Genomic DNA, 72,089 nt, shown 5'->3' with positions numbered 1-72,089 from the left:
AAGAAACATTGACACTAGCAATTGATTAACAAATCAATAAACTTGAATAATTATTGATATAAATAAGCCTGGCAGCTCTTTTATGCTAACCACACTAAGAAAATCGATATAAATTTTGAATTAATTCTTAAGAATAAAGAATAATTTCAGTTCCAAAATCCATTTATCTGGCAGATTGCCGTGTTGAAATGCCAAATTTTGGTAAATTTCTTCAGTCAATCAGGGTTTTGAAGAAACATTGACACTAGCAATTGATTAACAAATCAATAAACTTGAATAATTATTGATATAAATAAGCCTGGCAGCTCTGTTATGCTAACCACACTAAGAAAATCGATATAAATTTTGAATTAATTCTTAAGAATAAAGAATAATTTCAGTTCCAAAATCCATTTATCTTGAAGATTGCCGTGTTAAAATGCCAAATTTTGGTACATTTCTTCAGTCAATCAGGGTTTTGAAGAAACATTGACACAAGCAATTGATTAACAAATCAATAAACTTGAATAATTATTGATATAAATAAGCCTGGCAGGTCTGTTATGCTAACCACACTAAGAAAATCGATATAAATTTTGAATTAATTCTTAAGAATAAAGAATAATTTCAGTTCCAAAATCCATTTATCTGGCAGATTGCCGTGTTGAAATGCCAAATTTTGGTAAATTTCTTCAGTCAATCAGGGTTTTGAAGAAACATTGACACTAGCAATTGATTAACAAATCAATAAACTTGAATAATTATTGATATAAATAAGCCTGGCAGCTCTTTTATGCTAACCACACTAAGAAAATCGATATAAATTTTGAATTAATTCTTAAGAATAAACAATAATTTCAGTTCCAAAATCCATTTATCTGGCAGATTGCCGTGTTGAAATGCCAAATTTTGGTAAATTTCTTCAGTCAATCAGGGTTTTGAAGAAACATTGACACTAGCAATTGATTAACAAATCAATAAACTTGAATAATTATTGATATAAATAAGCCTGGCAGGTCTGTTATGCTAACCACACTAAGAAAATCGATATAAATTTTAATTAATACTTAAGAATAAAGAATAATTTCAGTTCCAAAATCCATTTATCTGGCAGATTGCCGTGTTGAAATGCCAAATTTTGGTAAATTTCTTCAGTCAATCAGGGTTTTGAAGAAACATTGACACTAGCAATTGATTAACAAATCAATAAACTTGAATAATTATTGATATAAATAAGCCTGGCAGGTCTGTTATGCTAACCACACTAAGAAAATCGATATAAATTTTGAATTAATTCTTAAGATTGAATAATAATTTCAGTTCCAAAATCCATTTATCTGGCAGATTATCGTGTTGAAATGCCATATTTTGGTAAATTTTATCTAGTCAATCAGGGTTTTGAAGAAACATTGACACTAGCAATTGATTAACAAATCAATAAACTTGAATAATTATTGATATAAATAAGCCTGGCAGCTCTGTTATGCTAACCACACTAAGAAAATAAATATAAATTTTGAATTTATTCTTAAGAATGAAGAATCATTTCAGTTCCAAAATCCCTTTATCTGGCAGATTGCCGTTTTAAAATACCAAATTTTGGTAAATTGCTTTAGTTTAATAGGGTTTTTAAAGAAAAATCGACACAAGCAATTCATTATCAAATCAATAAACTTGAATAATTATTGATATAAATAAGCCTGGCAGCTCTGTTATGCTAACCACACTAAGAAAATAAATATAAATTTTGAATTTATTCTTAAGAATTATGAATATTTCCAGCTCCAAAATCCATTTATCTGGCAGATTGCCGTGTTGAAATGCCAAATTTTGGTAAATTTCTTCAGTCAATCAGGGTTTTGAAGAAACATTGACACTAGCAATTGATTAACAAATCAATAAACTTGAATAATTATTGATATAAATAAGCCTGGCAGCTCTTTTATGCTAACCACACTAAGAAAATCGATATAAATTTTGAATTAATTCTTAAGAATAAAGAATAATTTCAGTTCCAAAATCCATTTATCTGGCAGATTGCCGTGTTGAAATGCCAAATTTTGGTAAATTTCTTCAGTCAATCAGGGTTTTGAAGAAACATTGACACTAGCAATTGATTACCAAATCAATAAACTTGAAAAATTATTGATATAAATAAGCCTGGCAGCTCTGTTATGCTAACCACTCTAACAAAATCGATATAAATTTTGAATTAATTCTTAAGAATGAAGAATCATTTCAGTTCCAAAATCCATGTATCTGGAAGATTGCCGTGTTGAAATGCCAAATTTTGGTAAATTTCTTCAGTTAATCAGGGTTTTGAAGAAACATTGACACTAGCAATTGATTAACAAATAATTAAAATTGAATAATTATTGATATAAATAAGCCTGGCAGCTCTGTTTTGTTAAACACACTAAGAAAATCGATATAAATTTTGAATTAATTCTTAAGAATGAAGAATCATTTCAGTTACAAAATCCATTTATCTGGCAGATTGCCGTTTTAAAATACCAAATTTTGGTAAATTGCTTTAGTTTAATAGGGTTTTTAAAGAAAAATCGACACAAGCAATTCATTATCAAATCAATAAACTTGAATAATTATTGATATAAATAAGCCTGGCAGCTCTGTTATGCTAACCACACTAAGAAAATAAATATAAATTTTGAATTTATTCTTAAGAATTATGAATATTTCCAGCTCCAAAATCCATTTATCTGGCAGATTGCCGTGTTGAAATGCCACATTTTGGTAAATTTCTTCAGTCAATCAGGGTTTTGCAGTAACATTGACACTAACAATTGATTAACAAATCAATAAACTTGAATAATTGTTGATATAAATAAGCCTGGCAGCTCTTTTATGCTAACCACACTAAAAAAATCGATATAAATTTTGAATTAATTCTTAAGAATAAAGAATAATTTCAGTTCCAAAATCCATTTATCTGGCAGATTGCCGTGTTGAAATGCCAAATTTTGGTAAATTTCTTCAGTCAATCAGGGTTTTGAAGAAACATTGACACTAGCAATTGATTAACAAATCAATAAACTTGAATAATTATTGATATAAATAAGCCTGGCAGCTCTTTTATGCTAACCACACTAAGAAAATCGATATAAATTTTGAATTAATTCTTAAGAATAAAGAATAATTTCAGTTCCAAAATCCATTTATCTGGCAGATTGCCGTGTTGAAATGCCAAATTTTGGTAAATTTCTTCAGTCAATCAGGGTTTTGAAGAAACATTGACACTAGCAATTGATTAACAAATCAATAAACTTGAATAATTATTGATATAAATAAGCCTGGCAGCTCTGTTATGCTAACCACACTAAGAAAATCGATATAAATTTTGAATTAATTCTTAAGAATAAAGAATAATTTCAGTTCCAAAATCCATTTATCTTGAAGATTGCCGTGTTAAAATGCCAAATTTTGGTACATTTCTTCAGTCAATCAGGGTTTTGAAGAAACATTGACACAAGCAATTGATTAACAAATCAATAAACTTGAATAATTATTGATATAAATAAGCCTGGCAGGTCTGTTATGCTAACCACACTAAGAAAATCGATATAAATTTTGAATTAATTCTTAAGAATAAAGAATAATTTCAGTTCCAAAATCCATTTATCTGGCAGATTGCCGTGTTGAAATGCCAAATTTTGGTAAATTTCTTCAGTCAATCAGGGTTTTGAAGAAACATTGACACTAGCAATTGATTAACAAATCAATAAACTTGAATAATTATTGATATAAATAAGCCTGGCAGCTCTTTTATGCTAACCACACTAAGAAAATCGATATAAATTTTGAATTAATTCTTAAGAATAAACAATAATTTCAGTTCCAAAATCCATTTATCTGGCAGATTGCCGTGTTGAAATGCCAAATTTTGGTAAATTTCTTCAGTCAATCAGGGTTTTGAAGAAACATTGACACTAGCAATTGATTAACAAATCAATAAACTTGAATAATTATTGATATAAATAAGCCTGGCAGGTCTGTTATGCTAACCACACTAAGAAAATCGATATAAATTTTAATTAATACTTAAGAATAAAGAATAATTTCAGTTCCAAAATCCATTTATCTGGCAGATTGCCGTGTTGAAATGCCAAATTTTGGTAAATTTCTTCAGTCAATCAGGGTTTTGAAGAAACATTGACACTAGCAATTGATTAACAAATCAATAAACTTGAATAATTATTGATATAAATAAGCCTGGCAGGTCTGTTATGCTAACCACACTAAGAAAATCGATATAAATTTTGAATTAATTCTTAAGATTGAATAATAATTTCAGTTCCAAAATCCATTTATCTGGCAGATTATCGTGTTGAAATGCCATATTTTGGTAAATTTTATCTAGTCAATCAGGGTTTTGAAGAAACATTGACACTAGCAATTGATTAACAAATCAATAAACTTGAATAATTATTGATATAAATAAGCCTGGCAGCTCTGTTATGCTAACCACACTAAGAAAATAAATATAAATTTTGAATTTATTCTTAAGAATGAAGAATCATTTCAGTTCCAAAATCCCTTTATCTGGCAGATTGCCGTTTTAAAATACCAAATTTTGGTAAATTGCTTTAGTTTAATAGGGTTTTTAAAGAAAAATCGACACAAGCAATTCATTATCAAATCAATAAACTTGAATAATTATTGATATAAATAAGCCTGGCAGCTCTGTTATGCTAACCACACTAAGAAAATAAATATAAATTTTGAATTTATTCTTAAGAATTATGAATATTTCCAGCTCCAAAATCCATTTATCTGGCAGATTGCCGTGTTGAAATGCCAAATTTTGGTAAATTTCTTCAGTCAATCAGGGTTTTGAAGAAACATTGACACTAGCAATTGATTAACAAATCAATAAACTTGAATAATTATTGATATAAATAAGCCTGGCAGCTCTTTTATGCTAACCACACTAAGAAAATCGATATAAATTTTGAATTAATTCTTAAGAATAAAGAATAATTTCAGTTCCAAAATCCATTTATCTGGCAGATTGCCGTGTTGAAATGCCAAATTTTGGTAAATTTCTTCAGTCAATCAGGGTTTTGAAGAAACATTGACACTAGCAATTGATTAACAAATCAATAAACTTGAATAATTATTGATATAAATAAGCCTGGCAGCTCTGTTATGCTAACCACACTAAGAAAATCGATATAAATTTTGAATTAATTCTTAAGAATAAAGAATAATTTCAGTTCCAAAATCCATTTATCTTGAAGATTGCCGTGTTAAAATGCCAAATTTTGGTACATTTCTTCAGTCAATCAGGGTTTTGAAGAAACATTGACACTAGCAATTGATTAACAAATCAATAAACTTGAATAATTATTGATATAAATAAGCCTGGCAGGTCTGTTATGCTAACCACACTAAGAAAATCGATATAAATTTTGAATTAATTTTTAAGAATAAAGAATAATTTCAGTTCCAAAATCCATTTATCTGGCAGATTGCCGTGTTGAAATGCCAAATTTTGGTAAATTTCTTCAGTCAATCAGGGTTTTGAAGAAACATTGACACTAGCAATTGATTAACAAATCAATAAACTTGAATAATTATTGATATAAATAAGCCTGGCAGCTCTTTTATGCTAACCACACTAAGAAAATCGATATAAATTTTGAATTAATTCTTAAGAATAAACAATAATTTCAGTTCCAAAATCCATTTATCTGGCAGATTGCCGTGTTGAAATGCCAAATTTTGGTAAATTTCTTCAGTCAATCAGGGTTTTGAAGAAACATTGACACTAGCAATTGATTAACAAATCAATAAACTTGAATAATTATTGATATAAATAAGCCTGGCAGGTCTGTTATGCTAACCACACTAAGAAAATCGATATAAATTTTAATTAATACTTAAGAATAAAGAATAATTTCAGTTCCAAAATCCATTTATCTGGCAGATTGCCGTGTTGAAATGCCAAATTTTGGTAAATTTCTTCAGTCAATCAGGGTTTTGAAGAAACATTGACACTAGCAATTGATTAACAAATCAATAAACTTGAATAATTATTGATATAAATAAGCCTGGCAGGTCTGTTATGCTAACCACACTAAGAAAATCGATATAAATTTTGAATTAATTCTTAAGATTGAATAATAATTTCAGTTCCAAAATCCATTTATCTGGCAGATTATCGTGTTGAAATGCCATATTTTGGTAAATTTTATCTAGTCAATCAGGGTTTTGAAGAAACATTGACACTAGCAATTGATTAACAAATCAATAAACTTGAATAATTATTGATATAAATAAGCCTGGCAGCTCTGTTATGCTAACCACACTAAGAAAATAAATATAAATTTTGAATTTATTCTTAAGAATGAAGAATCATTTCAGTTCCAAAATCCCTTTATCTGGCAGATTGCCGTTTTAAAATACCAAATTTTGGTAAATTGCTTTAGTTTAATAGGGTTTTTAAAGAAAAATCGACACAAGCAATTCATTATCAAATCAATAAACTTGAATAATTATTGATATAAATAAGCCTGGCAGCTCTGTTATGCTAACCACACTAAGAAAATAAATATAAATTTTGAATTTATTCTTAAGAATTATGAATATTTCCAGCTCCAAAATCCATTTATCTGGCAGGTTGTCGTGTTGAAATGCCATATTTTGGTAAATTTCTTCAGTCAATCAGGGTTTTGAAGAAACATTGACACTAGCAATTCATTATCAAATCAATAAACTTGAATAATTATTGATATAAATAAGCCTGGCAGCTCTTTTATGCTAACCACACTAAGAAAATAAATATAAATTTTGAATTTATTCTTAAGAATTATGAATATTTCCAGCTCCTAAATCCATTTATCTGGCAGATTGCCGTGTTGAAATGCCAAATTTTGGTAAATTTCTTCAGTCAATCAGGGTTTTGCAGTAACATTGACACTAACAATTGATTAACAAATCAATAAACTTGAATAATTGTTGATATAAATAAGCCTGGCAGCTCTTTTATGCTAACCACACTAAGAAAATCGATATAAATTTTGAATTAATTCTTAAGAATAAAGAATAATTTCAGTTCCAAAATCCATTTATCTGGCAGATTGCCGTGTTGAAATGCCAAATTTTGGTAAATTTCTTCAGTCAATCAGGGTTTTGAAGAAACATTGACACTAGCAATTGATTAACAAATCAATAAACTTGAATAATTATTGATATAAATAAGCCTGGCAGCTCTTTTATGCTAACCACACTAAGAAAATCGATATAAATTTTGAATTAATTCTTAAGAATAAAGAATAATTTCAGTTCCAAAATCCATTTATCTGGCAGATTGCCGTGTTGAAATGCCAAATTTTGGTAAATTTCTTCAGTCAATCAGGGTTTTGAAGAAACATTGACACTAGCAATTGATTAACAAATCAATAAACTTGAATAATTATTGATATAAATAAGCCTGGCAGCTCTTTTATGCTAACCACACTAAGAAAATCGATATAAATTTTGAATTAATTCTTAAGAATGAAGAATCATTTCAGTTACAAAATCTTTTATCTGGCAGATTGCCGTTTTAAAATACCAAATTTTGGTAAATTGCTTTAGTTTAATAGGGTTTTTAAAGAAAAATCGACACAAGCAATTCATTATCAAATCAATAAACTTGAATAATTATTGATATAAATAAGCCTGGCAGCTCTGTTATGCTAACCACACTAAGAAAATAAATATAAATTTTGAATTTATTCTTAAGAATTATGAATATTTCCAGCTCCAAAATCCATTTATCTGGCAGATTGCCGTGTTGAAATGCCATATTTTGGTAAATTTCTTCAGTCAATCAGGGTTTTGCAGTAACATTGACACTAACAATTGATTAACAAATCAATAAACTTGAATAATTGTTGATATAAATAAGCCTGGCAGCTCTTTTATGCTAACCACACTAAGAAAATCGATATAAATTTTGAATTAATTCTTAAGAATAAAGAATAATTTCAGTTCCAAAATCCATTTATCTGGCAGATTGCCGTGTTGAAATGCCATATTTTGGTAAATTTCTTCAGTCAATCAGGGTTTTGCAGTAACATTGACACTAACAATTGATTAACAAATCAATAAACTTGAATAATTATTGATATAAATTAGCCTGACAGCTCTTTTATGCTAACCACACTAAGAAAATCGATATAAATTTTGAATTAATTCTTAAGAATGAAGAATAATTTCAGTTCCAAAATCCATTTATCTGGCAGATTGCCGTGTTGAAATGCCAAATTTTGGTAAATTTCTTCAGTCAATCAGGGTTTTGAAGAAACATTGACACTAGCAATTGATTACCAAATCAATAAACTTGAATAATTATTGATATAAATAAGCCTGGCAGCTCTGTTATGCTAACCACTCTAACAAAATCGATATAAATTTTGAATTAATTCTTAAGAATGAAGAATCATTTCAGTTCCAAAATCCATGTATCTGGCAGATTGCCGTGTTGAAATGCCAAATTTTGGTAAATTTCTTCAGTCAATCAGGGTTTTGCAGTAACATTGACACTAACAATTGATTATCAAATCAATAAACTTGAATAATTATTGATATAAATAAGCCTGGCAGCTCTTTTATGCTAACCACACTAAGAAAATCGATATAAATTTTGAATTAATTCTTAAGAAAAAAGAATAATTTCAGTTCCAAAATCCATTTATATGGCAGATTGCCGTTTTGAAATGCCAAATTTTGGTAAATTTCTTCAGTCAATCAGGGTTTTGAAGAAACATTGACACTAGCAATTGATTAACAAATCAATAAACTTGAATAATTATTGATATAAATAAGCCTGGCAGCTCTGTTATGCTAACCACACTAAGAAAATAAATATAAATTTTGAATTTATTCTTAAGAATTATGAATATTTCCAGCTCCAAAATCCATTTATCTGGCAGATTGCCGTGTTGAAATGCCACATTTTGGTAAATTTCTTCAGTCAATCAGGGTTTTGCAGTAACATTGACACTAACAATTGATTAACAAATCAATAAACTTGAATAATTGTTGATATAAATAAGCCTGGCAGCTCTTTTATGCTAACCACACTAAGAAAATCGATATAAATTTTGAATTAATTCTTAAGAATAAAGAATAATTTCAGTTCCAAAATCCATTTATATGGCAGATTGCCGTTTTGAAATGCCAAATTTTGGTAAATTTCTTCAGTCAATCAGGGTTTTGAAGAAAAATCGACACAAGCAATTCATTATCAAATCAATAAACTTGAATAATTATTGATATAAATAAGCCTGGCAGCTCTGTTATGCTAACCACACTAAGAAAATAAATATAAATTTTGAATTTATTCTTAAGAATTATGAATATTTCCAGCTCCAAAATCCATTTATCTGGCAGATTGCCGTGTTGAAATGCCACATTTTGGTAAATTTCTTCAGTCAATCAGGGTTTTGCAGTAACATTGACACTAACAATTGATTAACAAATCAATAAACTTGAATAATTGTTGATATAAATAAGCCTGGCAGCTCTTTTATGCTAACCACACTAAAAAAATCGATATAAATTTTGAATTAATTCTTAAGAATAAAGAATAATTTCAGTTCCAAAATCCATTTATCTGGCAGATTGCCGTGTTGAAATGCCAAATTTTGGTAAATTTCTTCAGTCAATCAGGGTTTTGAAGAAACATTGACACTAGCAATTGATTAACAAATCAATAAACTTGAATAATTATTGATATAAATAAGCCTGGCAGCTCTTTTATGCTAACCACACTAAGAAAATCGATATAAATTTTGAATTAATTCTTAAGAATAAAGAATAATTTCAGTTCCAAAATCCATTTATCTGGCAGATTGCCGTGTTGAAATGCCAAATTTTGGTAAATTTCTTCAGTCAATCAGGGTTTTGAAGAAACATTGACACTAGCAATTGATTACCAAATCAATAAACTTGAATAATTATTGATATAAATAAGCCTGGCAGCTCTGTTATGCTAACCACTCTAACAAAATCGATATAAATTTTGAATTAATTCTTAAGAATGAAGAATCATTTCAGTTCCAAAATCCATGTATCTGGCAGATTGCCGTGTTGAAATGCCAAATTTTGGTAAATTTCTTCAGTCAATCAGGGTTTTGCAGTAACATTGACACTAACAATTGATTATCAAATCAATAAACTTGAATAATTATTGATATAAATAAGCCTGGCAGCTCTTTTATGCTAACCACACTAAGAAAATCGATATAAATTTTGAATTAATTCTTAAGAATAAAGAATAATTTCAGTTCCAAAATCCATTTATATGGCAGATTGCCGTTTTGAAATGCCAAATTTTGGTAAATTTCTTCAGTCAATCAGGGTTTTGAAGAAACATTGACACTAGCAATTGATTAACAAATCAATAAACTTGAATAATTATTGATATAAATAAGCCTGGCAGCTCTGTTATGCTAACCACACTAAGAAAATAAATATAAATTTTGAATTTATTCTTAAGAATTATGAATATTTCCAGCTCCAAAATCCATTTATCTGGCAGATTGCCGTGTTGAAATGCCACATTTTGGTAAATTTCTTCAGTCAATCAGGGTTTTGCAGTAACATTGACACTAACAATTGATTAACAAATCAATAAACTTGAATAATTGTTGATATAAATAAGCCTGGCAGCTCTTTTATGCTAACCACACTAAGAAAATCGATATAAATTTTGAATTAATTCTTAAGAATAAAGAATAATTTCAGTTCCAAAATCCATTTATATGGCAGATTGCCGTTTTGAAATGCCAAATTTTGGTAAATTTCTTCAGTCAATCAGGGTTTTGAAGAAAAATCGACACAAGCAATTCATTATCAAATCAATAAACTTGAATAATTATTGATATAAATAAGCCTGGCAGCTCTGTTATGCTAACCACACTAAGAAAATAAATATAAATTTTGAATTTATTCTTAAGAATTATGAATATTTCCAGCTCCAAAATCCATTTATCTGGCAGATTGCCGTGTTGAAATGCCACATTTTGGTAAATTTCTTCAGTCAATCAGGGTTTTGCAGTAACATTGACACTAACAATTGATTAACAAATCAATAAACTTGAATAATTGTTGATATAAATAAGCCTGGCAGCTCTTTTATGCTAACCACACTAAAAAAATCGATATAAATTTTGAATTAATTCTTAAGAATAAAGAATAATTTCAGTTCCAAAATCCATTTATCTGGCAGATTGCCGTGTTGAAATGCCAAATTTTGGTAAATTTCTTCAGTCAATCAGGGTTTTGAAGAAACATTGACACTAGCAATTGATTAACAAATCAATAAACTTGAATAATTATTGATATAAATAAGCCTGGCAGCTCTTTTATGCTAACCACACTAAGAAAATCGATATAAATTTTGAATTAATTCTTAAGAATAAAGAATAATTTCAGTTCCAAAATCCATTTATCTGGCAGATTGCCGTGTTGAAATGCCAAATTTTGGTAAATTTCTTCAGTCAATCAGGGTTTTGAAGAAACATTGACACTAGCAATTGATTAACAAATCAATAAACTTGAATAATTATTGATATAAATAAGCCTGGCAGCTCTGTTATGCTAACCACACTAAGAAAATCGATATAAATTTTGAATTAATTCTTAAGAATAAAGAATAATTTCAGTTCCAAAATCCATTTATCTTGAAGATTGCCGTGTTAAAATGCCAAATTTTGGTACATTTCTTCAGTCAATCAGGGTTTTGAAGAAACATTGACACTAGCAATTGATTAACAAATCAATAAACTTGAATAATTATTGATATAAATAAGCCTGGCAGGTCTGTTATGCTAACCACACTAAGAAAATCGATATAAATTTTGAATTAATTCTTAAGAATAAAGAATAATTTCAGTTCCAAAATCCATTTATCTGGCAGATTGCCGTGTTGAAATGCCAAATTTTGGTAAATTTCTTCAGTCAATCAGGGTTTTGAAGAAACATTGACACTAGCAATTGATTAACAAATCAATAAACTTGAATAATTATTGATATAAATAAGCCTGGCAGCTCTTTTATGCTAACCACACTAAGAAAATCGATATAAATTTTGAATTAATTCTTAAGAATGAAGAATCATTTCAGTTACAAAATCTTTTATCTGGCAGATTGCCGTTTTAAAATACCAAATTTTGGTAAATTGCTTTAGTTTAATAGGGTTTTTAAAGAAAAATCGACACAAGCAATTCATTATCAAATCAATAAACTTGAATAATTATTGATATAAATAAGCCTGGCAGCTCTGTTATGCTAACCACACTAAGAAAATAAATATAAATTTTGAATTTATTCTTAAGAATTATGAATATTTCCAGCTCCAAAATCCATTTATCTGGCAGATTGCCGTGTTGAAATGCCATATTTTGGTAAATTTCTTCAGTCAATCAGGGTTTTGCAGTAACATTGACACTAACAATTGATTAACAAATCAATAAACTTGAATAATTGTTGATATAAATAAGCCTGGCAGCTCTTTTATGCTAACCACACTAAGAAAATCGATATAAATTTTGAATTAATTCTTAAGAATAAAGAATAATTTCAGTTCCAAAATCCATTTATCTGGCAGATTGCCGTGTTGAAATGCCATATTTTGGTAAATTTCTTCAGTCAATCAGGGTTTTGCAGTAACATTGACACTAACAATTGATTAACAAATCAATAAACTTGAATAATTATTGATATAAATTAGCCTGACAGCTCTTTTATGCTAACCACACTAAGAAAATCGATATAAATTTTGAATTAATTCTTAAGAATGAAGAATAATTTCAGTTCCAAAATCCATTTATCTGGCAGATTGCCGTGTTGAAATGCCAAATTTTGGTAAATTTCTTCAGTCAATCAGGGTTTTGCAGTAACATTGACACTAGCAATTGATTACCAAATCAATAAACTTGAATAATTATTGATATAAATAAGCCTGGCAGCTCTTTTATGCTAACCACACTAAGAAAATCGATATAAATTTTGAATTAATTCTTAAGAATAAAGAATAATTTCAGTTCCAAAATCCATTTATATGGCAGATTGCCGTTTTGAAATGCCAAATTTTGGTAAATTTCTTCAGTCAATCAGGGTTTTGAAGAAACATTGACACTAGCAATTGATTAACAAATCAATAAACTTGAATAATTATTGATATAAATAAGCCTGGCAGCTCTGTTATGCTAACCACACTAAGAAAATAAATATAAATTTTGAATTTATTCTTAAGAATTATGAATATTTCCAGCTCCAAAATCCATTTATCTGGCAGATTGCCGTGTTGAAATGCCACATTTTGGTAAATTTCTTCAGTCAATCAGGGTTTTGCAGTAACATTGACACTAACAATTGATTAACAAATCAATAAACTTGAATAATTGTTGATATAAATAAGCCTGGCAGCTCTTTTATGCTAACCACACTAAGAAAATCGATATAAATTTTGAATTAATTCTTAAGAATAAAGAATAATTTCAGTTCCAAAATCCATTTATATGGCAGATTGCCGTTTTGAAATGCCAAATTTTGGTAAATTTCTTCAGTCAATCAGGGTTTTGAAGAAAAATCGACACAAGCAATTCATTATCAAATCAATAAACTTGAATAATTATTGATATAAATAAGCCTGGCAGCTCTGTTATGCTAACCACACTAAGAAAATAAATATAAATTTTGAATTTATTCTTAAGAATTATGAATATTTCCAGCTCCAAAATCCATTTATCTGGCAGATTGCCGTGTTGAAATGCCACATTTTGGTAAATTTCTTCAGTCAATCAGGGTTTTGCAGTAACATTGACACTAACAATTGATTAACAAATCAATAAACTTGAATAATTGTTGATATAAATAAGCCTGGCAGCTCTTTTATGCTAACCACACTAAAAAAATCGATATAAATTTTGAATTAATTCTTAAGAATAAAGAATAATTTCAGTTCCAAAATCCATTTATCTGGCAGATTGCCGTGTTGAAATGCCAAATTTTGGTAAATTTCTTCAGTCAATCAGGGTTTTGAAGAAACATTGACACTAGCAATTGATTAACAAATCAATAAACTTGAATAATTATTGATATAAATAAGCCTGGCAGCTCTTTTATGCTAACCACACTAAGAAAATCGATATAAATTTTGAATTAATTCTTAAGAATAAAGAATAATTTCAGTTCCAAAATCCATTTATCTGGCAGATTGCCGTGTTGAAATGCCAAATTTTGGTAAATTTCTTCAGTCAATCAGGGTTTTGAAGAAACATTGACACTAGCAATTGATTACCAAATCAATAAACTTGAATAATTATTGATATAAATAAGCCTGGCAGCTCTGTTATGCTAACCACTCTAACAAAATCGATATAAATTTTGAATTAATTCTTAAGAATGAAGAATCATTTCAGTTCCAAAATCCATGTATCTGGCAGATTGCCGTGTTGAAATGCCAAATTTTGGTAAATTTCTTCAGTCAATCAGGGTTTTGCAGTAACATTGACACTAACAATTGATTATCAAATCAATAAACTTACATAATTATTGATATAAATAAGCCTGGCAGCTCTTTTATGCTAACCACACTAAGAAAATCGATATAAATTTTGAATTAATTCTTAAGAATAAAGAATAATTTCAGTTCCAAAATCCATTTATATGGCAGATTGCCGTTTTGAAATGCCAAATTTTGGTAAATTTCTTCAGTCAATCAGGGTTTTGAAGAAACATTGACACTAGCAATTGATTAACAAATCAATAAACTTGAATAATTATTGATATAAATAAGCCTGGCAGCTCTGTTATGCTAACCACACTAAGAAAATAAATATAAATTTTGAATTTATTCTTAAGAATTATGAATATTTCCAGCTCCAAAATCCATTTATCTGGCAGATTGCCGTGTTGAAATGCCACATTTTGGTAAATTTCTTCAGTCAATCAGGGTTTTGCAGTAACATTGACACTAACAATTGATTAACAAATCAATAAACTTGAATAATTGTTGATATAAATAAGCCTGGCAGCTCTTTTATGCTAACCACACTAAGAAAATCGATATAAATTTTGAATTAATTCTTAAGAATAAAGAATAATTTCAGTTCCAAAATCCATTTATATGGCAGATTGCCGTTTTGAAATGCCAAATTTTGGTAAATTTCTTCAGTCAATCAGGGTTTTGAAGAAAAATCGACACAAGCAATTCATTATCAAATCAATAAACTTGAATAATTATTGATATAAATAAGCCTGGCAGCTCTGTTATGCTAACCACACTAAGAAAATAAATATAAATTTTGAATTTATTCTTAAGAATTATGAATATTTCCAGCTCCAAAATCCATTTATCTGGCAGATTGCCGTGTTGAAATGCCACATTTTGGTAAATTTCTTCAGTCAATCAGGGTTTTGCAGTAACATTGACACTAACAATTGATTAACAAATCAATAAACTTGAATAATTGTTGATATAAATAAGCCTGGCAGCTCTTTTATGCTAACCACACTAAAAAAATCGATATAAATTTTGAATTAATTCTTAAGAATAAAGAATAATTTCAGTTCCAAAATCCATTTATCTGGCAGATTGCCGTGTTGAAATGCCAAATTTTGGTAAATTTCTTCAGTCAATCAGGGTTTTGAAGAAACATTGACACTAGCAATTGATTAACAAATCAATAAACTTGAATAATTATTGATATAAATAAGCCTGGCAGCTCTTTTATGCTAACCACACTAAGAAAATCGATATAAATTTTGAATTAATTCTTAAGAATAAAGAATAATTTCAGTTCCAAAATCCATTTATCTGGCAGATTGCCGTGTTGAAATGCCAAATTTTGGTAAATTTCTTCAGTCAATCAGGGTTTTGAAGAAACATTGACACTAGCAATTGATTAACAAATCAATAAACTTGAATAATTATTGATATAAATAAGCCTGGCAGCTCTGTTATGCTAACCACACTAAGAAAATCGATATAAATTTTGAATTAATTCTTAAGAATAAAGAATAATTTCAGTTCCAAAATCCATTTATCTTGAAGATTGCCGTGTTAAAATGCCAAATTTTGGTACATTTCTTCAGTCAATCAGGGTTTTGAAGAAACATTGACACTAGCAATTGATTAACAAATCAATAAACTTGAATAATTATTGATATAAATAAGCCTGGCAGGTCTGTTATGCTAACCACACTAAGAAAATCGATATAAATTTTGAATTAATTCTTAAGAATAAAGAATAATTTCAGTTCCAAAATCCATTTATCTGGCAGATTGCCGTGTTGAAATGCCAAATTTTGGTAAATTTCTTCAGTCAATCAGGGTTTTGAAGAAACATTGACACTAGCAATTGATTAACAAATCAATAAACTTGAATAATTATTGATATAAATAAGCCTGGCAGCTCTTTTATGCTAACCACACTAAGAAAATCGATATAAATTTTGAATTAATTCTTAAGAATAAACAATAATTTCAGTTCCAAAATCCATTTATCTGGCAGATTGCCGTGTTGAAATGCCAAATTTTGGTAAATTTCTTCAGTCAATCAGGGTTTTGAAGAAACATTGACACTAGCAATTGATTAACAAATCAATAAACTTGAATAATTATTGATATAAATAAGCCTGGCAGGTCTGTTATGCTAACCACACTAAGAAAATCGATATAAATTTTAATTAATACTTAAGAATAAAGAATAATTTCAGTTCCAAAATCCATTTATCTGGCAGATTGCCGTGTTGAAATGCCAAATTTTGGTAAATTTCTTCAGTCAATCAGGGTTTTGAAGAAACATTGACACTAGCAATTGATTAACAAATCAATAAACTTGAATAATTATTGATATAAATAAGCCTGGCAGGTCTGTTATGCTAACCACACTAAGAAAATCGATATAAATTTTGAATTAATTCTTAAGATTGAATAATAATTTCAGTTCCAAAATCCATTTATCTGGCAGATTATCGTGTTGAAATGCCATATTTTGGTAAATTTTATCTAGTCAATCAGGGTTTTGAAGAAACATTGACACTAGCAATTGATTAACAAATCAATAAACTTGAATAATTATTGATATAAATAAGCCTGGCAGCTCTGTTATGCTAACCACACTAAGAAAATAAATATAAATTTTGAATTTATTCTTAAGAATGAAGAATCATTTCAGTTCCAAAATCCCTTTATCTGGCAGATTGCCGTTTTAAAATACCAAATTTTGGTAAATTGCTTTAGTTTAATAGGGTTTTTAAAGAAAAATCGACACAAGCAATTCATTATCAAATCAATAAACTTGAATAATTATTGATATAAATAAGCCTGGCAGCTCTGTTATGCTAACCACACTAAGAAAATAAATATAAATTTTGAATTTATTCTTAAGAATTATGAATATTTCCAGCTCCAAAATCCATTTATCTGGCAGATTGCCGTGTTGAAATGCCAAATTTTGGTAAATTTCTTCAGTCAATCAGGGTTTTGCAGTAACATTGACACTAACAATTGATTAACAAATCAATAAACTTGAATAATTATTGATATAAATTAGCCTGACAGCTCTTTTATGCTAACCACACTAAGAAAATCGATATAAATTTTGAATTAATTCTTAAGAATGAAGAATAATTTCAGTTCCAAAATCCATTTATCTGGCAGATTGCCGTGTTGAAATGCCAAATTTTGGTAAATTTCTTCAGTCAATCAGGGTTTTGAAGAAACATTGACACTAGCAATTGATTACCAAATCAATAAACTTGAAAAATTATTGATATAAATAAGCCTGGCAGCTCTGTTATGCTAACCACTCTAACAAAATCGATATAAATTTTGAATTAATTCTTAAGAATGAAGAATCATTTCAGTTCCAAAATCCATGTATCTGGAAGATTGCCGTGTTGAAATGCCAAATTTTGGTAAATTTCTTCAGTTAATCAGGGTTTTGAAGAAACATTGACACTAGCAATTGATTAACAAATAATTAAAATTGAATAATTATTGATATAAATAAGCCTGGCAGCTCTGTTTTGTTAAACACACTAAGAAAATCGATATAAATTTTGAATTAATTCTTAAGAATGAAGAATCATTTCAGTTACAAAATCCATTTATCTGGCAGATTGCCGTTTTAAAATACCAAATTTTGGTAAATTGCTTTAGTTTAATAGGGTTTTTAAAGAAAAATCGACACAAGCAATTCATTATCAAATCAATTAACTTGAATAATTATTGATATAAATAAGCCTGGCAGCTCTGTTATGCTAACCACACTAAGAAAATAAATATAAATTTTGAATTTATTCTTAAGAATTATGAATATTTCCAGCTCCAAAATCCATTTATCTGGCAGATTGCCGTGTTGAAATGCCAAATTTTGGTAAATTTCTTCAGTCAATCATTGTTTTGCAGTAACATTGACACTAACAATTGATTATCAAATCAATAAACTTGAATAATTATTGATATAAATAAGCCTGGCAGCTCTTTTATGCTAACCACACTAAGAAAATCGATATAAATTTTGAATTAATTCTTAAGAATAAAGAATAATTTCAGTTCCAAAATCCATTTATATGGCAGATTGCCGTTTTGAAATGCCAAATTTTGGTAAATTTCTTCAGTCAATCAGGGTTTTGAAGAAACATTGACACTAGCAATTGATTAACAAATCAATAAACTTGAATAATTATTGATATAAATAAGCCTGGCAGCTCTTTTATGCTAACCACACTAAGAAAATCGATATAAATTTTGAATTAATTCTTAAGAATAAAGAATAATTTCAGTTCCAAAATCCATTTATCTGGCAGATTGCCGTGTTGAAATGCCAAATTTTGGTAAATTTCTTCAGTCAATCAGGGTTTTGAAGAAACATTGACACTAGCAATTGATTAACAAATCAATAAACTTGAATAATTATTGATATAAATAAGCCTGGCAGCTCTTTTATGCTAACCACACTAAGAAAATCGATATAAATTTTGAATTAATTCTTAAGAATGAAGAATAATTTCAGTTCCAAAATCCATTTATATGGCAGATTGCCGTTTTGAAATACCAAATTTTGGTAAATTGCTTTAGTTTAATAGGGTTTTTAAAGAAAAATCGACACAAGCAATTCATTATCAAATCAATAAACTTGAATAATTATTGATATAAATAAGCCTGGCAGCTCTGTTATGCTAACCACACTAAGAAAATAAATATAAATTTTGAATTTATTCTTAAGAATTATGAATATTTCCAGCTCCAAAATCCATTTATCTGGCAGATTGCCGTGTTGAAATGCCACATTTTGGTAAATTTCTTCAGTCAATCAGGGTTTTGCAGTAACATTGACACTAACAATTGATTAACAAATCAATAAACTTGAATAATTGTTGATATAAATAAGCCTGGCAGCTCTTTTATGCTAACCACACTAAAAAAATCGATATAAATTTTGAATTAATTCTTAAGAATAAAGAATAATTTCAGTTCCAAAATCCATTTATCTGGCAGATTGCCGTGTTGAAATGCCAAATTTTGGTAAATTTCTTCAGTCAATCAGGGTTTTGAAGAAACATTGACACTAGCAATTGATTAACAAATCAATAAACTTGAATAATTATTGATATAAATAAGCCTGGCAGCTCTTTTATGCTAACCACACTAAGAAAATCGATATAAATTTTGAATTAATTCTTAAGAATAAAGAATAATTTCAGTTCCAAAATCCATTTATCTGGCAGATTGCCGTGTTGAAATGCCAAATTTTGGTAAATTTCTTCAGTCAATCAGGGTTTTGAAGAAACATTGACACTAGCAATTGATTAACAAATCAATAAACTTGAATAATTATTGATATAAATAAGCCTGGCAGCTCTGTTATGCTAACCACACTAAGAAAATCGATATAAATTTTGAATTAATTCTTAAGAATAAAGAATAATTTCAGTTCCAAAATCCATTTATCTGGCAGATTGCCGTGTTGAAATGCCAAATTTTGGTAAATTTCTTCAGTCAATCAGGGTTTTGAAGAAACATTGACACTAGCAATTGATTAACAAATCAATAAACTTGAATAATTATTGATATAAATAAGCCTGGCAGCTCTTTTATGCTAACCACACTAAGAAAATCGATATAAATTTTGAATTAATTCTTAAGAATAAACAATAATTTCAGTTCCAAAATCCATTTATCTGGCAGATTGCCGTGTTGAAATGCCAAATTTTGGTAAATTTCTTCAGTCAATCAGGGTTTTGAAGAAACATTGACACTAGCAATTGATTAACAAATCAATAAACTTGAATAATTATTGATATAAATAAGCCTGGCAGGTCTGTTATGCTAACCACACTAAGAAAATCGATATAAATTTTAATTAATACTTAAGAATAAAGAATAATTTCAGTTCCAAAATCCATTTATCTGGCAGATTGCCGTGTTGAAATGCCAAATTTTGGTAAATTTCTTCAGTCAATCAGGGTTTTGAAGAAACATTGACACTAGCAATTGATTAACAAATCAATAAACTTGAATAATTATTGATATAAATAAGCCTGGCAGCTCTGTTATGCTAACCACACTAAGAAAATAAATATAAATTTTGAATTTATTCTTAAGAATGAAGAATCATTTCAGTTCCAAAATCCCTTTATCTGGCAGATTGCCGTTTTAAAATACCAAATTTTGGTAAATTGCTTTAGTTTAATAGGGTTTTTAAAGAAAAATCGACACAAGCAATTCATTATCAAATCAATAAACTTGAATAATTATTGATATAAATAAGCCTGGCAGCTCTGTTATGCTAACCACACTAAGAAAATAAATATAAATTTTGAATTTATTCTTAAGAATTATGAATATTTCCAGCTCCAAAATCCATTTATCTGGCAGATTGCCGTGTTGAAATGCCAAATTTTGGTAAATTTCTTCAGTCAATCAGGGTTTTGCAGTAACATTGACACTAACAATTGATTAACAAATCAATAAACTTGAATAATTGTTGATATAAATAAGCCTGGCAGCTCTTTTATGCTAACCACACTAAGAAAATCGATATAAATTTTGAATTAATTCTTAAGAATGAAGAATAATTTCAGTTCCAAAATCCATTTATCTGGCAGGTTGTCGTGTTGAAATGCCATATTTTGGTAAATTTCTTCAGTCAATCAGGGTTTTGAAGAAACATTGACACTAGCAATTCATTATCAAATCAATAAACTTGAATAATTATTGATATAAATAAGCCTGGCAGCTCTGTTATGCTAACCACACTAAGAAAATAAATATAAATTTTGAATTTATTCTTAAGAATTATGAATATTTCCAGCTCCTAAATCCATTTATCTGGCAGATTGCCGTGTTGAAATGCCAAATTTTGGTAAATTTCTTCAGTCAATCAGGGTTTTGCAGTAACATTGACACTAACAATTGATTAACAAATCAATAAACTTGAATAATTGTTGATATAAATAAGCCTGGCAGCTCTTTTATGCTAACCACACTAAGAAAATCGATATAAATTTTGAATTAATTCTTAAGAATAAAGAATAATTTCAGTTCCAAAATCCATTTATCTGGCAGATTGCCGTGTTGAAATGCCAAATTTTGGTAAATTTCTTCAGTCAATCAGGGTTTTGAAGAAACATTGACACTAGCAATTGATTAACAAATCAATAAACTTGAATAATTATTGATATAAATAAGCCTGGCAGCTCTTTTATGCTAACCACACTAAGAAAATCGATATAAATTTTGAATTAATTCTTAAGAATAAAGAATAATTTCAGTTCCAAAATCCATTTATCTGGCAGATTGCCGTGTTGAAATGCCAAATTTTGGTAAATTTCTTCAGTCAATCAGGGTTTTGAAGAAACATTGACACTAGCAATTGATTAACAAATCAATAAACTTGAATAATTATTGATAAAAATAAGCCTGGCAGGTCTGTTATGCTAACCACACTAAGAAAATCGATATAAATTTTGAATTAATTCTTAAGAATAAAGAATAATTTCAGTTCCAAAATCCATTTATCTGGCAGATTGCCGTGTTGAAATGCCAAATTTTGGTAAATTTCTTCAGTCAATCAGGGTTTTGAAGTAACATTGACACTAGCAATTGATTAACAAATCAATAAACTTGAATAATTATTGATATAAATAAGCCTGGCAGGTCTGTTATGCTAACCACACTAAGAAAATCGATATAAATTTTGAATTAATTCTTAAGAATAAAGAATAATTTCAGTTCCAAAATCCATTTATCTGGCAGATTGCCGTGTTGAAATGCCAAATTTTGGTAAATTTCATCAGTCAATCAGGGTTTTGAAGAAACATTGACACTAGCAATTGATTAACAAATCAATAAACTTGAATAATTATTGATATAAATAAGCCTGGCAGCTCTTTTATGCTAACCACACTAAGAAAATCGATATAAATTTTGAATTAATTCTTAAGAATAAAGAATAATTTCAGTTCCAAAATCCATTTATCTGGCAGATTGCCGTGTTGAAATGCCAAATTTTGGTAAATTTCTTCAGTCAATCAGGGTTTTGAAGAAACATTGACACTAGCAATTGATTAACAAATCAATAAACTTGAATAATTATTGATATAAATAAGCCTGGCAGGTCTGTTATGCTAACCACACTAAGAAAATCGATATAAATTTTAATTAATACTTAAGAATAAAGAATAATTTCAGTTCCAAAATCCATTTATCTGGCAGATTGCCATGTTGAAATGCCAAATTTTGGTAAATTTCTTCAGTCAATCAGGGTTTTGAAGAAACATTGACACTAGCAATTGATTAACAAATCAATAAACTTGAATAATTATTGATATAAATAAGCCTGGCAGGTCTGTTATGCTAACCACACTAAGAAAATCGATATAAATTTTGAATTAATTCTTAAGATTGAATAATAATTTCAGTTCCAAAATCCATTTATCTGGCAGATTATCGTGTTGAAATGCCATATTTTGGTAAATTTTATCTAGTCAATCAGGGTTTTGAAGAAACATTGACACTAGCAATTGATTAACAAATCAATAAACTTGAATAATTATTGATATAAATAAGCCTGGCAGCTCTGTTATGCTAACCACACTAAGAAAATAAATATAAATTTTGAATTTATTCTTAAGAATGAAGAATCATTTCAGTTCCAAAATCCCTTTATCTGGCAGATTGCCGTTTTAAAATACCAAATTTTGGTAAATTGCTTTAGTTTAATAGGGTTTTTAAAGAAAAATCGACACAAGCAATTCATTATCAAATCAATAAACTTGAATAATTATTGATATAAATAAGCCTGGCAGCTCTGTTATGCTAACCACACTAAGAAAATAAATATAAATTTTGAATTTATTCTTAAGAATTATGAATATTTCCAGCTCCAAAATCCATTTATCTGGCAGATTGCCGTGTTGAAATGCCAAATTTTGGTAAATTTCTTCAGTCAATCAGGGTTTTGCAGTAACATTGACACTAACAATTGATTAACAAATCAATAAACTTGAATAATTGTTGATATAAATAAGCCTGGCAGCTCTTTTATGCTAACCACACTAAGAAAATCGATATAAATTTTGAATTAATTCTAAGAATGAAGAATAATTTCAGTTCCAAAATCCATTTATCTGGCAGGTTGTCGTGTTGAAATGCCATATTTTGGTAAATTTCTTCAGTCAATCAGGGTTTTGAAGAAACATTGACACTAGCAATTCATTATCAAATCAATAAACTTGAATAATTATTGATATAAATAAGCCTGGCAGCTCTGTTATGCTAACCACACTAAGAAAATAAATATAAATTTTGAATTTATTCTTAAGAATTATGAATATTTCCAGCTCCAAAATCCATTTATCTGGCAGATTGCCGTGTTGAAATGCCAAATTTTGGTAAATTTCTTCAGTCAATCAGGGTTTTGCAGTAACATTGACACTAACAATTGATTAACAAATCAATAAACTTGAATAATTGTTGATATAAATAAGCCTGGCAGCTCTTTTATGCTAACCACACTAAGAAAATCGATATAAATTTTGAATTAATTCTTAAGAATAAAGAATAATTTCAGTTCCAAAATCCATTTATCTGGCAGATTGCCGTGTTGAAATGCCAAATTTTGGTAAATTTCTTCAGTCAATCAGGGTTTTGAAGAAACATTGACACTAGCAATTGATTAACAAATCAATAAACTTGAATAATTATTGATATAAATAAGCCTGGCAGCTCTTTTATGCTAACCACACTAAGAAAATCGATATAAATTTTGAATTAATTCTTAAGAATAAAGAATAATTTCAGTTCCAAAATCCATTTATCTGGCAGATTGCCGTGTTGAAATGCCAAATTTTGGTAAATTTCTTCAGTCAATCAGGGTTTTGAAGAAACATTGACACTAGCAATTGATTAACAAATCAATAAACTTGAATAATTATTGATAAAAATAAGCCTGGCAGGTCTGTTATGCTAACCACACTAAGAAAATCGATATAAATTTTGAATTAATTCTTAAGAATAAAGAATAATTTCAGTTCCAAAATCCATTTATCTGGCAGATTGCCGTGTTGAAATGCCAAATTTTGGTAAATTTCTTCAGTCAATCAGGGTTTTGAAGTAACATTGACACTAGCAATTGATTAACAAATCAATAAACTTGAATAATTATTGATATAAATAAGCCTGGCAGGTCTGTTATGCTAACCACACTAAGAAAATCGATATAAATTTTGAATTAATTCTTAAGAATAAAGAATAATTTCAGTTCCAAAATCCATTTATCTGGCAGATTGCCGTGTTGAAATGCCAAATTTTGGTAAATTTCATCAGTCAATCAGGGTTTTGAAGAAACATTGACACTAGCAATTGATTAACAAATCAATAAACTTGAATAATTATTGATATAAATAAGCCTGGCAGCTCTTTTATGCTAACCACACTAAGAAAATCGATATAAATTTTGAATTAATTTTTAAGAATAAAGAATAATTTCAGTTCCAAAATCCATTTATCTGGCCGATTGCCGTGTTGAAATGCCAAATTTTGGTAAATTTCTTCAGTCAATCAGGGTTTTGAAGAAACATTGACACTAGCAATTGATTAACAAATCAATAAACTTGAATAATTATTGATATAAATAAGCCTGGCAGGTCTGTTATGCTAACCACACTAAGAAAATCGATATAAATTTTGAATTAATTCTTAAGAATAAAGAATAATTTCAGTTCCAAAATCCATTTATCTGGCAGATTGCCGTGTTGAAATGCCAAATTTTGGTAAATTTCTTCAGTCAATCAGGGTTTTGAAGAAACATTGACACTAGCAATTGATTAACAAATCAATAAACTTGAATAATTATTGATATAAATAAGCCTGGCAGCTCTTTTATGCTAACCACACTAAGAAAATCGATATAAATTTTGAATTAATTCTTAAGAATAAAGAATAATTTCAGTTCCAAAATCCATTTATCTGGCAGATTGCCGTGTTGAAATGCCAAATTTTGGTAAATTTCTTCAGTCAATCAGGGTTTTAAAGAAACATTGACACTAGCAATTGATTAACAAATCAATAAACTTGAATAATTATTGATAAAAATAAGCCTGGCAGGTCTGTTATGCTAACCACACTAAGAAAATCGATATAAATTTTGAATTAATTCTTAAGAATAAAGAATAATTTCAGTTCCAAAATCCATTTATCTGGCAGATTGCCGTGTTGAAATGCCAAATTTTGGTAAATTTCTTCAGTCAATCAGGGTTTTGAAGTAACATTGACACTAGCAATTGATTAACAAATCAATAAACTTGAATAATTATTGATATAAATAAGCCTGGCAGGTCTGTTATGCTAACCACACTAAGAAAATCGATATAAATTTTGAATTAATTCTTAAGAATAAAGAATAATTTCAGTTCCAAAATCCATTTATCTGGCAGATTGCCGTGTTGAAATGCCAAATTTTGGTAAATTTCATCAGTCAATCAGGGTTTTGAAGAAACATTGACACTAGCAATTGATTAACAAATCAATAAACTTGAATAATTATTGATATAAATAAGCCTGGCAGCTCTTTTATGCTAACCACACTAAGAAAATCGATATAAATTTTGAATTAATTTTTAAGAATAAAGAATAATTTCAGTTCCAAAATCCATTTATCTGGCAGATTGCCGTGTTGAAATGCCAAATTTTGGTAAATTTCTTCAGTCAATCAGGGTTTTGAAGAAACATTGACACTAGCAATTGATTAACAAATCAATAAACTTGAATAATTATTGATATAAATAAGCCTGGCAGGTCTGTTATGCTAACCACACTAAGAAAATCGATATAAATTTTGAATTAATTCTTAAGAATAAAGAATAATTTCAGTTCCAAAATCCATTTATCTGGCAGATTGCCGTGTTGAAATTCCAAATTTTGGTAAATTTCTTCAGTCAATCAGGGTTTTGAAGAAACATTGACACTAGCAATTGATTAACAAATCAATAAACTTGAATAATTATTGATATAAATAAGCCTGGCAGGTCTGTTATGCTAACCACACTAAGAAAATCGATATAAATTTTGAATTAATTCTTAAGATTGAATAATAATTTCAGTTCCAAAATCCATTTATCTGGCAGATTATCGTGTTGAAATGCCATATTTCAGTAAATTTTATCTAGTCAATCAGGGTTTTGAAGAAACATTGACACTAGCAATTGATTAACAAATCAATAAACTTGAATAATTATTGATATAAATAAGCCTGGCAGCTCTGTTATGCTAACCACACTAAGAAAATAAATATAAATTTTGAATTTATTCTTAAGAATGAAGAATCATTTCAGTTCCAAAATCCCTTTATCTGGCAGATTGCCGTTTTAAAATACCAAATTTTGGTAAATTGCTTTAGTTTAATAGGGTTTTTAAAGAAAAATCGACACAAGCAATTCATTATCAAATCAATAAACTTGAATAATTATTGATATAAATAAGCCTGGCAGCTCTGTTATGCTAACCACACTAAGAAAATAAATATAAATTTTGAATTTATTCTTAAGAATTATGAATATTTCCAGCTCCAAAATCCATTTATCTGGCAGATTGCCGTGTTGAAATGCCATATTTTGGTAAATTTCTTCAGTCAATCAGGGTTTTGCAGTAACATTGACACTAACAATTTATTAACAAATCAATAAACTTGAATAATTATTGATATAAATAAGCCTGGCAGCTCTTTTATGCTAACCACACTAAGAAAATCGATATAAATTTTGAATTAATTTTTAAGAATAAAGAATAATTTCAGTTCCAAAATCCATTTATCTGGCAGATTGCCGTGTTGAAATGCCAAATTTTGGTAAATTTCTTCAGTCAATCAGGGTTTTGAAGAAACATTGACACTAGCAATTGATTAACAAATCAATAAACTTGAATAATTATTGATAAAAATAAGCCTGGCAGGTCTGTTATGCTAACCACACTAAGAAAATCGATATAAATTTTGAATTAATTCTTAAGAATAAAGAATAATTTCAGTTCCAAAATCCATTTATCTGGCAGATTGCCGTGTTGAAATGCCAAATTTTGGTAAATTTCTTCAGTCAATCAGGGTTTTGAAGTAACATTGACACTAGCAATTGATTAACAAATCAATAAACTTGAATAATTATTGATATAAATAAGCCTGGCAGGTCTGTTATGCTAACCACACTAAGAAAATCGATATAAATTTTGAATTAATTCTTAAGAATAAAGAATAATTTCAGTTCCAAAATCCATTTATCTGGCAGATTGCCGTGTTGAAATGCCAAATTTTGGTAAATTTCATCAGTCAATCAGGGTTTTGAAGAAACATTGACACTAGCAATTGATTAACAAATCAATAAACTTGAATAATTATTGATATAAATAAGCCTGGCAGCTCTTTTATGCTAACCACACTAAGAAAATCGATATAAATTTTGAATTAATTTTTAAGAATAAAGAATAATTTCAGTTCCAAAATCCATTTATCTGGCAGATTGCCGTGTTGAAATGCCAAATTTTGGTAAATTTCTTCAGTCAATCAGGGTTTTGAAGAAACATTGACACTAGCAATTGATTAACAAATCAATAAACTTGAATAATTATTGATATAAATAAGCCTGGCAGGTCTGTTATGCTAACCACACTAAGAAAATCGATATAAATTTTGAATTAATTCTTAAGAATAAAGAATAATTTCAGTTCCAAAATCCATTTATCTGGCAGATTGCCGTGTTGAAATGCCAAATTTTGGTAAATTTCTTCAGTCAATCAGGGTTTTGAAGAAACATTGACACTAGCAATTGATTAACAAATCAATAAACTTGAATAATTATTGATATAAATAAGCCTGGCAGGTCTGTTATGCTAACCACACTAAGAAAATCGATATAAATTTTGAATTAATTCTTAAGATTGAATAATAATTTCAGTTCCAAAATCCATTTATCTGGCAGATTATCGTGTTGAAATGCCATATTTCGGTAAATTTTATCTAGTCAATCAGGGTTTTGAAGAAACATTGACACTAGCAATTGATTAACAAATCAATAAACTTGAATAATTATTGATATAAATAAGCCTGGCAGCTCTGTTATGCTAACCACACTAAGAAAATAAATATAAATTTTGAATTTATTCTTAAGAATGAAGAATCATTTCAGTTCCAAAATCCCTTTATCTGGCAGATTGCCGTTTTAAAATACCAAATTTTGGTAAATTGCTTTAGTTTAATAGGGTTTTTAAAGAAAAATCGACACAAGCAATTCATTATCAAATCAATAAACTTGAATAATTATTGATATAAATAAGCCTGGCAGCTCTGTTATGCTAACCACACTAAGAAAATAAATATAAATTTTGAATTTATTCTTAAGAATTATGAATAATTTCAGTTCCAAAATCCATTTATCTGGCAGATTGCCGTGTTGAAATGCCAAATTTTGGTAAATTTCTTCAGTCAATCAGGGTTTTGAAGAAACATTGACACTAGCAATTGATTACCAAATCAATAAACTTGAATAATTATTGATATAAATAAGCCTGGCAGCTCTTTTATGCTAACCACACTAAGAAAATAAATATAAATTTTGAATTTATTCTTAAGAATGAAGAATCATTTCAGTTCCAAAATCCCTTTATCTGGCAGATTGCCGTTTTAAAATACCAAATTTTGGTAAATTGCTTTAGTTTAATAGGGTTTTTAAAGAAAAATCGACACAAGCAATTCATTATCAAATCAATAAACTTGAATAATTATTGATATAAATAAGCCTGGCAGCTCTTTTATGCTAACCACACTAAGAAAATCGATATAAATTTTGAATTAATTCTTAAGATTGAATAATAATTTCAGTTCCAAAATCCATTTATCTGGCAGATTGCCGTGTTGAAATGTTATATTTTGGTAAATTTCTTCAGTCAATCAGGGTTTTGCAGTAACATTGACACTAACAATTGATTAACAAATCAATAAACTTGAATAATTATTGATATTAATAAGCCTGGCAGCTATGTTATGTTAAACACACTAAGAAAATCGATATAAATTTTGAATTAATTCTTAAGAATGAAGAATAATTTCAGTTCCAAATTCCATTTATATGGCAGATTGCCGTTTTGAAATACCAAATTTTGGTAAATTGCTTTAGTTTAATAGGGTTTTTAAAGAAAAATCGACACTAGCAATTGATTAACAAATCAATAAACTTGAATAATTATTGATATAAATAAGCCTGGCAGCTCTTTTATGCTAAACACACTAAGAAAATCGATATAAATTTTGAATTAATTCTTAAGATTGAATAATAATTTCAGTTCCAAAATCCATTTATCTGGCAGATTGCCGTGTTGAAATGTTATATTTTGGTAAATTTCTTCAGTCAATCAGGGTTTTGCAGTAACATTGACACTAACAATTGATTAACAAATCAATAAACTTGAATAATTATTGATATAAATAAGCCTGACAGCTCTTTTATGCTAACCACACTAAGAAAATCGATATAAATTTTGAATTAATTCTTAAGAATGAAGAATAATTTCAGTTCCAAAATCCATTTATCTGGCAGATTGCCGTTTTGAAATACCAAATTTTGTTAAATTTCTTCAGTCAATCAGGGTTTTGAAGAAACATTGACACTAGCAATTGATTAACAAATCAATAAACTTGAATAATTATTGATATAAATAATCCTGGCAGGTCTGTTATGCTAACCACACTAAGAAAATCGATATAAATTTTGAATTAATTCTTAAGAATAAAGAATAATTTCAGTTCCAAAATCCATTTATCTGGCAGATTGCCGTGTTGAAATGCCAAATTTTGGTAAATTTCTTCAGTCAATCAGGGTTTTGAAGAAACATTGACACTAGCAATTGATTAACAAATCAATAAACTTGAATAATTATTGATATAAATAAGCCTGGCAGCTCTTTTATGCTAACCACACTAAGAAAATCGATATAAATTTTGAATTAATTTTTAAGAATAAAGAATAATTTCAGTTCCAAAATCCATTTATCTGGCAGATTGCCGTGTTGAAATGCCAAATTTTGGTAAATTTCTTCAGTCAATCAGGGTTTTGAAGAAACATTGACACTTGCAATTGATTACCAAATCAATAAACTTGAATAATTATTGATATAAATAAGCCTGGCAGCTCTTTTATGCTAACCACACTAAGAAAATCGATATAAATTTTAAATTAATTTTTAAGAATAAAGAATAATTTCAGTTCCAAAATCCATTTATCTGGCAGATTGCCGTGTTGAAATGCCAAATTTTGGTAAATTTCTTCAGTCAATCAGGGTTTTGAAGAAACATTGACACTAGCAATTGATTAACAAATCAATAAACTTGAATAATTATTGATATTAATAAGCCTGGCAGCTATGTTATGTTAAACACACTAAGAAAATCGATATAAATTTTGAATTAATTCTTAAGAATGAAGAATAATTTCAGTTCCAAATTCCATTTATATGGCAGATTGCCGTTTTGAAATACCAAATTTTGGTAAATTGCTTTAGTTTAATAGGGTTTTTAAAGAAAAATCGACACAAGCAATTCATTATCAAATGAATAAACTTGAATAATTATTGATATAAATAAGCCTGGCAGCTCTGTTATGCTAACCACACTAAGAAAATCGATATAAATTTTGAATTAATTCTTAAGAATGAAGAATAATTTCAGTTCCAAAATCCATTTATCTGGCAGATTATCGTGTTGAAATGCCATATTTTGGTAAATTTTATCTAGTCAATCAGGGTTTTGAAGAAACATTGACACTAGCAATTGATTAACAAATCAATAAACTTGAATAATTATTGATATAAATAAGCCTGGCAGCTCTGTTATGCTAACCACACTAAGAAAATAAATATAAATTTTGAATTTATTCTTAAGAATGAAGAATCATTTCATTTCCAAAATCCATGTATCTGGCAGATTGCCGTGTTGAAATACCAAATTTTGGTAAATTGCTTTAGTTTAATAGGGTTTTTAAAGAAAAATCGACACAAGCAATTGATTAACAAATCAATAAACTTGAATAATTATTGATATAAATAAGCCTGGCAGCTCTGTTATGCTAACCACACTAAGAAAATAAATATAAATTTTGAATTTATTCTTAAGAATTATGAGTATTTCCAGCTCCAAAATCCATTTATCTGGCAGATTGCCGTGTTTAAATGCCATATTTTGGTAAATTTCTTCAGTCAATCAGGGTTTTGAAGAAACATTGACACTAGCAATTGATTAACAAATGAATAAACTTGAATAATTATTGATATAAATAAGCCTGGCAGCTCTGTTATGCTAACCACACTAAGAAAATCGATATAAATTTTGAATTAATTCTTAAGAATGAAGAATAATTTCAGTTCCAAAATCCATTTATCTGGCAGATTATCGTGTTGAAATGCCATATTTTGGTAAATTTTATCTAGTCAATCAGGGTTTTGAAGAAACATTGACACTAGCAATTGATTAACAAATCAATAAACTTGAATAATTATTGATATAAATAAGCCTGGCAGCTCTGTTATGCTAACCACCTTAAGAAAATCGATATAAATTTTGAATTAATTCTTAGGAATGAAGAATCATTTCAGTTCCAAAATCCATTTATCTGGCAGATTGCCGTGTTGAAATGCCAAATTTTGGTAAATTTCTTCAGTCAATCAGGGTTTTGAAGAAACATTGACACTAGCAATTGATTACCAAATCAATAAACTTGAATAATTATTGATATAAATAAGCCTGGCAGCTCTGTTATGCTAACCACTCTAACAAAATCGATATAAATTTTGAATTAATTCTTAAGAATGAAGAATAATTTCAGTTCCAAAATCCATTTATCTGCCAGATTGTCGTGTTGAAATGCCATATTTTGGTAAATTTCTTCAGTCAATCAGGGTTTTGAAGAAACATTGACACTAGCAATTGATTAACAAATCAATAAACTTGAATAATTATTGATATAAGTAAGCCTGGCAGCTCTGTTATGCTAACCACACTAAGAAAATCGATATAAATTTTGAATTTATTCTTAAGAATTATGAATATTTCCAGCTCCAAAATCCATTTATCTGGCAGATTGCCGTGTTGAAATGCCAAATTTTGGTAAATTTCTTCAGTCAATCAGGGTTTTGAAGAAACATTGACACTAGCAATTGATTAACAAATCAATAAACTTGAATAATTATTGATATAAATAAGCCTGGCAGGTCTGTTATGCTAACCACACTAAGAAAATTGATATAAATTTTGAATTAATTCTTAAGAATGAAGAATAATTTCAGTTCCAAAATCCATTTATCTGGCAGATTGCCGTGTTGAAATGCCAAATTTTGGTAAATTTCTTCAGTCAATCAGGGTTTTGAAGAAACATTGACACTAGCAATTGATTAACAAATCAATAAACTTGAATAATTATTGATATAAATAAGCCTGGCAGGTCTGTTATGCTAACCACACTAAGAAAATCGATATAAATTTTGAATTAATTCTTAAGAATAAAGAATAATTTCAGTTCCAAAATCCATTTATCTGGCAGATTGCCGTGTTGAAATTCCAAATTTTGGTAAATTTCTTCAGTCAATCAGGGTTTTGAAGAAACATTGACACTAGCAATTGATTAACAAATCAATAAACTTGAATAATTATTGATATAAATAAGCCTGGCAGGTCTGTTATGCTAACCACACTAAGAAAATCGATATAAATTTTGAATTAATTCTTAAGATTGAATAATAATTTCAGTTCCAAAATCCATTTATCTGGCAGATTATCGTGTTGAAATGCCATATTTCAGTAAATTTTATCTAGTCAATCAGGGTTTTGAAGAAACATTGACACTAGCAATTGATTAACAAATCAATAAACTTGAATAATTATTGATATAAATAAGCCTGGCAGCTCTGTTATGCTAACCACACTAAGAAAATAAATATAAATTTTGAATTTATTCTTAAGAATGAAGAATCATTTCAGTTCCAAAATCCCTTTATCTGGCAGATTGCCGTTTTAAAATACCAAATTTTGGTAAATTGCTTTAGTTTAATAGGGTTTTTAAAGAAAAATCGACACAAGCAATTCATTATCAAATCAATAAACTTGAATAATTATTGATATAAATAAGCCTGGCAGCTCTGTTATGCTAACCACACTAAGAAAATAAATATAAATTTTGAATTTATTCTTAAGAATTATGAATATTTCCAGCTCCAAAATCCATTTATCTGGCAGATTGCCGTGTTGAAATGCCATATTTTGGTAAATTTCTTCAGTCAATCAGGGTTTTGCAGTAACATTGACACTAACAATTTATTAACAAATCAATAAACTTGAATAATTATTGATATAAATAAGCCTGGCAGCTCTTTTATGCTAACCACACTAAGAAAATCGATATAAATTTTGAATTAATTTTTAAGAATAAAGAATAATTTCAGTTCCAAAATCCATTTATCTGGCAGATTGCCGTGTTGAAATGCCAAATTTTGGTAAATTTCTTCAGTCAATCAGGGTTTTGAAGAAACATTGACACTAGCAATTGATTAACAAATCAATAAACTTGAATAATTATTGATAAAAATAAGCCTGGCAGGTCTGTTATGCTAACCACACTAAGAAAATCGATATAAATTTTGAATTAATTCTTAAGAATAAAGAATAATTTCAGTTCCAAAATCCATTTATCTGGCAGATTGCCGTGTTGAAATGCCAAATTTTGGTAAATTTCTTCAGTCAATCAGGGTTTTGAAGTAACATTGACACTAGCAATTGATTAACAAATCAATAAACTTGAATAATTATTGATATAAATAAGCCTGGCAGGTCTGTTATGCTAACCACACTAAGAAAATCGATATAAATTTTGAATTAATTCTTAAGAATAAAGAATAATTTCAGTTCCAAAATCCATTTATCTGGCAGATTGCCGTGTTGAAATGCCAAATTTTGGTAAATTTCATCAGTCAATCAGGGTTTTGAAGAAACATTGACACTAGCAATTGATTAACAAATCAATAAACTTGAATAATTATTGATATAAATAAGCCTGGCAGCTCTTTTATGCTAACCACACTAAGAAAATCGATATAAATTTTGAATTAATTTTTAAGAATAAAGAATAATTTCAGTTCCAAAATCCATTTATCTGGCAGATTGCCGTGTTGAAATGCCAAATTTTGGTAAATTTCTTCAGTCAATCAGGGTTTTGAAGAAACATTGACACTAGCAATTGATTAACAAATCAATAAACTTGAATAATTATTGATATAAATAAGCCTGGCAGGTCTGTTATGCTAACCACACTAAGAAAATCGATATAAATTTTGAATTAATTCTTAAGAATAAAGAATAATTTCAGTTCCAAAATCCATTTATCTGGCAGATTGCCGTGTTGAAATGCCAAATTTTGGTAAATTTCTTCAGTCAATCAGGGTTTTGAAGAAACATTGACACTAGCAATTGATTAACAAATCAATAAACTTGAATAATTATTGATATAAATAAGCCTGGCAGGTCTGTTATGCTAACCACACTAAGAAAATCGATATAAATTTTGAATTAATTCTTAAGATTGAATAATAATTTCAGTTCCAAAATCCATTTATCTGGCAGATTATCGTGTTGAAATGCCATATTTCGGTAAATTTTATCTAGTCAATCAGGGTTTTGAAGAAACATTGACACTAGCAATTGATTAACAAATCAATAAACTTGAATAATTATTGATATAAATAAGCCTGGCAGCTCTGTTATGCTAACCACACTAAGAAAATAAATATAAATTTTGAATTTATTCTTAAGAATGAAGAATCATTTCAGTTCCAAAATCCCTTTATCTGGCAGATTGCCGTTTTAAAATACCAAATTTTGGTAAATTGCTTTAGTTTAATAGGGTTTTTAAAGAAAAATCGACACAAGCAATTCATTATCAAATCAATAAACTTGAATAATTATTGATATAAATAAGCCTGGCAGCTCTGTTATGCTAACCACACTAAGAAAATAAATATAAATTTTGAATTTATTCTTAAGAATTATGAATAATTTCAGTTCCAAAATCCATTTATCTGGCAGATTGCCGTGTTGAAATGCCAAATTTTGGTAAATTTCTTCAGTCAATCAGGGTTTTGAAGAAACATTGACACTAGCAATTGATTACCAAATCAATAAACTTGAATAATTATTGATATAAATAAGCCTGGCAGCTCTTTTATGCTAACCACACTAAGAAAATAAATATAAATTTTGAATTTATTCTTAAGAATGAAGAATCATTTCAGTTCCAAAATCCCTTTATCTGGCAGATTGCCGTTTTAAAATACCAAATTTTGGTAAATTGCTTTAGTTTAATAGGGTTTTTAAAGAAAAATCGACACAAGCAATTCATTATCAAATCAATAAACTTGAATAATTATTGATATAAATAAGCCTGGCAGCTCTTTTATGCTAACCACACTAAGAAAATCGATATAAATTTTGAATTAATTCTTAAGATTGAATAATAATTTCAGTTCCAAAATCCATTTATCTGGCAGATTGCCGTGTTGAAATGTTATATTTTGGTAAATTTCTTCAGTCAATCAGGGTTTTGCAGTAACATTGACACTAACAATTGATTAACAAATCAATAAACTTGAATAATTATTGATATTAATAAGCCTGGCAGCTATGTTATGTTAAACACACTAAGAAAATCGATATAAATTTTGAATTAATTCTTAAGAATGAAGAATAATTTCAGTTCCAAATTCCATTTATATGGCAGATTGCCGTTTTGAAATACCAAATTTTGGTAAATTGCTTTAGTTTAATAGGGTTTTTAAAGAAAAATCGACACTAGCAATTGATTAACAAATCAATAAACTTGAATAATTATTGATATAAATAAGCCTGGCAGCTCTTTTATGCTAACCACACTAAGAAAATCGATATAAATTTTGAATTAATTCTTAAGATTGAATAATAATTTCAGTTCCAAAATCCATTTATCTGGCAGATTGCCGTGTTGAAATGTTATATTTTGGTAAATTTCTTCAGTCAATCAGGGTTTTGCAGTAACATTGACACTAACAATTGATTAACAAATCAATAAACTTGAATAATTATTGATATAAATAAGCCTGACAGCTCTTTTATGCTAACCACACTAAGAAAATCGATATAAATTTTGAATTAATTCTTAAGAATGAAGAATAATTTCAGTTCCAAAATCCATTTATCTGGCAGATTGCCGTTTTGAAATACCAAATTTTGTTAAATTTCTTCAGTCAATCAGGGTTTTGAAGAAACATTGACACTAGCAATTGATTAACAAATCAATAAACTTGAATAATTATTGATATAAATAATCCTGGCAGGTCTGTTATGCTAACCACACTAAGAAAATCGATATAAATTTTGAATTAATTCTTAAGAATAAAGAATAATTTCAGTTCCAAAATCCATTTATCTGGCAGATTGCCGTGTTGAAATGCCAAATTTTGGTAAATTTCTTCAGTCAATCAGGGTTTTGAAGAAACATTGACACTAGCAATTGATTAACAAATCAATAAACTTGAATAATTATTGATATAAATAAGCCTGGCAGCTCTTTTATGCTAACCACACTAAGAAAATCGATATAAATTTTGAATTAATTTTTAAGAATAAAGAATAATTTCAGTTCCAAAATCCATTTATCTGGCAGATTGCCGTGTTGAAATGCCAAATTTTGGTAAATTTCTTCAGTCAATCAGGGTTTTGAAGAAACATTGACACTTGCAATTGATTACCAAATCAATAAACTTGAATAATTATTGATATAAATAAGCCTGGCAGCTCTTTTATGCTAACCACACTAAGAAAATCGATATAAATTTTAAATTAATTTTTAAGAATAAAGAATAATTTCAGTTCCAAAATCCATTTATCTGGCAGATTGCCGTGTTGAAATGCCAAATTTTGGTAAATTTCTTCAGTCAATCAGGGTTTTGAAGAAACATTGACACTAGCAATTGATTAACAAATCAATAAACTTGAATAATTATTGATATTAATAAGCCTGGCAGCTATGTTATGTTAAACACACTAAGAAAATCGATATAAATTTTGAATTAATTCTTAAGAATGAAGAATAATTTCAGTTCCAAATTCCATTTATATGGCAGATTGCCGTTTTGAAATACCAAATTTTGGTAAATTGCTTTAGTTTAATAGGGTTTTTAAAGAAAAATCGACACAAGCAATTCATTATCAAATGAATAAACTTGAATAATTATTGATATAAATAAGCCTGGCAGCTCTGTTATGCTAACCACACTAAGAAAATCGATATAAATTTTGAATTAATTCTTAAGAATGAAGAATAATTTCAGTTCCAAAATCCATTTATCTGGCAGATTATCGTGTTGAAATGCCATATTTTGGTAAATTTTATCTAGTCAATCAGGGTTTTGAAGAAACATTGACACTAGCAATTGATTAACAAATCAATAAACTTGAATAATTATTGATATAAATAAGCCTGGCAGCTCTGTTATGCTAACCACACTAAGAAAATAAATATAAATTTTGAATTTATTCTTAAGAATGAAGAATCATTTCATTTCCAAAATCCATGTATCTGGCAGATTGCCGTGTTGAAATACCAAATTTTGGTAAATTGCTTTAGTTTAATAGGGTTTTTAAAGAAAAATCGACACAAGCAATTGATTAACAAATCAATAAACTTGAATAATTATTAATATAAATAAGCCTGGCAGCTCTGTTATGCTAACCACACTAAGAAAATAAATATAAATTTTGAATTTATTCTTAAGAATTATGAGTATTTCCAGCTCCAAAATCCATTTATCTGGCAGATTGCCGTGTTTAAATGCCATATTTTGGTAAATTTCTTCAGTCAATCAGGGTTTTGAAGAAACATTGACACTAGCAATTGATTAACAAATGAATAAACTTGAATAATTATTGATATAAATAAGCCTGGCAGCTCTGTTATGCTAACCACACTAAGAAAATCGATATAAATTTTGAATTAATTCTTAAGAATGAAGAATAATTTCAGTTCCAAAATCCATTTATCTGGCAGATTATCGTGTTGAAATGCCATATTTTGGTAAATTTTATCTAGTCAATCAGGGTTTTGAAGAAACATTGACACTAGCAATTGATTAACAAATCAATAAACTTGAATAATTATTGATATAAATAAGCCTGGCAGCTCTGTTATGCTAACCACCTTAAGAAAATCGATATAAATTTTGAATTAATTCTTAGGAATGAAGAATCATTTCAGTTCCAAAATCCATTTATCTGGCAGATTGCCGTGTTGAAATGCCAAATTTTGGTAAATTTCTTCAGTCAATCAGGGTTTTGAAGAAACATTGACACTAGCAATTGATTACCAAATCAATAAACTTGAATAATTATTGATATAAATAAGCCTGGCAGCTCTGTTATGCTAACCACTCTAACAAAATCGATATAAATTTTGAATTAATTCTTAAGAATGAAGAATAATTTCAGTTCCAAAATCCATTTATCTGCCAGATTGTCGTGTTGAAATGCCATATTTTGGTAAATTTCTTCAGTCAATCAGGGTTTTGAAGAAACATTGACACTAGCAATTGATTAACAAATCAATAAACTTGAATAATTATTGATATAAGTAAGCCTGGCAGCTCTGTTATGCTAACCACACTAAGAAAATCGATATAAATTTTGAATTTATTCTTAAGAATTATGAATATTTCCAGCTCCAAAATCCATTTATCTGGCAGATTGCCGTGTTGAAATGCCAAATTTTGGTAAATTTCTTCAGTCAATCAGGGTTTTGAAGAAACATTGACACTAGCAATTGATTAACAAATCAATAAACTTGAATAATTATTGATATAAATAAGCCTGGCAGGTCTGTTATGCTAACCACACTAAGAAAATTGATATAAATTTTGAATTAATTCTTAAGAATGAAGAATAATTTCAGTTCCAAAATCCATTTATCTGGCAGATTGCCGTGTTGAAATGCCAAATTTTGGTAAATTTCTTCAGTCAATCAGGGTTTTGAAGAAACATTGACACTAGCAATTGATTAACAAATCAATAAACTTGAATAATTATTGATATAAATAAGCCTGGCAGCTCTGTAATGCTAACCACTCTAACAAAATCGATATAAATTTTGAATTAATTCTTAAGATTGAATAATAATTTCAGTTCCAAAATCCATTTATCTGGCAGATTATCGTGTTGAAATGCCATATTTTGGTAAATTTTATCTAGTCAATCAGGGTTTTGAAGAAACATTGACACTAGCAATTGATTAACAAATCAATAAACTTGAATAATTATTGATATAAATAAGCCTGGCAGCTCTGTTATGCTAACCACACTAAGAAAATAAATATAAATTTTGAATTTATTCTTAAGAATGAAGAATCATTTCATTTCCAAAATCCATGTATCTGGCAGATTGCCGTGTTGAAATACCAAATTTTGGTAAATTGCTTTAGTTTAATAGGGTTTTTAAAGAAAAATCGACACAAGCAATTGATTAACAAATCAATAAACTTGAATAATTATTGATATAAATAATCCTGGCAGCTCTGTTATGCTAACCACACTAAGAAAATAAATATAAATTTTGAATTTATTCTTAAGAATTATGAGTATTTCCAGCTCCAAAATCCATGTATCTGGAAGATTGCCGTGTTGAAATGCCAAATTTTGGTAAATTTCTTCAGTCAATCAGGGTTTTGAAGAAACATTGACACTAGCAATTGATTAAGCAATCAATAATCTTGAATAATTATTGATATTAATAAGCCTGGCAGCTATGTTATGTTAAACACACTAAGAAAATCGATATAAATTTTGAATTAATTCTTAAGAATGAAGAATAATTTCAGTTCCAAAATCCATTTATATGGCAGATTGCCGTTTTGAAATACCAAATTTTGGTAAATTGCTTTAGTTTAATAGGGTTTTTAAAGAAAAATCGACACAAGCAATTCATTATCAAATGAATAAACTTGCGTAATTATTGATATAAATAAGCCTGGCAGCTCTGTTATGCTAACCACACTAAGAAAATAAATATAAATTTTGAATTTATTCTTAAGAATTATGAATATTTCCAGCTCCAAAATCCATTTATCTGGCAGGTTGCCGTGTTGAAATGCCAAATTTTGGTAAATTTCTTCAGTCAATCAGGGTTTTGCAGTAACATTGACACTAACAATTGATTAACAAATCAATAAACTTGAATAATTGTTGATATAAATAAGCCTGGCAGCTCTTTTATGCTAACCACACTAAGAAAATCGATATAAATTTTGAATTAATTCTTAAGAATGAAGAATAATTTTAGTTCCAAAATCCATTTATCTGGCAGATTGCCGTGTTGAAATGCCATATTTTGGTAAATTTCTTCAGTCAATCAGGGTTTTGAAGAAACATTGACACTAGCAATTGATTAACAAATCAATAAACTTGAATAATTATTGATATAAATAAGCCTGACAGCTCTGTTATGCTAACCACACTAAGAAAATCGATATAAATTTTGAATTAATTCTTAAGAATGAAGAATAATTTCAGTTCCAAAATCCATTTATCTGGCAGATTATCGTGTTGAAATGCCATATTTTGGTAAATTTTATCTAGTCAATCAGGGTTTTGAAGAAACATTGACACTAGCAATTGATTAACAAATCAATAAACTTGAATAATTATTGATATAAATAAGCCTGGCAGCTCTGTTATGCTAACCACACTAAGAAAATAAATATAAATTTTGAATTTATTCTTAAGAATGAAGAATCATTTCATTTCCAAAATCCATGTATCTGGCAGATTGCCGTGTTGAAATACCAAATTTTGGTAAATTGCTTTAGTTTAATAGGGTTTTTAAAGAAAAATCGACACAAGCAATTGATTAACAAATCAATAAACTTGAATAATTATTGATATAAATAAGCCTGGCAGCTCTGTTATGCTAACCACACTAAGAAAATAAATATAAATTTTGAATTTATTCTTAAGAATTATGAGTATTTCCAGCTCCAAAATCCATTTATCTGGCAGATTGCCGTGTTGAAATGCCATATTTTGGTAAATTTCTTCAGTCAATCAGGGTTTTGAAGAAACATTGACACTAGCAATTGATTAACAAATCAATAAACTTGAATAATTATTGATATAAATAAGCCTGGCAGCTCTGTTATGCTAACCACCTTAAGAAAATCGATATAAATTTTGAATTAATTCTTAGGAATGAAGAATCATTTCAGTTCCAAAATCCATTTATCTGGCAGATTGCCGTGTTGAAATGCCAAATTTTGGTAAATTTCTTCAGTCAATCAGGGTTTTGAAGAAACATTGACACTAGCAATTGATTACCAAATCAATAAACTTGAATAATTATTGATATAAATAAGCCTGGCAGCTCTGTTATGCTAACCACTCTAACAAAATCGATATAAATTTTGAATTAATTCTTAAGAATGAAGAATAATTTCAGTTCCAAAATCCATTTATCTGCCAGATTGTCGTGTTGAAATGCCATATTTTGGTAAATTTCTTCAGTCAATCAGGGTTTTGAAGAAACATTGACACTAGCAATTGATTAACAAATCAATAAACTTGAATAATTATTGATATAAGTAAGCCTGGCAGCTCTGTTATGCTAACCACACTAAGAAAATCGATATAAATTTTGAATTTATTCTTAAGAATTATGAATATTTCCAGCTCCAAAATCCATTTATCTGGCAGATTGCCGTGTTGAAATGCCAAATTTTGGTAAATTTCTTCAGTCAATCAGGGTTTTGAAGAAACATTGACACTAGCAATTGATTAACAAATCAATAAACTTGAATAATTATTGATATAAATAAGCCTGGCAGGTCTGTTATGCTAACCACACTAAGAAAATCGATATAAATTTTGAATTAATTCTTAAGAATGAAGAATAATTTCAGTTCCAAAATCCATTTATCTGGCAGATTGCCGTGTTGAAATGCCAAATTTTGGTAAATTTCTTCAGTCAATCAGGGTTTTGAAGAAACATTGACACTAGCAATTGATTACCAAATCAATAAACTTGAATAATTATTGATATAAATAAGCCTGGCAGCTCTGTAATGCTAACCACTCTAACAAAATCGATATAAATTTTGAATTAATTCTTAAGATTGAATAATAATTTCAGTTCCAAAATCCATTTATCTGGCAGATTATCGTGTTGAAATGCCATATTTTGGTAAATTTTATCTAGTCAATCAGGGTTTTGAAGAAACATTGACACTAGCAATTGATTAACAAATCAATAAACTTGAATAATTATTGATATAAATAAGCCTGGCAGCTCTGTTATGCTAACCACACTAAGAAAATAAATATAAATTTTGAATTTATTCTTAAGAATGAAGAATCATTTCATTTCCAAAATCCATGTATCTGGCAGATTGCCGTGTTGAAATACCAAATTTTGGTAAATTGCTTTAGTTTAATAGGGTTTTTAAAGAAAAATCGACACAAGCAATTGATTAACAAATCAATAAACTTGAATAATTATTGATATAAATAAGCCTGGCAGCTCTGTTATGCTAACCACACTAAGAAAATAAATATAAATTTTGAATTTATTCTTAAGAATTATGAGTATTTCCAGCTCCAAAATCCATTTATCTGGCAGATTGCCGTGTTGAAATGCCATATTTTGGTAAATTTCTTCAGTCAATCAGGGTTTTGAAGAAACATTGACACTAGCAATTGATTAACAAATCAATAAACTTGAATAATTATTGATATAAATAAGCCTGGCAGCTCTGTTATGCTAACCACCTTAAGAAAATCGATATAAATTTTGAATTAATTCTTAAGAATGAAGAATCATTTCAGTTCCAAAATCCATGTATCTAGCAGATTGCCGTGTTGAAATGCCAAATTTTGGTAAATTTCTTCAGTCAATCAGGGTTTAAAGAAACATTGACACTAGCAATTGATTAACAAATCAATAAACTTGAATAATTATTGATATAAATAAGCCTGGCAGCTCTGTTTTGTTATACACACTAAGAAAATCGATATAATTTTGAATTAATTCTTAAGAATGAAGAATCATTTCAGTTCCAAAATCCATTTATCTGGCAGATTGCCGTTTTGAAATACCAAATTTTGGTAAATTGCTTTAGTTTAATAGGGTTTTTAAAGAAAAATCGACACAAGCAATTCATTATCAAATCAATAAACTTGAATAATTATTGATATAAATAAGCCTGGCAGCTCTGTTATGCTAACCACACTAAGAAAATAAATATAAATTTTGAATTTATTCTTAAGAATTATGAGTATTTCCATCTCCAAAATCCATTTATCTGGCAGATTGCCGTGTTGAAATGCCATATTTTGGTAAATTTCTTCAGTCAATCAGGGTTTTGAAGAAACATTGACACTTCTAATTGATTAACAAATCAATAAACTTGAATAATTATTGATATAAATAAGCCTGGCAGCTCTGTTATGCTAACCATCTTAAGAAAATCGATATAAATTTTTAATTAATTCTTAAGAATAAAGAATAATTTCAGTTCCAAAATCCATTTATCTGGCAGATTGCCGTGTTGAAATGCCAAATTTTGTTAATTTCTTCAGTCAATCAGGGATTTGAAGAAACATTGACACTAGCAATTGATTAACAAATCAATAAACTTGAATAATTATTGATATAAATAAGCCTGACAGCTCTGTTATGCTAACCACACTAAGAAAATCGATATAAATTTTGAATTAATTCTTAAGAATGAAGAATAATTTCAGTTCCAAAATCCATTTATCTGGCAGATTGCCGTGTTGAAATGCCAAATTTTGGTAAATTTCTTCAGTCAATCAGGGTTTTGAAGAAACATTGACACTAGCAATTGATTACCAAATCAATAAACTTGAATAATTATTGATATAAATAAGCCTGGCAGCTCTGTTATGCTAACCACTCTAACAAAATCGATATAAATTTTGAATTAATTCTTAAGAATGAAGAATCATTTCAGTTCCAAAATCCATTTATATGGCAGATTGCCGTTTTGAAATACCAAATTTTGGTAAATTGCTTTAGTTTAATAGGGTTTTTAAAGAAAAATCGACACAAGCAATTCATTATCAAATGAATAAACTTGAATAATTATTGATATAAATAAGCCTGGCAGCTCTGTTATGCTAACCACACTAAGAAAATAAATATAAATTTTGAATTTTTTCTTAAGAATTATGAATATTTCCAGCTCCAAAATCCATTTATCTGGCAGATTGCCGTGTTGAAACCAAATTTTGGTAAATTTCTTCAGTCAATTAGGGTTTTGCAGTAACATTGACACTAACAATTGATTAACAAATCAATAAACTTGAATAATTGTTGATATAAATAAGCCTGGCAGCTCTTTTATGCTAACCACACTAAGAAAATCGATATAAATTTTGAATTAATTCTTAAGAATGAAGAATAATTTCAGTTCCAAAATCCATGTATCTGGAAGATTGCCGTGTTGAAATGCCAAATTTTGGTAAATTTCTTCAGTCAATCAGGGTTTTGAAGAAACATTGACACTAGCAATTGATTAAGCAATCAATAATCTTGAATAATTATTGATATTAATAAGCCTGGCAGCTATGTTATGTTAAACACACTAAGAAAATCGATATAAATTTTGAATTAATTCTTAAGAATGAAGAATAATTTCAGTTCCAAAATCCATTTATATGGCAGATTGCCGTTTTGAAATACCAAATTTTGGTAAATTGCTTTAGTTTAATAGGGTTTTTAAAGAAAAATCGACACAAGCAATTCATTATCAAATGAATAAACTTGAATAATTATTGATATAAATAAGCCTGGCAGCTCTGTTATGCTTACCACACTAAGAAAATAAATATAAATTTTGAATTTTTTCTTAAGAATTATGAATATTTCCAGCTCCAAAATCCATTTATCTGGCAGATTGCCGTGTTGAAACCAAATTTTGGTAAATTTCTTCAGTCAATTAGGGTTTTGCAGTAACATTGACACTAACAATTGATTAACAAATCAATAAACTTGAATAATTGTTGATATAAATAAGCCTGGCAGCTCTTTTGTGCTAACCACACTAAGAAAATCGATATAAATTTTGAATTAATTCTTAAGAATGAAGAATAATTTCAGTTCCGAAATCCATTTATCTGCCAGATTGTCGTGTTGAAATGCCATATTTTGGTAAATTTCTTCAGTCAATCAGGGTTTTGAAGAAACATTGACACTAGCAATTGATTAACAAATCAATAAACTTGAATAAATATTGATATAAATAAGCCTGGCAGCTCTGTTATGCTAACCACACTAAGAAAATCGATATAGATTTTTAATTAATTCTTAAGAATAAAGAATAATTTCAGTTCCAAAATCCATTTATCTGGCAGATTGCCGTGTTGAAATGCCAAATTTTGGTAAATTTCTTCAGTCAATCAGGGTTTTGAAGAAACATTGACACTAGCAATTGATTAAGCAATCAATAATCTTGAATAATTATTGATATTAATAAGCCTGGCAGCTATGTTATGTTAAACACACTAAGAAAATCGATATAAATTTTGAATTAATTCTTAAGAATGAAGAATAATTTCAGTTCCAAAATCCATTTATATGGCAGATTGCCGTTTTGAAATACCAAATTTTGGTAAATTGCTTTAGTTTAATAGGGTTTTTAAAGAAAAATCGACACAAGCAATTCATTATCAAATGAATAAACTTGAATAATTATTGATATAAATAAGCCTGGCAGCTCTGTTATGCTAACCACACTAAGAAAATAAATATAAATTTTGAATTTTTTCTTAAGAATTATGAATATTTCCAGCTCCAAAATCCATTTATCTGGCAGATTGCCGTGTTCAAACCAAATTTTGGTAAATTTCTTCAGTCAATTAGGGTTTTGCAGTAACATTGACACTAACAATTGATTAACAAATCAATAAACTTGAATAATTGTTGATATAAATAAGCCTGGCAGCTCTGTTATGCTAACCACACTAAGAAAATAAATATAAATTTTGAATTTTTTCTTAAGAATTATGAATATTTCCAGCTCCAAAATCCATTTATCTGCCAGATTGTCGTGTTGAAATGCCATATTTTGGTAAATTTCTTCAGTCAATCAGGGTTTTGAAGAAACATTGACACTAGCAATTGATTAACAAATCAATAAACTTGAATAATTATTGATATAAATAAGCCTGGCAGCTCTGTTATGCTAACCACACTAAGAAAATCGATATAGATTTTTAATTAATTCTTAAGAATAAAGAATAATTTCAGTTCCAAAATCCATTTATCTGGCAGATTGCCGTGTTGAAATGCCAAATTTTGGTAAATTTCTTCAGTCAATCAGGGATTTTGAAGAAACATTGACACTAGCAATTGATTAAGCAATCAATAATCTTGAATAATTATTGATATTAATAAGCCTGGCAGCTATGTTATGTTAAACACACTAAGAAAATCGATATAAATTTTGAATTAATTCTTAAGAATGAAGAATAATTTCAGTTCCAAAATCCATTTATATGGCAGATTGCCGTTTTGAAATACCAAATTTTGGTAAATTGCTTTAGTTTAATAGGGGTTTTAAAGAAAAATCGACACAAGCAATTCATTATCAAATGAATAAACTTGAATAATTATTGATATAAATAAGCCTGGCAGCTCTGTTATGCTAACCACACTAAGAAAATAAATATAAATTTTGAATTTTTTCTTAAGAATTATGAATATTTCCAGCTCCAAAATCCATTTATCTGGCAGATTGCCGTGTTGAAATGCCAAATTTTGGTAAATTTCTTCAGTCAATCAGGGTTTTGCAGTAACATTGACACTAACAATTGATTAACAAATCAATAAACTTGAATAATTGTTGATATAAATAAGCCTGGCAGCTCTTTTATGCTAACCACACTAAGAAAATCGATATAAATTTTGAATTAATTCTTAAGAATGAAGAATAATTTCAGTTCCAAAATCCATTTATCTGCCAGATTGTCGTGTTGAAATGCCATATTTTGGTAAATTTCTTCAGTCAATCAGGGTTTTGAAGAAACATTGACACTAGCAATTGATTAACAAATCAATAAACTTGAATAATTATTGATATAAATAAGCCTGGCAGCTCTGTTATGCTAACCACACTAAGAAAATAAATATAAATTTTGAATTTTTTCTTAAGAATTATGAATATTTCCAGCTCCAAAATCCATTTATCTGGCAGATTGCCGTGTTCAAACCAAATTTTGGTAAATTTCTTCAGTCAATTAGGGTTTTGCAGTAACATTGACACTAACAATTGATTAACAAATCAATAAACTTGAATAATTGTTGATATAAGTAAGCCTGGCAGCTCTTTTATGCTAACCACACTAAGAAAATCGATATAGATTTTTAATTAATTCTTAAGAATAAAGAATAATTTCAGTTCCAAAATCCATTTATCTGGCAGATTGCCGTGTTGAAATGCCAAATTTTGGTAAATTTCTTCAGTCAATCAGGGTTTTGAAGAAACATTGACACTAGCAATTGATTAAGCAATCAATAATCTTGAATAATTATTGATATTAATAAGCCTGGCAGCTATGTTATGTTAAACACACTAAGAAAATCGATATAAATTTTGAATTAATTCTTAAGAATGAAGAATTATTTCAGTTCCAAAATCCATTTATATGGCCGATTGCCGTTTTGAAATACCAAATTTTGGTAAATTGCTTTAGTTTAATAGGGTTTTTAAAGAAAAATCGACACAAGCAATTCATTATCAAATGAATAAACTTGAATAATTATTGATATAAATAAGCCTGGCAGCTCTGTTATGCTAACCACACTAAGAAAATAAATATAAATTTTGAATTTTTTCTTAAGAATTATGAATATTTCCAGCTCCAAAATCCATTTATCTGGCAGATTGCCGTGTTGAAATGCCATATTTCGGTAAATTTCTTCAGTCAATCAGGGTTTTGAAGAAACATTGACACTAGCAATTGATTAACAAATCAATAAACTTGAATAATTATTGATATAAATAAGCCTGGCAGCTCTGTTATGCTAACCACACTAAGAAAATCGATATAGATTTTTAATTAATTCTTAAGAATAAAGAATAATTTCAGTTCCAAAATCCATTTATCTGGCAGATTGCCGTGTTGAAATGCCAAATTTTGGTAAATTTCTTCAGTCAATCAGGGTTTTAAAGAAACATTGACACTAGCAATTGATTAACAAATCAATAAACTTGAATAATTGTTGATATAAATAAGCCTGGCAGCTCTTTTATGCTAACCACACTAAGAAAATCGATATAAATTTTGAATTAATTCTTAAGAATAAAGAATAATTTCAGTTCCAAAATCCATTTATCTGGCAGATTGCCGTGTTCATATTCCAAATTTTGGTAAATTTCTTCAGTCAATCAGGGTTTTGAAGAAACATTGACACTAGCAATTGATTAACAAATCAATAAACTTGAATAATTATTGATATAAATAAGCCTGGCAGCTCTGTTATGCTAACCACACTAAGAAAATCGATATAAATTTAGAATTAATTCTTAAGATTGAATAATAATTTCAGTTCCAAAATCCATTTATCTGGCAGATTATCGTGTTTAAATGCCATATTTTGGTAAATTTTTACTAGTCAATCAGGGTTTTGAAGAAACATTGACACTAGCAATTGATTACCAAATCAATAAACTTGAATAATTATTGATATAAATAAGCCTGGCAGCTCTGTAATGCTAACCACTCTAACAAAATCGATATAAATTTTGAATTAATTCTTAAGAATGAAGAATCATTTCAGTTCCAAAATCCATGTATCTGGAAGATTGCCGTGTTGAAATGCCAAATTTTGGTAAATTTCTTCAGTCAATCAGGGTTTTGAAGAAACATTGACACTAGCAATTGATTAACAAATCAATAAACTTGAATAATTATTGATATAAATAAGCCTGGCAGCTCTGTTATGCTAACCACACTAAGAAAATCGATATAAATTTTGAATTAATTCTTAAGAATGAAGAATAATTTCAGTTCCAAAATCCATTTATATGGCAGATTGCCGTTTTGAAATACCAAATTTTGGTAAATTGCTTTAGTTTAATGGTTTTTTAAAGAAAAATCGACACAAGCAATTGATTAACAAATCAATAAACTTGAATAATTATTGATATAAATAAGCCTGGCAGCTCTGTTATGCTAACCACCTTAAGAAAATCGATATAAATTTTGAATTAATTCTTAAGAATGAAGAATCATTTCAGTTCCAAAATCCATGTATCTAGCAGATTGCCGTGTTGAAATGCCAAATTTTGGTAAATTTCTTCAGTCAATCAGGGTTTAAAGAAACATTGACACTATCAATTGATTAACAAATCAATAAACTTGAATAATTATTGATATAAATAAGCCTGGCAGCTCTGTTTTGTTAAACATACTAAGAAAATCGATATAATTTTGAATTAATTCTTAAGAATGAAGAATCATTTCAGTTCCAAAATCCATTTATCTGGCTGATTGCCGTTTTGAAATACCAAATTTTGGTAAATTGCTTTAGTTTAATAGGGTTTTTAAAGAAAAATCGACACAAGCAATTCATTATCAAATCAATAAACTTGAATAATTATTGATATAAATAAGCCTGGCAGCTCTGTTATGCTAACCACACTAAGAAAATAAATATAAATTTTGAATTTTTTCTTAAGAATTATGAATATTTCCAGCTCCAAAATCCATTTATCTGGCAGATTGCCGTGTTGAAATGCCAAATTTTGGTAAATTTCTTCAGTCAATCAGGGTTTTGCAGTAACATTGACACTAACAATTGATTAACAAATCAATAAACTTGAATAATTGTTGATATAAATAAGCCTGGCAGCTCTTTTATGCTAACCTCACTAAGAAAATCGATATAAATTTTGAATTAATTCTTAAGAATGAAGAATAATTTCAGTTCCAAAATCCATTTATCTGCCAGATTGTCGTGTTGAAATGCCATATTTTGGTAAATTTCTTCAGTCAATCAGGGTTTTGAAGAAACATTGACACTAGCAATTGATTAACAAATCAATAAACTTGAATAATTATTGATATAAATAAGCCTGGCAGCTCTGTTATGCTAACCACACTAAGAAAATCGATATAAATTTTGAATTAATTCTTAAGATTGAATAATAATTTCAGTTCCAAAATCCATTTATCTGGCAGATTATCGTGTTTAAATGCCATATTTTGGTAAATTTTTACTAGTCAATCAGGGTTTTGAAGAAACATTGACACTAGCAATTGATTACCAAATCAATAAACTTGAATAATTATTGATATAAATAAGCCTGGCAGCTCTGTTATGCTAACCACACTAAGAAAATCGATATAAATTTTGAATTAATTCTTAAGAATGAAGAATAATTTCAGTTCCAAAATCCATTTATCTGCCAGATTGTCGTGTTGAAATGCCATATTTTGGTAAATTTCTTCAGTCAATCAGGGTTTTGAAGAAACATTGACACTAGCAATTGATTAACAAATCAATAAACTTGAATAATTATTGATATAAATAAGCCTGGCAGCTCTGTTATGCTAACCACACTAAGAAAATAAATATAAATTTTGAATTTTTTCTTAAGAATTATGAATATTTCCAGCTCCAAAATCCATTTATCTGGCAGATTGCCGTGTTCAAACCAAATTTTGGTAAATTTCTTCAGTCAATTAGGGTTTTGCAGTAACATTGACACTAACAATTGATTAACAAATCAATAAACTTGAATAATTGTTGATATAAGTAAGCCTGGCAGCTCTTTTATGCTAACCACACTAAGAAAATCGATATAGATTTTTAATTAATTCTTAAGAATAAAGAATAATTTCAGTTCCAAAATCCATTTATCTGGCAGATTGCCGTGTTGAAATGCCAAATTTTGGTAAATTTCTTCAGTCAATCAGGGTTTTGAAGAAACATTGACACTAGCAATTGATTAAGCAATCAATAATCTTGAATAATTATTGATATTAATAAGCCTGGCAGCTATGTTATGTTAAACACACTAAGAAAATCGATATAAATTTTGAATTAATTCTTAAGAATGAAGAATAATTTCAGTTCCAAAATCCATTTATATGGCCGATTGCCGTTTTGAAATACCAAATTTTGGTAAATTGCTTTAGTTTAATAGGGTTTTTAAAGAAAAATCGACACAAGCAATTCATTATCAAATGAATAAACTTGAATAATTATTGATATAAATAAGCCTGGCAGCTCTGTTATGCTAACCACACTAAGAAAATAAATATAAATTTTGAATTTTTTCTTAAGAATTATGAATATTTCCAGCTCCAAAATCCATTTATCTGGCAGATTGCCGTGTTGAAATGCCAAATTTTGGTAAATTTCTTCAGTCAATTAGGGTTTTGCAGTAACATTGACACTAACAATTGATTAACAAATCAATAAACTTGAATAATTGTTGATATAAATAAGCCTGGCAGCTCTTTTATGCTAACCACACTAAGAAAATCGATATAAATTTTGAATTAATTCTTAAGAATGAAGAATAATTTCAGTTCCAAAATCCATTTATCTGCCAGATTGTCGTGTTGAAATGCCATATTTCGGTAAATTTCTTCAGTCAATCAGGGTTTTGAAGAAACATTGACACTAGCAATTGATTAACAAATCAATAAACTTGAATAATTATTGATATAAATAAGCCTGGCAGCTCTGTTATGCTAACCACACTAAGAAAATCGATATAGATTTTTAATTAATTCTTAAGAATAAAGAATAATTTCAGTTCCAAAATCCATTTATCTGGCAGATTGCCGTGTTGAAATGCCAAATTTTGGTAAATTTCTTCAGTCAATCAGGGTTTTGAAGAAACATTGACACTAGCAATTGATTAAGCAATCAATAATCTTGAATAATTATTGATATTAATAAGCCTGGCAGCTATGTTATGTTAAACACACTAAGAAAATCGATATAAATTTTGAATTAATTCTTAAGAATGAAGAATAATTTCAGTTCCAAAATCCATTTATATGGCAGATTGCCGTTTTGAAATACCAAATTTTGGTAAATTGCTTTAGTTTAATAGGGTTTTTAAAGAAAAATCGACACAAGCAATTCATTATCAAATGAATAAACTTGAATAATTATTGATATAAATAAGCCTGGCAGCTCTGTTATGCTAACCACACTAAGAAAATAAATATAAATTTTGAATTTTTTCTTAAGAATTATGAATATTTCCAGCTCCAAAATCCATTTATCTGCCAGATTGCCGTGTTCAAACCAAATTTTGGTAAATTTCTTCAGTCAATTAGGGTTTTGCAGTAACATTGACACTAACAATTGATTAACAAATCAATAAACTTGAATAATTGTTGATATAAATAAGCCTGGCAGCTCTGTTATGCTAACCACACTAAGAAAATAAATATAAATTTTGAATTTTTTCTTAAGAATTATGAATATTTCCAGCTCCAAAATCCATTTATCTGCCAGATTGTCGTGTTGAAATGCCATATTTTGGTAAATTTCTTCAGTCAATCAGGGTTTTGAAGAAACATTGACACTAGCAATTGATTAACAAATCAATAAACTTGAATAATTATTGATATAAATAAGCCTGGCAGCTCTGTTATGCTAACCACACTAAGAAAATCGATATAGATTTTTAATTAATTCTTAAGAATAAAGAATAATTTCAGTTCCAAAATCCATTTATCTGGCAGATTGCCGTGTTGAAATGCCAAATTTTGGTAAATTTCTTCAGTCAATCAGGGTTTTGAAGAAACATTGACACTAGCAATTGATTAACAAATCAATAAACTTGAATAATTATTGATATAAATAAGCCTGGCAGCTCTGTTATGCTAACCACACTAAGAAAATCGATATAAATTTTGAATTAATTCTTAAGAATAAAGAATAATTTCAGTTCCAAAATCCATTTATCTGGCAGATTGCCGTGTTCATATTCCAAATTTTGGTAAATTTCTTCAGTCAATCAGGGTTTTGAAGAAACATTGACACTAGCAATTGATTAACAAATCAATAAACTTGAATAATTATTGATATAAATAAGCCTGGCAGCTCTGTTATGCTAACCACACTAAGAAAATCGATATAAATTTAGAATTAATTCTTAAGATTGAATAATAATTTCAGTTCCAAAATCCATTTATCTGGCAGATTATCGTGTTTAAATGCCATATTTTGGTAAATTTTTACTAGTCAATCAGGGTTTTGAAGAAACATTGACACTAGCAATTGATTAACAAATCAATAAACTTGAATAATTATTGATATAAATAAGCCTGGCAGCTCTGTTATGCTAACCACACTAAGAAAATCGATATAAATTTTGAATTAACTCTTAAGAATGAAGAATAATTTCAGTTCCAAAATCCATTTATATGGCAGATTGCCGTTTTGAAATACCAAATTTTGGTAAATTGCTTTAGTTTAATAGGGTTTTTAAAGAAAAATCGACACAAGCAATTGATTAACAAATCAATAAACTTGAATAATTATTGATATAAATAAGCCTGGCAGCTCTGTTATGCTAACCACCTTAAGAAAATCGATATAAATTTTGAATTAATTCTTAAGAATGAAGAATCATTTCAGTTCCAAAATCCATGTATCTAGCAGATTGCCGTGTTGAAATGCCAAATTTTGGTAAATTTCTTCAGTCAATCAGGGTTTAAAGAAACATTGACACTATCAATTGATTAACAAATCAATAAACTTGAATAATTATTGATATAAATAAGCCTGGCAGCTCTGTTTTGTTAAACATACTAAGAAAATCGATATAATTTTGAATTAATTCTTAAGAATGAAGAATCATTTCAGTTCCAAAATCCATTTATCTGGCAGATTGCCGTTTTGAAATACCAAATTTTGGTAAATTGCTTTAGTTTAATAGGGTTTTTAAAGAAAAATCGACACAAGCAATTCATTATCAAATCAATAAACTTGAATAATTATTGATATAAATAAGCCTGGCAGCTCTGTTATGCTAACCACACTAAGAAAATAAATATAAATTTTGAATTTTTTCTTAAGAATTATGAATATTTCCAGCTCCAAAATCCATTTATCTGGCAGATTGCCGTGTTGAAATGCCAAATTTTGGTAAATTTCTTCAGTCAATCAGGGTTTTGCAGTAACATTGACACTAACAATTGATTAACAAATCAATAAACTTGAATAATTGTTGATATAAATAAGCCTGGCAGCTCTTTTATGCTAACCACACTAAGAAAATCGATATAAATTTTGAATTAATTCTTAAGAATGAAGAATAATTTCAGTTCCAAAATCCATTTATCTGCCAGATTGTCGTGTTGAAATGCCATATTTTGGTAAATTTCTTCAGTCAATCAGGGTTTTGAAGAAACATTGACACTAGCAATTGATTAACAAATCAATAAACTTGAATAATTATTGATATAAATAAGCCTGGCAGCTCTGTTATGCTAACCACACTAAGAAAATCGATATAAATTTTGAATTAATTCTTAAGATTGAATAATAATTTCAGTTCCAAAATCCATTTATCTGGCAGATTATCGTGTTTAAATGCCATATTTTGGTAAATTTTTACTAGTCAATCAGGGTTTTGAAGAAACATTGACACTAGCAATTGATTACCAAATCAATAAACTTGAATAATTATTGATATAAATAAGCCTGGCAGCTCTGTAATGCTAACCACTCTAACAAAATCGATATAAATTTTGAATTAATTCTTAAGAATGAAGAATCATTTCAGTTCCAAAATCCATGTATCTGGAAGATTGCCGTGTTCATATTCCAAATTTTGGTAAATTTCTTCAGTCAATCAGGGTTTTGAAGAAACATTGACACTAGCAATTGATTAACAAATCAATAAACTTGAATAATTATTGATTAAAATAAGCCTGGCAGCTCTGTTATCCTAACCACCCTAAGAAAATCGATATAAATTTTGAATTAATTCTTAAGAATGAAGAATAATTTCAGTTCCAAAATCCATTTATATGGCAGATTGCCGTTTTGAAATACCAAATTTTGGTAAATTGCTTTAGTTTAATAGGGTTTTTAAAGAAAAATCGACACAAGCAATTGATTAACAAATCAATAAACTTGAATAATTATTGATATAAATAAGCCTGGCAGCTCTGTTATGCTAACCACACTAAAAAAATAAATATAAATTTTGAATTTTTTCTTAAGAATTATGAATATTTCCAGCTCCAAAATCCATTTATCTGGCAGATTGCCGTGTTGAAATGCCAAATTTTGGTAAATTTCTTCAGTCAATCAGGGTTTTGCAGTAACATTGACACTAACAATTGATTAACAAATCAATAAACTTGAATAATTGTTGATATAAATAAGCCTGGCAGCTCTTTTATGCTAACCACACTAAGAAAATCGATATAAATTTTGAATTAATTCTTAAGAATGAAGAATAATTTCAGTTCCAAAATCCATTTATCTGCCAGATTGTCGTGTTGAAATGCCATATTTTGGTAAATTTCTTCAGTCAATCAGGGTTTTGAAGAAACATTGACACTAGCAATTGATTAACAAATCAATAAACTTGAATAATTATTGATTAAAATAAGCCTGGCAGCTCTGTTATCCTAACCACCCTAAGAAAATCGATATAAATTTTGAATTAATTCTTAAGAATGAAGAATAATTTCAGTTCCAAAATCCATTTATATGGCAGATTGCCGTTTTGAAATACCAAATTTTGGTAAATTGCTTTAGTTTAATAGGGTTTTTAAAGAAAAATCGACACAAGCAATTGATTAACAAATCAATAAACTTGAATAATTATTGATATAAATAAGCCTGGCAGCTCTGTTATGCTAACCACACTAAGAAAATAAATATAAATTTTGAATTTATTCTTAAGAATTATGAGTATTTCCAGCTCCAAAATCCATTTATCTGGCAGATTGCCGTGTTGAAATGCCATATTTTGGTAAATTTCTTCAGTCAATCAGGGTTTTGAAGAAACATTGACACTAGCAATTGATTAACAAATCAATAAACTTGAATAATTATTGATATAAATAAGCCTGGCAGCTCTGTTATGCTAACCACCTTAAGAAAATCGATATAAATTTTGAATTAATTCTTAAGAATGAAGAATCATTTCAGTTCCAAAATCCATGTATCTAGCAGATTGCCGTGTTGAAATGCCAAATTTTGGTAAATTTCTTCAGTCAATCAGGGTTTAAAGAAACATTGACACTAGCAATTGATTAACAAATCAATAAACTTGAATAATTATTGATATAAATAAGCCTGGCAGCTCTGTTTTGTTAAACATACTAAGAAAATCGATATAATTTTGAATTAATTCTTAAGAATGAAGAATCATTTCAGTTCCAAAATCCATTTATATGGCAGATTGCCGTTTTGAAATACCAAATTTTGGTAAATTGCTTTAGTTTAATAGGGTTTTTAAAGAAAAATCGACACAAGCAATTCATTATCAAATCAATAAACTTGAATAATTATTGATATAAATAAGCCTGGCAGCTCTGTTATGCTAACCACACTAAGAAAATAAATATAAATTTTGAATTTATTCTTAAGAATTATGAGTATTTCCAGCTCCAAAATCCATTTATCTGGCAGATTGCCGTGTTGAAATGCCATATTTTGGTAAATTTCTTCAGTCAATCAGGGTTTTGAAGAAACATTGACACTAGCAATTGATTAACAAATCAATAAACTTGAATAATTATTGATATAAATAAGCCTGGCAGCTCTGTTATGCTAACCACCTTAAGAAAATCGATATAAATTTTGAATTAATTCTTAAGAATGAAGAATCATTTCAGTTCCAAAATCCATGTATCTAGCAGATTGCCGTGTTGAAATGCCAAATTTTGGTAAATTTCTTCAGTCAATCAGGGTTTAAAGAAACATTGACACTAGCAATTGATTAACAAATCAATAAACTTGAATAATTATTGATATAAATAAGCCTGGCAGCTCTGTTTTGTTAAACATACTAAGAAAATCGATATAATTTTGAATTAATTCTTAAGAATGAAGAATCATTTCAGTTCCAAAATCCATTTATATGGCAGATTGCCGTTTTGAAATACCAAATTTTGGTAAATTGCTTTAGTTTAATAGGGTTTTTAAAGAAAAATCGACACAAGCAATTCATTATCAAATCAATAAACTTGAATAATTATTGATATAAATAAGCCTGGCAGCTCTGTTATGCTAACCACACTAAGAAAATAAATATAAATTTTGAATTTTTTCTTAAGAATTATGAATATTTCCAGCTCCAAAATCCATTTATCTGGCAGATTGCCGTGTTGAAATGCCAAATTTTGGTAAATTTCTTCAGTCAATCAGGGTTTTGCAGTAACATTGACACTAACAATTGATTAACAAATCAATAAACTTGAATAATTGTTGATATAAATAAGCCTGGCAGCTCTTTTATGCTAACCACACTAAGAAAATCGATATAAATTTTGAATTAATTCTTAAGAATGAAGAATAATTTCAGTTCCAAAATCCATTTATCTGCCAGATTGTCGTGTTGAAATGCCATATTTTGGTAAATTTCTTCAGTCAATCAGGGTTTTGAAGAAACATTGACACTAGCAATTGATTAACAAATCAATAAACTTGAATAATTATTGATTAAAATAAGCCTGGCAGCTCTGTTATCCTAACCACCCTAAGAAAATCGATATAAATTTTGAATTAATTCTTAAGAATGAAGAATAATTTCAGTTCCAAAATCCATTTATATGGCAGATTGCCGTTTTGAAATACCAAATTTTGGTAAATTGCTTTAGTTTAATAGGGTTTTTAAAGAAAAATCGACACAAGCAATTGATTAACAAATCAATAAACTTGAATAATTATTGATATAAATAAGCCTGGCAGCTCTGTTATGCTAACCACACTAAGAAAATAAATATAAATTTTGAATTTATTCTTAAGAATTATGAGTATTTCCAGCTCCAAAATCCATTTATCTGGCAGATTGCCGTGTTGAAATGCCATATTTTGGTAAATTTTTACTAGTCAATCAGGGTTTTGAAGAAACATTGACACTAGCAATTGATTAACAAATCAATAAACTTTAATAATTATTGATATAAATAAGCCTGGCAGCTCTGTTATGCTAACCACACTAAGAAAATCGATATAAATTTTGAATTAATTCTTAAGATTGAATAATAATTTCAGTTCCAAAATCCATTTATCTGGCAGATTATCGTGTTTAAATGCCATATTTTGGTAAATTTTTACTAGTCAATCAGGGTTTTGAAGAAACATTGACACTAGCAATTGATTAACAAATCAATAAACTTTAATAATTATTGATATAAATAAGCCTGGCAGCTCTGTTATGCTAACCACACTAAGAAAATCGATATAAATTTTGAATTAATTCTTAAGATTGAATAATAATTTCAGTTCCAAAATCCATTTATCTGGCAGATTATCGTGTTGTAATGCCAAATTTTGGTAAATTTCTTCAGTCAATCAGGGTTTTGAAGAAACATTGACACTAGCAATTGATTAACAAATCAATAAACTTGAATAATTATTGATATAAATAAGCCTGGCAGCTCTGTTATGCTAACCACACTAAGAAAATCGATATAAATTTTGAATTAATTCTTAAGAATGAAGAATAATTTCAGTTCCAAAATCCATTTATATGGCAGATTGCCGTTTTGAAATACCAAATTTTGGTAAATTGCTTTAGTTTAATAGGGTTTTTAAAGAAAAATCGACACAAGCAATTGATTAACAAATCAATAAACTTGAATAATTATTGATATAAATAAGCCTGGCAGCTCTGTTATGCTAACCACACTAAGAAAATAAATATAAATTTTGAATTTATTCTTAAGAATTATGAGTATTTCCAGCTCCAAAATCCATTTATCTGGCAGATTGCCGTGTTTAAATGCCATATTTTGGTAAATTTCTTCAGTCAATCAGGGTTTTGAAGAAACATTGACACTAGCAATTGATTAACAAATCAATAAACTTGAATAATTATTGATATAAATAAGCCTGGCAGCTCTGTTATGCTAACCACCTTAAGAAAATCGATATAAATTTTGAATTAATTCTTAAGAATGAAGAATCATTTCAGTTCCAAAATCCATGTATCTAGCAGATTGCCGTGTTGAAATGCCAAATTTTGGTAAATTTCTTCAGTCAATCAGGGTTTAAAGAAACATTGACACTAGCAATTGATTAACAAATCAATAAACTTGAATAATTATTGATATAAATAAGCCTGGCAACTCTGTTTTGTTAAACATACTAAGAAAATCGATATAATTTTGAATTAATTCTTAAGAATGAAGAATCATTTTAGTTCCAAAATCCATTTATCTGGCAGATTGCCGTTTTGAAATACCAAATTTTGGTAAATTGCTTTAGTTTAATAGGGTTTTTAAAGAAAAATCGACACAAGCAATTCATTATCAAATCAATAAACTAGAATAATTATTGATATAAATAAGCCTGGCAGCTCTGTTATGCTAACCACACTAAGAAAATAAATATAAATTTTGAATTTTTTCTTAAGAATTATGAATATTTCCAGCTCCAAAATCCATTTATCTGGCAGATTGCCGTGTTGAAATGCCAAATTTTGGTAAATTTCTTCAGTCAATCAGGGTTTTGCAGTAACATTGACACTAACAATTGATTAACAAATCAATAAACTTGAATAATTGTTGATATAAATAAGCCTGGCAGCTCTTTTATGCTAACCACACTTAGAAAATCGATATAAATTTTGAATTAATTCTTAAGAATGAAGAATAATTTCAGTTCCAAAATCCATTTATCTGCCAGATTGTCGTGTTGAAATGCCATATTTTGGTAAATTTCTTCAGTCAATCAGGGTTTTGAAGAAACATTGACACTAGCAATTGATTAACAAATCAATAAACTTGAATAATTATTGATATAAATAAGCCTGGCAGCTCTGTTATGCTAACCACACTAAGAAAATCGATATAAATTTTGAATTAATTCTTAAGAATAAAGAATAATTTCAGTTCGAAAATCCATTTATCTGGCAGATTGCCGTGTTCATATTCCAAATTTTGGTAAATTTCTTCAGTCAATCAGGGTTTTGAAGAAACATTGACACTAGCAATTGATTAACAAATCAATAAACTTGAATAATTATTGATATAAATAAGCCTGACAGCTCTGTTATGCTAACCACACTAAGAAAATCGATATAAATTTTGAATTAATTCTTAAGATTGAATAATAATTTCAGTTCCAAAATCCATTTATCTGGCAGATTATCGTGTTTAAATGCCATATTTTGTTAAATTTTTACTAGTCAATCAGGGTTTTGAAGAAACATAGACACTAGCAATTGATTAACAAATCAATAAACTTGAATAATTATTGATATAAATAAGCCTGGCAGGTCTGTTATGCTAACCACACTAAGAAAATCGATATAAATTTTGAATTTATTCTTAAGAATTATGAGTATTTCCAGCTCCAAAATCCATTTATCTGGCAGATTGCCGTGTTGAAATGCCATATTTTGGTAAATTTCTTCAGTCAATCAGGGTTTTGAAGAAACATTGACACTAGCAATTGATTAACAAATCAATAAACTTGAATAATTATTGATATAAATAAGCCTGGCAGCTCTGTTTTGTTAAACACACTAAGAAAATCGATATAAATTTTGAATTAATTCTTAAGAATGAAGAATCATTTCAGTTACAAAATCCATTTATCTGGCAGATTGCCGTTTTGAAATACCAAATTTTGGTAAATTGCTTTAGTTTAATAGGGTTTTTAAAGAAAAATCGACACAAGCAATTCATTATCAAATCAATAAACTTGAATAATTATTGATATAAATAAGCCTGGCAGCTCTGTTATGCTAACCACACTAAGAAAATCGATATAAATTTTGAATTAATTCTTAAGAATAAAGAATAATTTCAGTTCCAAAATCCATTTATCTGGCAGATTGCCGTGTTCATATTCCAAATTTTGGTAAATTTCTTCAGTCAATCAGGGTTTTGAAGAAACATTGACACTAGCAATTGATTAACAAATCAATAAACTTGAATAATTATTGATATAAATAAGCCTGGCAGCTCTGTTATGCTAACCACACTAAGAAAATCGATATAAATTTTGAATTAATTCTTAAGATTGAATAATAATTTCAGTTCCAAAATCCATTTATCTGGCAGATTATCGTGTTTAAATGCCATATTTTGGTAAATTTTTACTAGTCAATCAGGGTTTTGAAGAAACATTGACACTAGCAATTGATTAACAAATCAATAAACTTGAAAAATTATTGATTAAAATAAGCCTGGCAGCTCTGTTATGCTAACCACACTAAGAAAATCGATATAAATTTTGAATTAATTCTTAAGAATGAAGAATAATTTCAGTTCCAAAATCCATTTATATGGCAGATTGCCGTTTTGAAATACCAAATTTTGGTAAATTGCTTTAGTTTAATAGGGTTTTTAAAGAAAAATCGACACAAGCAATTGATTAACAAATCAATAAACTTGAATAATTATTGATATAAATAAGCCTGGCAGCTCTGTTATGCTAACCACACTAAGAAAATAAATATAAATTTTGAATTTATTCTTAAGAATTATGAGTATTTCCAGCTCCAAAATCCATTTATCTGGCAGATTATCGTGTTTAAATGCCATATTTTGGTAAATTTTTACTAGTCAATCAGGGTTTTGAAGAAACATTGACACTAGCAATTGATTAACAAATCAATAAACTTTAATAATTATTGATATAAATAAGCCTGGCAGCTCTGTTATGCTAACCACACTAAGAAAATCGATATAAATTTTGAATTAATTCTTAAGATTGAATAATAATTTCAGTTCCAAAATCCATTTATCTGGCAGATTATCGTGTTGAAATGCCAAATTTTGGTAAATTTCTTCAGTCAATCAGGGTTTTGAAGAAACATTGACACTAGCAATTGATTAACAAATCAATAAACTTGAATAATTATTGATATAAATAAGCCTGGCAGCTCTGTTATGCTAACCACACTAAGAAAATCGATATAAATTTTGAATTAATTCTTAAGAATGAAGAATAATTTCAGTTCCAAAATCCATTTATATGGCAGATTGCCGTTTTGAAATACCAAATTTTGGTAAATTGCTTTAGTTTAATAGGGTTTTTAAAGAAAAATCGACACAAGCAATTGATTAACAAATCAATAAACTTGAATAATTATTGATATAAATAAGCCTGGCAGCTCTGTTATGCTAACCACACTAAGAAAATAAATATAAATTTTGAATTTATTCTTAAGAATTATGAGTATTTCCAGCTCCAAAATCCATTTATCTGGCAGATTGCCGTGTTGAAATGCCATATTTTGGTAAATTTCTTCAGTCAATCAGGGTTTTGAAGAAACATTGACACTAGCAATTGATTAACAAATCAATAAACTTGAATAATTATTGATATAAATAAGCCTGGCAGCTCTTTTATGCTAACCACACTAAGAAAATCGATATAAATTTTGAATTAATTCTTAAGAATAAAGAATAATTTCAGTTCCAAAATCCATTTATCTGGCAGATTGCCGTGTTCATATTCCAAATTTTGGTAAATTTCTTCAGTCAATCAGGGTTTTGAAGAAACATTGACACTAGCAATTGATTAACAAATCAATAAACTTGAATAATTATTGATATAAATAAGCCTGACAGCTCTGTTATGCTAACCACACTAAGAAAATCGATATAAATTTTGAATTAATTCTTAAGATTGAATAATAATTTCAGTTCCAAAATCCATTTATCTGGCAGATTATCGTGTTTAAATGCCATATTTTGGTAAATTTTTACTAGTCAATCAGGGTTTTGAAGAAACATAGACACTAGCAATTGATTAACAAATCAATAAACTTGAATAATTATTGATATAAATAAGCCTGGCAGGTCTGTTATGCTAACCACACTAAGAAAATCGATATAAATTTTGAATTTATTCTTAAGAATTATGAGTATTTCCAGCTCCAAAATCCATTTATCTGGCAGATTGCCGTGTTGAAATGCCATATTTTGGTAAATTTCTTCAGTCAATCAGGGTTTTGAAGAAACATTGACACTAGCAATTGATTAACAAATCAATAAACTTGAATAATTATTGATATAAATAAGCCTGGCAGCTCTGTTTTGTTAAACACACTAAGAAAATCGATATAAATTTTGAATTAATTCTTAAGAATGAAGAATCATTTCAGTTACAAAATCCATTTATCTGGCAGATTGCCGTTTTGAAATACCAAATTTTGGTACATTGCTTTAGTTTAATAGGGTTTTTAAAGAAAAATCGACACAAGCAATTCATTATCAAATCAATAAACTTGAATAATTATTGATATAAATAAGCCTGGCAGCTCTGTTATGCTAACCACACTAAGAAAATAAATATAAATTTTGAATTTATTCTTAAGAATTATGAATATTTCCAGCTCCAAAATCCATTTATCTGGCAGATTGCCGTGTTGAAATGCCATATTTTGGTAAATTTCTTCAGTTAATCAGGGTTTTGCAGTAACATTGACACTAACAATTGATTAACAAATCAATAAACTTGAATAATTATTGATATAAATAAGCCTGGCAGCTCTGTTTTGTTAAACACACTAAGAAAATCGATATAAATTTTGAATTAATTCTTAAGAATGAAGAATCATTTCAGTTACAAAATCCATTTATCTGGCAGATTGCCGTTTTGAAATACCAAATTTTGGTACATTGCTTTAGTTTAATAGGGTTTTTAAAGAAAAATCGACACAAGCAATTCATTATCAAATCAATAAACTTGAATAATTGTTGATATAAATAAGCCTGGCAGCTCTTTTATGCTAACTACACTAAGAAAATCGATATAAATTTTGAATTAATTCTTAAGAATGAAGAATAATTTCAGTTCCAAAATCCATTTATCTGGCAGATTGTCGTGTTGAAATGCCGTATTTTGGTAAATTTCTTCAGTCAATCAGGGTTTTGAAGAAACATTGACACTAGCAATTGATTAACAAATCAATAAACTTGAATAATTATTGATATAAATAAGCCTGGCAGCTCTGTTATGCTAACCACCTTAAGAAAATCGATATAAATTTTGAATTAATTCTTAAGAATGAATAATAATTTCAGTTCCAAAATCCATTTATCTGGCAGATTATCGTGTTTAAATGCCATATTTTGGTAAATTTTTACTAGTCAATCAGGGTTTTGAAGAAACATAGACACTAGCAATTGATTAACAAATCAATAAACTTGAATAATTATTGATATAAATAAGCCTGGCAGCTCTGTTATGCTAACCACACTAAGAAAATCGATATAAATTTTGAATTTATTCTTAAGAATTATGAGTATTTCCAGCTCCAAAATCCATTTATCTGGCAGATTGCCGTGTTGAAATGCCATATTTTGGTAAATTTCTTCAGTCAATCAGGGTTTTGAAGAAACATTGACACTAGCAATTGATTAACAAATCAATAAACTTGAATAATTATTGATATAAATAAGCCTGGCAGCTCTGTTATGCTAACCACCTTAAGAAAATCGATATAAATTTTGAATTAATTCTTAAGAATGAAGAATCATTTCAGTTCCAAAATCCATGTATCTAGCAGATTGCCGTGTTGAAATGCCAAATTTTGGTAAATTTCTTCAGTCAATCAGGGTTTAAAGAAACATTGACTCTAGCAATTGATTAACAAATCAATAAACTTGAATAATTATTGATATAAATAAGCCTGGCAGCTCTGTTATGCTAACCACACTAAGAAAATCGATATAAATTTTGAATTAATTCTTAAGAATAAAGAATAATTTCAGTTCCAAAATCCATTTATCTGGCAGATTGCCGTGTTCATATTCCAAATTTTGGTAAATTTCTTCAGTCAATCAGGGTTTTGAAGAAACATTGACACTAGCAATTGATTAACAAATCAATAAACTTGAATAATTATTGATATAAATAAGCCTGGCAGCTCTGTTATGCTAACCACACTAAGAAAATCGATATAAATTTTGAATTAATTCTTAAGATTGAATAATAATTTCAGTTCCAAAATCCATTTATCTGGCAGATTATCGTGTTTAAATGCCATATTTTGGTAAATTTTTACTAGTCAATCAGGGTTTTGAAGAAACATTGACACTAGCAATTGATTACCAAATCAATAAACTTGAATAATTATTGATATAAATAAGCCTGGCAGCTCTGTAATGCTAACCACTCTAACAAAATCGATATAAATTTTGGATTAATTCTTAAGAATGAAGAATCATTTCAGTTCCAAAATCCATGTATCTGGAAGATTGCCGTGTTGAAATGCCAAATTTTGGTAAATTTCTTCAGTCAATCAGGGTTTTGAAGAAACATTGACACTAGCAATTGATTAACAAATCAATAAACTTGAATAATTATTGATTAAAATAAGCCTGGCAGCTCTGTTATGCTAACCACACTAAGAAAATCGATATAAATTTTGAATTAATTCTTAAGAATGAAGAATAATTTCAGTTCCAAAATCCATTTATATGGCAGATTGCCGTTTTGAAATACCAAATTTTGGTAAATTGCTTTAGTTTAATAGGGTTTTTAAAGAAAAATCGACACAAGCAATTGATTAACAAATCAATAAACTTGAATAATTATTGATATAAATAAGCCTGGCAGCTCTGTTATGCTAACCACACTAAGAAAATAAATATAAATTTTGAATTTATTCTTAAGAATTATGAGTATTTCCAGCTCCAAAATCCATTTATCTGGCAGATTATCGTGTTTAAATGCCATATTTTGGTAAATTTTTACTAGTCAATCAGGGTTTTGAAGAAACATTGACACTAGCAATTGATTAACAAATCAATAAACTTTAATAATTATTGATATAAATAAGCCTGGCAGCTCTGTTATGCTAACCACACTAAGAAAATCGATATAAATTTTGAATTAATTCTTAAGATTGAATAATAATTTCAGTTCCAAAATCCATTTATCTGGCAGATTGCCGTTTTGAAATACCAAATTTTGGTACATTGCTTTAGTTTAATAGGGTTTTTAAAGAAAAATCGACACAAGCAATTCATTATCAAATCAATAAACTTGAATAATTATTGATATAAATAAGCCTGGCAGCTCTGTTATGCTAACCACACTAAGAAAATAAATATAAATTTTGAATTTATTCTTAAGAATTATGAATATTTCCAGCTCCAAAATCCATTTATCTGGCAGATTGCCGTGTTGAAATGCCATATTTTGGTAAATTTCTTCAGTTAATCAGGGTTTTGCAGTAACATTGACACTAACAATTGATTAACAAATCAATAAACTTGAATAATTATTGATATAAATAAGCCTGGCAGCTCTGTTTTGTTAAACACACTAAGAAAATCGATATAAATTTTGAATTAATTCTTAAGAATGAAGAATCATTTCAGTTACAAAATCCATTTATCTGGCAGATTGCCGTTTTGAAATACCAAATTTTGGTACATTGCTTTAGTTTAATAGGGTTTTTAAAGAAAAATCGACACAAGCAATTCATTATCAAATCAATAAACTTGAATAATTGTTGATATAAATAAGCCTGGCAGCTCTTTTATGCTAACTACACTAAGAAAATCGATATAAATTTTGAATTAATTCTTAAGAATGAAGAATAATTTCAGTTCCAAAATCCATTTATCTGGCAGATTGTCGTGTTGAAATGCCGTATTTTGGTAAATTTCTTCAGTCAATCAGGGTTTTGAAGAAACATTGACACTAGCAATTGATTAACAAATCAATAAACTTGAATAATTATTGATATAAATAAGCCTGGCAGCTCTGTTATGCTAACCACCTTAAGAAAATCGATATAAATTTTGAATTAATTCTTAAGAATGAATAATAATTTCAGTTCCAAAATCCATTTATCTGGCAGATTATCGTGTTTAAATGCCATATTTTGGTAAATTTTTACTAGTCAATCAGGGTTTTGAAGAAACATAGACACTAGCAATTGATTAACAAATCAATAAACTTGAATAATTATTGATATAAATAAGCCTGGCAGCTCTGTTATGCTAACCACACTAAGAAAATCGATATAAATTTTGAATTTATTCTTAAGAATTATGAGTATTTCCAGCTCCAAAATCCATTTATCTGGCAGATTGCCGTGTTGAAATGCCATATTTTGGTAAATTTCTTCAGTCAATCAGGGTTTTGAAGAAACATTGACACTAGCAATTGATTAACAAATCAATAAACTTGAATAATTATTGATATAAATAAGCCTGGCAGCTCTGTTATGCTAACCACCTTAAGAAAATCGATATAAATTTTGAATTAATTCTTAAGAATGAAGAATCATTTCAGTTCCAAAATCCATGTATCTAGCAGATTGCCGTGTTGAAATGCCAAATTTTGGTAAATTTCTTCAGTCAATCAGGGTTTAAAGAAACATTGACTCTAGCAATTGATTAACAAATCAATAAACTTGAATAATTATTGATATAAATAAGCCTGGCAGCTCTGTTTTGTTAAACACACTAAGAAAATCGATATAAATTTTGAATTAATTCTTAAGAATGAAGAAACATTTCAGTTCCAAAATCCATTTATCTGGCAGATTGCCGTTTTGAAATACCAAATTTTGGTAAATTGCTTTAGTTTAATAGGGTTTTTAAAGAAAAATCGACACAAGCAATTCATTATCAAATCAATAAACTTGAATAATTATTGATATAAATAAGCCTGGCAGCTCTGTTATGCTAACCACACTAAGAAAATAAATATAAATTTTGAATTTTTTCTTAAGAATTATGAATATTTCCAGCTCCAAAATCCATTTATCTGGCAGATTGCCGTGTTGAAATGCCAAATTTTGGTAAATTTCTTCAGTCAATCAGGGTTTTGCAGTAACATTGACACTAACAATTGATTAACAAATCAATAAACTTGAATAATTGTTGATATAAATAAGCCTGGCAGCTCTTTTATGCTAACCACACTAAGAAAATCGATATAAATTTTGAATTAATTCTTAAGAATGAAGAGTAATTTCAGTTCCAAAATCCATTTATCTGCCAGATTGTCGTGTTGAAATGCCATATTTTGGTAAATTTCTTCAGTCAATCAGGGTTTTGAAGAAACATTGACACTAGCAATTGATTAACAAATCAATAAACTTGAATAATTATTGATATAAATAAGCCTGGCGGCTCTGTTATGCTAACCACACTAAGAAAATCGATATAAATTTTGAATTAATTCTTAAGATTGAATAATAATTTCAGTTCCAAAATCCATTTATCTGGCAGATTATCGTGTTTAAATGCCATATTTTGGTAAATTTTTACTAGTCAATCAGGGTTTTGAAGAAACATAGACACTAGCAATTGATTAGCAAATCAACAAACTTGAATAATTATTGATATAAATAAGCCTGGCAGTTCTGTTATGCTAACCACACTAAGAAAATCGATATAAATTTTGAATTAATTCTTAAGATTGAATAATAATTTCAGTTCCAAAATCCATTTATCTGGCAGATTATCGTGTTTAAATGCCATATTTTGGTAAATTTTTACTAGTCAATCAGGGTTTTGAAGAAACATTGACACTAGCAATTGATTACCAAATCAATAAACTTGAATAATTATTGATATAAATAAGCCTGGCAGCTCTGTAATGCTAACCACTCTAACAAAATCGATATAAATTTTGGATTAATTCTTAAGAATGAAGAATCATTTCAGTTCCAAAATCCATGTATCTGGAAGATTGCCGTGTTGAAATGCCAAATTTTGGTAAATTTCTTCAGTCAATCAGGGTTTTGAAGAAACATTGACACTAGCAATTGATTAACAAATCAATAAACTTGAATAATTATTGATTAAAATAAGCCTGGCAGCTCTGTTATGCTAACCACACTAAGAAAATCGATATAAATTTTGAATTAATTCTTAAGAATGAAGAATAATTTCAGTTCCAAAATCCATTTATATGGCAGATTGCCGTTTTGAAATACCAAATTTTGGTAAATTGCTTTAGTTTAATAGGGTTTTTAAAGAAAAATCGACACAAGCAATTGATTAACAAATCAATAAACTTGAATAATTATTGATATAAATAAGCCTGGCAGCTCTGTTATGCTAACCACACTAAGAAAATAAATATAAATTTTGAATTTATTCTTAAGAATTATGAGTATTTCCAGCTCCAAAATCCATTTATCTGGCAGATTATCGTGTTTAAATGCCATATTTTGGTAAATTTTTACTAGTCAATCAGGGTTTTGAAGAAACATTGACACTAGCAATTGATTAACAAATCAATAAACTTTAATAATTATTGATATAAATAAGCCTGGCAGCTCTGTTATGCTAACCACACTAAGAAAATCGATATAAATTTTGAATTAATTCTTAAGATTGAATAATAATTTCAGTTCCAAAATCCATTTATCTGGCAGATTGCCGTTTTGAAATACCAAATTTTGGTACATTGCTTTAGTTTAATAGGGTTTTTAAAGAAAAATCGACACAAGCAATTCATTATCAAATCAATAAACTTGAATAATTATTGATATAAATAAGCCTGGCAGCTCTGTTATGCTAACCACACTAAGAAAATAAATATAAATTTTGAATTTATTCTTAAGAATTATGAATATTTCCAGCTCCAAAATCCATTTATCTGGCAGATTGCCGTGTTGAAATGCCATATTTTGGTAAATTTCTTCAGTTAATCAGGGTTTTGCAGTAACATTGACACTAACAATTGATTAACAAATCAATAAACTTGAATAATTATTGATATAAATAAGCCTGGCAGCTCTGTTTTGTTAAACACACTAAGAAAATCGATATAAATTTTGAATTAATTCTTAAGAATGAAGAATCATTTCAGTTACAAAATCCATTTATCTGGCAGATTGCCGTTTTGAAATACCAAATTTTGGTACATTGCTTTAGTTTAATAGGGTTTTTAAAGAAAAATCGACACAAGCAATTCATTATCAAATCAATAAACTTGAATAATTGTTGATATAAATAAGCCTGGCAGCTCTTTTATGCTAACTACACTAAGAAAATCGATATAAATTTTGAATTAATTCTTAAGAATGAAGAATAATTTCAGTTCCAAAATCCATTTATCTGGCAGATTGTCGTGTTGAAATGCCGTATTTTGGTAAATTTCTTCAGTCAATCAGGGTTTTGAAGAAACATTGACACTAGCAATTGATTAACAAATCAATAAACTTGAATAATTATTGATATAAATAAGCCTGGCAGCTCTGTTATGCTAACCACCTTAAGAAAATCGATATAAATTTTGAATTAATTCTTAAGAATGAATAATAATTTCAGTTCCAAAATCCATTTATCTGGCAGATTATCGTGTTTAAATGCCATATTTTGGTAAATTTTTACTAGTCAATCAGGGTTTTGAAGAAACATAGACACTAGCAATTGATTAACAAATCAATAAACTTGAATAATTATTGATATAAATAAGCCTGGCAGCTCTGTTATGCTAACCACACTAAGAAAATCGATATAAATTTTGAATTTATTCTTAAGAATTATGAGTATTTCCAGCTCCAAAATCCATTTATCTGGCAGATTGCCGTGTTGAAATGCCATATTTTGGTAAATTTCTTCAGTCAATCAGGGTTTTGAAGAAACATTGACACTAGCAATTGATTAACAAATCAATAAACTTGAATAATTATTGATATAAATAAGCCTGGCAGCTCTGTTATGCTAACCACCTTAAGAAAATCGATATAAATTTTGAATTAATTCTTAAGAATGAAGAATCATTTCAGTTCCAAAATCCATGTATCTAGCAGATTGCCGTGTTGAAATGCCAAATTTTGGTAAATTTCTTCAGTCAATCAGGGTTTAAAGAAACATTGACTCTAGCAATTGATTAACAAATCAATAAACTTGAATAATTATTGATATAAATAAGCCTGGCAGCTCTGTTTTGTTAAACACACTAAGAAAATCGATATAAATTTTGAATTAATTCTTAAGAATGAAGAATCATTTCAGTTCCAAAATCCATTTATCTGGCAGATTGCCGTTTTGAAATACCAAATTTTGGTAAATTGCTTTAGTTTAATAGGGTTTTTAAAGAAAAATCGACACAAGCAATTCATTATCAAATCAATAAACTTGAATAATTATTGATATAAATAAGCCTGGCAGCTCTGTTATGCTAACCACACTAAGAAAATAAATATAAATTTTGAATTTTTTCTTAAGAATTATGAATATTTCCAGCTCCAAAATCCATTTATCTGGCAGATTGCCGTGTTGAAATGCCAAATTTTGGTAAATTTCTTCAGTCAATCAGGGTTTTGCAGTAACATTGACACTAACAATTGATTAACAAATCAATAAACT

Source organism: Leiobunum rupestre, chromosome 9, assembly GCF_980474605.1.
Source record: "Leiobunum rupestre chromosome 9, qqLeiRupe1.1.hap1, whole genome shotgun sequence".
NCBI lineage: Eukaryota > Metazoa > Arthropoda > Arachnida > Opiliones > Sclerosomatidae > Leiobunum > Leiobunum rupestre.
The sequence above is the reverse complement of the archived record's forward strand: the minus strand, read 5'-3'. Positions refer to the sequence as shown.